The following is a 72,089-nucleotide window of genomic DNA, read 5'->3' as shown; positions in this document are numbered from 1 at the left end:
ACAGACAAATTACAGGCGTCCTGGCAGGGCCCCTATCAGATAGTGGAGAAAAGGGGAGACACCACCTACGTAATAGCTAGCTGCCATGACAGCAATCTTAGAAAGACATTCCATGTGAACATGCTCAAGGAATATCTTGAGCGGCCGGAGAACGTGACGGCCATATGCTGTCCCCCTCAGGAAGACCCCGACAGTCTACCCATTCCAGATCTGTTAGAAAAAAGTCCCCACGCAGATATAGTAGCTCAGGTCAAGATAGGGGACCGACTTAGCCCCACTGAAAGGGAGCAGCTTAACCAACTCCTGCAGTCCAAAAGCCCCACTTTCTCCCAGAAGCCAGGGTACACTACCTTAACCACCCACCAGGTAGATACCCCGGGACAAGCTCCTTTACGCCAGGCTTCTTACCGAATCCCCGAGGCAGTTAGGGCAGAGATGAAGAAGGAGATCGATGAGATGCTCCAACTCAAGGTAATTGAGCCCTCCGATAGTCCCTGGGCTTCTCCAGTGGTCCTGGTGCCCAAGAAAGATGGTACAACCCGGTTTTGCGTAGACTATCGGAGGCTCAATGAAAAGACAGTGACGGACGCTTACCCTATGCCCAGGGTAGACGAGCTACTCGATCGTATAGCCAGGGGAAATTATCTGACCACCATCGACCTCTGCAAGGGTTACTGGCAGATTCCCCTGGCCCAGGAGGCTGTCCCCAAGTCAGCATTCGTCACCCCGTTCGGCTTATATCATTTTAAGGTAATGCCGTTTGGGATGAAGAATGCCCCAGCTACATTCCAGCGCTTGGTTGATAGGCTCCTGGATGGCTTCCAGAGTTTTGCTTGCGCATACCTGGACGACATAGCGATCCACAGTGAGTCCTGGGGGGACCACTTAGCTCACGTAGGAATGGTTCTGGATCAGATCCGGACTGCGGGCCTGACTCTGAAGCCAGAAAAATGCCACTTTGGGATGGCCGAGGTACAGTACCTGGGTCACCGGGTGGGGTGTGGGAAACAGCGACCAGAGCCGGCCAAGATAGAAGCTGTTGACAATTGGCCCACCCCCACCACTAAGACTCAGGTCCTAGCATTCCTGGGCACAGCAGGGTACTACAGACGGTTTGTACCAGACTACAGCACACTTGCCAAACCCATGACTGACCTGACCAAGAAAAACTTACCTCGACAGGTCCTGTGGTCTCCCCACTGTGAAACGGCTTTCCAAGCTCTCAAACTTGCTCTTGTCAACGCTCCCGTCTTGGCGGCCCCAGCCCTTAACAAACGTTTTATCGTCCATACAGACGCTTCCATGTTCGGGCTGGGAGCTGTCCTCAGCCAAGTAGGCGAAGACGGAGGGGAGCACCCAGTTGTCTACATCAGCCGTAAGCTCCTGCCACGCGAAGTCAGCTATGCAGCGGTAGAAAAAGAGTGTTTGGCTTTGGTGTGGGCACTAAAGAAATTGACTCCCTATTTGTATGGACAAGAGTTCACTCTGGTTACTGACCATAACCCTTTGGTGTGGCTAAACCGGGTCTCGGGGGATAACGGCAGACTTTTACGTTGGAGTCTGTCATTACAACCCTTCAACTTCACCATTACCTACAGACCTGGGAAACAGAATGGCAACGCTGACGGGTTGTCCAGACAAACAGACCTCAGCCCAGCATAACCCGCGGTCTGGACAGCCTTAGTCTGCCCCGAAAAGGGGTCAGACAGTGTCTGCCAGAGTGTTCCACAAAAAGGGAGCACTGTTACAAAACTGTTAGTTACACTGTTACAAAACTGTTAATTACACTGTGTGCGGTCGGTCAGGACTTCAGGGACCCGTAACTCCCGAACCCTTGGACCGACGGAGCCGGATTTTGGATATGTTGTTCCCCTACACCAGGACTGTCTGAGGATACCGAATGTAAAGATGTACCCCCTGGTTTTGGGGTACATCCAGAACTTGGGTAACATTGTGTGTGGGTTGATTATGTTAAAGGCTTATCTGAGGGGAGGAGACGTGGGGGCTGTCCCAGACATGTAATTGTGTATTGTGGTAATCATGTAAATGTAGCCCTTCCCAGGGCAGGATTGCATAAAAGAAGGCCCCGGGTCAATAAACATCAGTCTTGCTTAACCTTCAAATCGCAGCCTTGACTCGTTTGTGGAGGGGGGAAGGATTATCCTAGCTGAAAGATCATTACGTTATGGGGGATCTGCGGATGACACTGTTATGGGGGATCTGCGGATGACACTGTTATGGGCGATCTGCGGATTACACTGTTATGGCGGATCTGTGGATTACACTGTTATGGCGGATCTGTGGATGACACTGTTATGGGGAATCTGTGGAAGACACTGTTATGGGGGATCTGTGGATGACAATGTTATGCGGAAGTTTGTGGAGGGGGGAAGGATTATCCTAGCTGAAAGATCATTACCGGGATTGTTCTACATTTACAGGATCCTTCTGGATACCGAGACGAAGCGGCTCCTCTCTCTCTCCCTAAGCAGAGATCCAGACTATCCAAGCGGTCCAGCTCCCAGCTAGCCGGGGAGTAACCGTAACAATACTGTTATAGGGGATCTGTGGATGACACTGTTATGGGGGATCTGTGGATACCACTGTTATGGGGGATCTATGAATGACACACTGTTATGGGGGATCTGTGGATGACACACTGTTATGGGTATCTGTGGATGACACTGTTATGGGGGATCTGTGAATGACACACTGTTATGGGGGATCTGTGGATAACACTGCTATGGGGGATCTGTGGATGACACTGTTATGGGGGATCTGCGGATGACACTGTTATGGGGGATCTGCGGATGACACTGTTATGGGCGATCTGCGGATTACACTGTTATGGCGGATCTGTGGATTACACTGTTATGGCGGATCTGTGGATGACACTGTTATGGGGAATCTGTGGAAGACACTGTTATGGGGGATCTGTGGATGACAATGTTATGCGGAATCTGTGTATGACACACTGTTATGGGGGATCTGTGGATGACACTGTTATGGGGAATCTGTGGATGACACTGTTATGGGGGATCTGTGGAAGACACTGTTATGGGGGATCTGTGGATGACAATGTTATGGGAATCTGTGGATGACACACTGTTATGGGGGATCTGTGGATGACACTGTTATGGGGAATCTGTGGATGACACTGTTATGGGGGATCTGTGAATGACACTGTTATGGGGAATCTGTGAATGATACTGTTATGGGGAATCTGTGGCTGACACACTGTTATGGGGAATCTGTGGCTGACACACTGTTATGGGGGATCTGTGGATGACACTGTTATGGGGGATCTGTGGATTACACTGTTATGGGGGATCTGTGGATACCACTGTTATGGGGGATCTATGAATGACACTGTTATGGGGGATCTGTGGATGACACACTGTTATGGGGGATCAGTGGATGACACTGTTATGGGGAATCTGTGGATGACACTGTTATGGGGAATCTGTGGATGACACTGTTATGGGGAATCTGTGGATGACACTGTTATGGGGAATCTGTGGATGACACTGTTATGTGGGATCTGTGGATGACACTGTTATGGGGATCTGTGGATGACACTGTTATGGGGGATCTGTGGATGACACTGTTATGGGGGATCTGTGGATGACCACTGTTATGGGGGATCTATGAATGACACACTGTTATGGGGGATCTGTGGATGACACACTGTTATGGGGGATCTGTGGATGACCCACTGTTATGGGGGGTCTGTGGATGACACAATGTTATGGGGGATCTGTGGATGACACTATTATGGCGGATCTGTGGATGACACACTGTTATGGGGGATCTGTGGATGACCCACTGTTATGGGGGGTCTGTGGATGACACACTGTTATGGGGGATCTGTGGATGACACTGTTATGGGGGATCTGTGGATGACACATTATTATGGGGGATCTGTGGATGGCACTGTTATAGGGGATCTGTGGATGACACTGTTATGGGGGATCTGTGGATGACACTGTTATGGGGGATCTGTGGATGACACTGTTATGGGGATCTGTGGATGACACACTGTTATGGGGGATCTGTGGATGACACTGTTAGGGTGGATCTGTGGATGACACTGTTATGAGGGATCTGTGGATGACACTGTTATGGGGGATCTGTGGATACCACTGTTATGGGGGATATGTTGGATGCACTGTTATGGGGATCTGTGGATGATGTGGAAGACACACTGTTATGGGGGATCTGTGGATCACACTGTTATGGCGGATCTGTGGATGACACACTGTTATGGCGGATCTGTGGATGACACACTGTTATGGGGATCTGTGGATGACACACTGTTATGGGGGATCTGTGGGTGGCACTGTTATGGGGGATCTGTGGATGACACTTATGGGGGATCTGTGGATGACAGTTATGGGGGATCTGTGGATAACACTGTTATGGGGGATCTGTGGATGGCACTGTTATGGGGATCTGTGGATGACACTGTTATGGGGAATTGTGTGGATGACACACTGTTATGGGGGATCTGTGGATGACACTGTTATGGGGGAATGTGGATGACACTGTTATGGGGGATCTGTGGATGACACTGTTATGGGGATCTGTGGATGGCACTGTTATGGGATTGTGGTGAGTGGATGACCTGTTGGGGATCTGGGTATCACACTGTATGGGATGAACACTGTTACACACTGTTATGGCGGATCTGTGGATGACACACTGTTCTGGGGGATCTGTGGATGACACTGTTAAGGGGGATGGATCTGTGGATGACACTGTTATGGGGATCTGTGGATGACACTGTTAAGGGGGATGGATCTGTGGATGACACTGTTATGGGGGATCTGTGGATGACACTGTTATGGGGGATTTGTGGATGACACTATTATGGGGGATTTGTGGATGACACTATTATTGGGGATTTGTGGATGACACTGTTATGGGGGATTTGTGGATGACACTATTATGGGGGATTTGTGGATGACACTATTATTGGGGATTTGTGGATGACACTGTTATGGGGATCTTTGGATGACACTGTTATGGGGGATCTGTGGATGACACACTGTTATGGGGAAGATTATTAATATATTTTGATTTAAAACACATCTGTGCCCACCTACCCGCGCCAAGGTGGTCTCAGTCGGGCAGGTCCTACTCTAAACCTACCTATGCCATTTGGCATCTACATTCAGGAGAGCAGACCCTGTACATATAGTGTGCTGCTCCTAGTTACCTCTATGTGTATCCAGCAACTGATGAGAGGAGGAGCCGCACAGCTATATGACGGAGCTCTGAAATCAGCGGGTCTGTCACTACGCTCTGCCTCTGTGAGGGCAACATAAGGCAGCTGACAGGTTGCCTTTAATACAATATTAAAAACAAGATGAACCAGACTGGATAATTTGGTCGTTTGACCAATTACTGACGAATGCTGTCCCCCGGAGCACTGGAGTGCTAGAATGAGGAAGAACCAAATGTGCTCAAAGTGAGGTACTCCCACTTGGAGTAATACCTTCTCAGGGTGGTGTTGAATAAGGCTGCGCCAAATTGCGGAGCCATTTGAGGAGGTGAGTTTTAACCGAGTCTGAAGAGGCAACCATGGAACCTTATATCAGGGATGCAGGTATCAATTACTCTAGTAATCAAGTATTCTACCGATTAATTGAGTACTCTAATAAGAAAAAAACTAATTAAAATAATGTTTTCTATAAAAACTCATTGGCCCCCCATGCCATCATCAGACCCCCTGCCATCAGTCTCTCACCTAATCGGTCCTCAGCACCATCAGTTCCCCTCCCCTGTGCTATCACAGTGCCATGAGTTCCCCCCCAGTCCCTTCAGCTACCCCCAGTGCCACCAGCTCTCATAAGCCATCAGTTCCCACACTCCCGCTCCTAGCCATCAGTGCCCAGCCACAGCGCTATTCAAATCAACTACTTACCTTTCCTGCTAGGGGCGCCACTGACACTTCACAGCTCTTCCATCCTCTTCTTCATGCGATGCACTGGGACCTGACGTTACACAGCATTCGGTCATAGTGCTCGCTTACGTGCACTACATCCTCACTATGTTTGTACATCAAGAGGAAAGTGCAGCGCGGTGCCGGCTGGCGGGAGACCATGGAGCAGTGAGTAATAGCAAGAACTTCATTCACGTGGTCACATGCTACAAACGAATCCTTGATTAATTCGAGTAATCATTTCAGCCCTACATTACATTTTTTGAAACTCCAGAAAAGACGCTTAGCCGGAAAAATGGAACCATCTGAAGAAGAGAGAATGAGTCTCTCATTGGTGGAGGACAGCGTTAGACCCAAGGCGATCCCCGAAATGTTCTGCTTCACTTTCAGTCTACAAGGGAATAATCACAGTATAGACCTTCTCAGAGAGAGACCTGGTAGTATGTCGGAGTTGCATAGGTTTTGCAGGCTTCTCCCTGGGTGGTAATTTATGGGGTGTTTGAGACTGTGGTGCCCAGCGATCCTGATCCTCCTCTTCAGATCTCTTTCTGAAACACAAATCCACCCTAGTTCCAAGAGAGACCAGTTCGGCAGAGGGTGTGGGATGGTCATGGTCCCTTACCACTAGCTCATAATTTTATTTATTTTTTACTTTTTTATTAACAGAAGAACAATTCAACGGTATCGTACATTGACATATACAATCTTGATATACGTCATATTACAAGAAGTTATAACAAGTCAAGTAAACTTCAGACACAAATGTGTCTATTACCCACCGCACTGCTGCCGCCTCTTATTTTTCTGAACGACATTTCCTGTCTATTTGAATCCGGAATTCCCATTAAACCTGTTGTGCCATGGAGCCCTGAGCCACTGAAATGGCTCGTCTTAGGTTCGGGGGTGAGTACTGTGTGCGAGGGGATTCACACCATAAACCCCAAACCTTATCAAACTTTTGGGGTTTATCGCGGTGTTTATACACCAATACAATATATGGAAGGATTTGGTCTGTTTGTTGTTTCCACACGGCCAAGGTCGGTGTAATGGGATTATACCATCGCAAAGCAATGCATTTACGTGTCATAAACAGGGACTTGTTTAAAAATGTTGTCATGTAGTGATCCCAATTGTCCTCTCCCGTAATTCCCAATAGGCAAACCTCAGGGCTGCATGCCTCTTGTGTTGGCAGTAGATTTGACAGAAAGGACGTCACCTCTGCCCAGAACGCCGCGATCGGGCTGCACCTCCAGATCATGTGCCAGAAGTCTGCCTCTGTTTCCCCACACCTTGGACATGCCATGGAAGATGCTCGGCCCATTTTATACATTCTAGTTGGTGTGAGATATGTCTGATGAATTATCTTGTTGTTGACTGCTGGTGACACTTGTAAATGTGATTCTAATAAATCTGATATTGATTCTTCTGTAAGTGTGGGGATTAGTCTTTTCCATTTGTCTAATACCTTGCCTGTACCAAATGTGAATGGATTGCTGATACCAGTCCTCTGGGGTCCTGAGTTTTAACTATTCCTATGAGAGTTTGGGAATGCCATCCGTATGGCCGATCTAAATTGTAAGTAAGAAAAGAAATGTGTTCAGGGATCTGGTATTTCTGAGCTAGTGCTTCGAATGTCATTAATACCCCTTGATCATACACCGAGGGTTAGAACTCCTGCCGTCTGCCATTTATCCGCCCCCATAACTACCTGCATCTGTGATTGGTTAGACCACAGCGGTATGTCAGATAGGACCCCTATAAATTGGGTCAGATTTGGCCTCCTTCCAGGTTAGTTGTGCTAGCTTATGAAGTGGTAGTAGCGGTCTCTGGATTTTGGGAGGTAGCTCCAGAAATGACCATAAAGTGTGACAGTTTAGATATTGTTTCAAGAAATATTCTGAGGTGGGCAGCTCCTCAGAAGAATACCAGGACCTAATGATCCTCAGCTGGCCTGCCAGATAGTATATATGATAATCCAGTAGTGCCATACCCCCCTCTGTTTCAGGACGTTTTAATGTATCTAAGCTTAGTTTAGCTCTTTGATCTGCCCCCAAATAAACACCCTAGTTAGAGAGTCTATTCCTCTGAATATTGATTAGGTACATATATTTCAGAGTGTTAAAAGACATATAGGGCTATAATCATTTTAATTAGGTTGAGGCGTCCTGCCACCGAAATAGGCAGAGACCTCCAGTTTTGAAGTTTGTTCTGTATCTGTCTAATTAAAGGAGAAATGTTAAGCGCCAAGGCCTGGGAGTGTTTTATATATGTTCTATATATGCAGCTATTTCCTCCTCTGATGCTGTTATACTGGATCTACACAGTGGCCGAAAAAAATTGCAGGAAGGTCTGGAGTATTGTTTCTTGTGTACTAAGTTCTTGACCTACTGTATTTCGGACTGATAGGATTGTTGTGGAGGAATGATTGTGGTGGACCAATTGAGCCAGTAATTTGGTTGACTGATTCCCTAGTTCGAATGCTGTCTGCTTCTGAAAGAATAGTTTCCTGTCTGCCTTGTCTTTTAGTATCAAAAAACAAGAGGGCTGCACACTATTATATATACAAATAGAGCTAAGAAATGGGGGTCATTCTAGATAAAAGTGGTACAATACCGACTATAAAGGAGTAATGGAAGCTCTTAGCACACATACGTGTCTGGCCCATCTACCAGGCGTCAAGGTGGCTTCCGCAGATGGGTCCCTAACACTAAATATACCGCCTCACTTTGGACTTACTTAAGCCTACAATATTCAGGGCAGTGTAGGAACCAGCTACAAACAAACTCTGCACAGAAGTCCCAGGTAGATGGGCGTGTCCAGTCTAAAAGAGGTGCGCCCTCAATATATTGCAAGAAAATTTAGACTAGAACCTTCAGAATCACATGTGCATATCCATGAAGCAAACATAATTACAAAAAAACAAGATGGCTGCACACTATTATATATACAAACAATAGAGCTAAGAAATGGGGGTCATTCTAGATAAAAGTGGTACAATACCGACTATAAATGAGTAATGGAAGCTCTTAGCGCACATACGTGTGCGGAAGCCACCTTGACGCCTGGTAGATGGGCCCGACACGTATATGCGCCAAGAGCTTCCATTACTCATTTATAGTCGGTATTGTACCACTTTTATCTAGAATGACCCCATTTCTTAGCTCTATTGTTTGTATATATAATAGTGTGCAGCCATCTTGTTTTTTGTAATTATGTTTGCTTCATGGATATGCACCTGTGATTCTGAAGGTTCTATTCTAAATTTTCTTGTCTTTTAGTATCGTTAGGTACTTCCTGCCTGCTTGAAGCCAAGCATTTCTATTAAAGTCTGTCGGGTGTTGGACGTATTGTTGTTCTAGTGTTGCACTGGGTTACTAGCTCCAGTTCTATGCATTTAGTATCTTTTTTAATGTAAGCTATACTCGAATGTAACGACCGCCGCAGAAACGCTTTAAGGGTGTCCCATGCCAGCGCAATGTTGAGATAATTTGCATATGCACCAAAAATTCTCTCAACTGGGATGGTGACCAGTCTGCCGAGCCCAGCAGGTTCAGCCAGAACGGGTGTATACTCATCCTGTATGTGACAGGTGCAGCACTATGAAGTGGCTTTTGCGCTGTGGCATTAGAAGAATTTTGATATCTCTGACTTTTAGTCTAACCAGACTGTCTATTACTCTGTAATTCCTCTAGCGCTGTTCTATGACAACAGTAGGTTTAAAGAGCACACCAAATGCTTGAAATAACTTCTTTATTAACTTCAACTTTTCTCCATATATAACACTGCCGCCTCTGCAGCAGATAGTCCATGTACATAACACGTGTTGAAAAGATATCACAAAATGGCGGTATGCATAAGATGGTGGTTCATCTGTTCAATCTTGTCATTCAACATAAAATGGTGGATATAGTTCTCGAGTATCTGTACTCTCACTTTAAGTTATTTAAGCACTTTATTATTTCTCTGAGAGAGATATCTGAGGTCTAAGTAATAGTTCTGCTTGCTCAACTTGGTTTGAAGTTTGCAGTATGCAATTGCTTATGTTTTGGTATGAGCAGTTCGCAGTTTGTATGCAATTTGTATAGAATCTGGTTTGTATGCTTGCAATTTGGTGGAACTATTTTGGCCTCTCTGCTTCCATAAAAACACAGCTCAGTGGAGTGAATGTCTCTTCAGCTCCTGTCTCTGGTGAATAATGATTCTAGAAGCTCCTGCTAGGGGGAATTCCCAGACAGGCTGTGTGTGATGCTGGCTGTGATTGGTGAAAATTATTGCTGTGTGAGAAGCTGGATGTGATTGGTCTAGACTTCTGCCCAGCAACAACAGATTAACACTATGCATTCTGTTGTTTCTGCTGTGTCACTGAGCTTACCTTACATTACAAAATGAATCTTAAAGGCATATTATCTTTTTCTGCTACTGTGAACACAATATATAACAGTTATATGACATCCAAAACATGATGTCACAGTAAATAACTCTGCTTTTGTCTTTAACACATAAACATATGAACTGTATTAAGGCTATTGGCAGGTCTAGCTATATACATATATAAGCTATACTAGCAACCTAGGACAGGTGTTAGCTGGCCAGCTACATTCCCACCAAAATTAGCTATAATTCTATGTTCTTAGTGGTAAGACTTGAACATGAATTTGAGGAATTTTCCATCCATCAGGTTCTCAACTTCCAAGTGTCTTTTATCACTCTTAAGTAGAACAACTAACTTCTGTATAGTATGTTCCAACTTGAGTGGAGTAGTGAGACGTTTTCCTTTTTTGTCAAGTTTTGAGTCTCCTATTTGTAACAACACTCTTCTTACTAGTCTGTCTCCATCCTTTTAAACTTTTAGAACTTTGGCCAATTTCCATTGACTTCTAGGTTAATCTTCTTCTTTTACTAACACTATGTCACCAACTTGGACATTTCTTCTGGGTGTTTGCCATTTACTTCTTAGCATCAAATTGGCTAAGTACTCTTTCCTCCATCTATTCCAAAACTGTTCTGATAGATATTTAACTCTTTGCCATCTCCTTCTGGCATATAAATCCTCTTTGGTGAACTTGCCAGGTGGCGGCTATATGTAATCAGACAGGTGAAGTAGAAGGTTGGGAGTTAAAGGGTCCAAACTTGTTGGGTCGTTGATGTTATCCACTGTAAGTGGACGACTGTCAACAATAGACATTACTTCATAGAATAGGGTCCTAAGTGAAGCATCATCTATTCTTCCGGCGTTCTTTTTCAACACTGAACTTAAAGGGATTCTGTCATCAGAAATGAGCCCTATAAGCTAAACATATGGCGATGTCCCTTGTAAAACACAGAATCCTAAAGTGAGTTTATCTAATGCCTCTGTGACTCTATATTCATAAAAACGCGATTTATATCACCTGTCAATCACTTCAAAATGTGTCCAAGGGGACGTCTCATGGTGAAAGGTGCCCGGCTGCATCCATCTCGTTTAGGTGCCGAACGCCGCCTTCTGAGCCCTCCCTTTCATGCGATCCGCCTACCTAACGTCATCACTGCTTCTCTAACCACCGCTCGCTTCATCAAGATCCAGCGCGTGCGCACTAGGTATATCCTGATGCGGCCGTGCGGACTACTGGCAGCGGCCTCGTATAGCAAAGTGCGCATGCGCCGGCCCACTTCGCTCGAACCTCCACTGACTGCCCTATTACAGCCCATCCCAGCCATCCAACCTAGTGCGCACGCGCGGGATCTTGATGAAGCTAGCGGTGGCTAGAGAAGCAGTGATGACGTTAGGTAGGAGGATCGCATGAAAGGGAGGGCTCAGAAGGCAGCGTTGGGCACCTAAACGAGATGGATGCAGCCGGGCACCTTTCACCATGAGACGTCCCCTTGGACACATTTTGAAGTGATTGACAGGTGATATAAATCGCTTTTTATGAATATAGAGCCACAGGGGCATTAGATAAACTCACTTTAGGATTCTGTGTTTTACAAGGGACATTGCCATATGTTTAGCTCATAGGGCTCATTTCTGATGACAGAATCCCTTTAACACATTTCTTACAGTTCTGATTTGTCTTTCCCAATCTCCTCCTGTATGGCTTGCATGTGGAGTATTTATATGAAAATCACACTGTTTCTCTAACAAATACTCAGTTACTTTTTCTTTATCAATCTCTTTTAGAGCTTTCTTCAATTCATTCTTTGCTCCGACAAAATTAGATCCTTGGTCAGATATAAGCTCTCTGACAGTACCTCTAATGGCTATGAAACATCTCAAGGCATTGATGAATGCGTCAGTTGACATATCTTCTAACATTTCCAGGTGAATTGCTCTGGAGCTTAGACATGTAAATATTAGTCCTTATCTCTTGTACTCCTTGCGGTTCTGTTTGGTGATGAATGGGCCAAAACAATCCATTCCGCAATAAAGAAATGGTGGTGATGGGTTTACACGATCTGCCGGTAAATCTGTCATTCTTTGTTCTTCTGTAGTTCTACGTACCTTTCTGCAAACTACACATTTACTTATATACTTTGCTATAACTTTGCTTCCTTTCACAATTCAGTAACCACCTTCTCTCAAACAGCTTTGGGTAAAGCTTCTTCTATGATGCAAGGATTTGTTGTGGTAGTGATCAATAATCAATCTTGTGAAGGTAGAGTTTTTGGGTAGAATTGCTGGATGCTTCACTCTGCTAGGTAACGATACATTTTCCATTCTCCCTTCCACCTTCAGTATACCATCCTGCAGGACAAGATTAAGCTTGTACAATGGGTGCTTGTTCGGAAGCCTTTTAGGTTCTTAACTAAGTCTCTTCAACTCTCTTTACTGTAGAATCTCTGTTGAATGAGTCTTATGACTTACTTCAGCTTTCAGTCTTTCCTCTACATTCAACAATTCTTTTTTTCTGATTCCCTTTGCCAAAGGTTGAATTCGAGCTACTATATTTATGACTGTATTCTATTTTGAACATCTGGCTAGTCTTTCAAGTATGTCATCTTCACACTTGGCACCAGTGCTCAATGTTTGTACAACTTTTACTTTACTGGATCACCCATAGACAATTCGGCGTAACCTTTACTGGGCGTGATTTCCTTTTCCCAAAGGAACTCTGGGCCGGTTAACCAATTAGAATTTTTCAATTCTGTTACATTCAGGCTTCTTAAAGCATGATCTGCTGGGTTAGTCTTTGTGTCAATGTGATGCCAATGTTCCGTTTGTTATTTCTCGAATTTTCTCAACTCTGTTGGCGACAAAGATATGGAATCTTCGAGCTTCATTGTTTATGTATCCTAGGACAACTTGTGAGTCTGTCCAAAAATATTCTTCATCTGTTTTTAATTCCAATTCTTCTCTCAGAAACTTGCTTACTGGTGCTGTAACTACGGCTGATGTCAGTTCAAATCTTGGTATTTTCTGAATACTGGTAGGTGCAACTCTGGCCTTCCCCATAACCAGGGCACAGTGTATCTTTTCTTCTATTACTCTGATGTAGTAGCACTGACCATAACCATAACCACTGGCATCTGAAAAATGTTGAGGTTCTATTTTCTTGTACTTTCCGAAATCATGAGGTACAAAACATTTGGGTATTCGAACTTCTCTCAAGTTTTGCAAGTCTCTTATCCAACTCTCCCACCATGGCCTCAAATTTTCAGGTATGGGCTCATCCCATCCTAATTTTTGTCTGCATAATTCTTGCAGTATTTCTTTTGCTCTGAGGATTACTGGGGCCAAGAATACCAATAGATCAAATATAGTAGCCACTGCGAAAAGAATGGATTGTCTAGTTGCAACTTTCTCTTCAATAGATACTTCAAAGAAGAACTTGTCATTCTCTACATTCCATTCCAATTCAAGTACGCTGTAAACTGGAAGATGATCATAATTGATATATACATTCTTCATTGTTGCTGCACGTTCACAGTCACTGATGGATTCCATGAATTTATGAAGGCGCAGATTTCCTCTTCCGCATAACTCTTGGCTTTCTTTCACTAGTTTGATTGCAGATTCTGTAGACTCTAGACTTATGAGACAATCATCTACATAAAAGTTTTTCATTTGAAAATTTGCTGCTGATGGGCAATCCTTTTTATTCTGATTAGCCAAGTACTTCATACCATAATTGGCGCAACCTGGAGATGATGCTGCACTAAACAAGTGTACTTTCATTCTGTATTCTGCTGGCTCTGTATCTGTATCTCCATCGTCTCACCATAGAAACCTCAGGAAGTCTCTATCTTCATTCTTCACATGAAACTGGTGGAACATTTTTTCAACATCACACATGACCGCTACGGGATACTTTCTGAATCTACAGAGTACTCCAGGCAGAGTGTTTGTAAGATCTGGTCCTTTTAGTACAAACCGGATTCCCAAAAAGTTGGGACACTATACAAATCGTGAATAAATACTGAATGCAATGATGTGAAGGTGCCAACTTCTAATATTTTATTCAGAATAGAACATAAATCACGGAACAAAAGTTTAAACTGAGAAAATGTACCATTTTAAGGGAAAAATATGTTGAATCAGAATTTCATGGTGTTAACAAATCGCCAAAAAGTTGGGACAAGGCCATTTTCACCACTGTGTGGCATCTCCCCTTCTTCTTACAACACTCAACAGACGTCTGGAGACCGAGGAGACCAGTTTCTCAAGTTTAGAAATAGGAATGCTCTCCCATTCTTGTCTAATACAGGCCTCTAACTGTTCAATCGTCTTGGGCCTTCTTTGTTGCACCTTCCTCTTTATGATGCGCCAAATGTTCTCTATAGGTGAAAGATCTGGACTGCAGACTGGCCATTTCAGTACCCGGATCCTTCTCCTACGCAGCCATGATGTTGTGATTGATGCAGAATGTGGTCTGGCATTATCTTGTTGAAAAATGCAGGGTCTTCCCTGAAAGAGATGACGTCTGGATGGGAGCATATGTTGTTCTAGAACCTGAATATATTTTTCTGCATTGATGGTGCCTTTCCAGACATGCAAGCTGCCCATGCCACACGCACTCATGCAACCCCATACCATCAGAGATGCAGGCTTCTGAACTGAGCGTTGATAACAACTTGGGTTGTCCTTGTCCTCTTTGGTCCGGATGACATGGCGTCCCAGATTTCCAAAAATAACTTCGAATCGTGACTCGTCTGACCACAGAACAGTCTTCCATTTTGCCACACTCCATTTTAAATGATCCCTGGCCCAGTGAAAACGCCTGAGCTTGTGGATCTTGCTTAGAAATGGCTTCTTCTTTGCACTGTAGAGTTTCAGCTGGCAGCGGCGGATGGCACGGTGGATTGTGTTCACTGACAATGGTTTCTGGAAGTATTCCTGAGCCCATTCTGTGATTTCCTTTACAGTAGCATTCCTGTTTGTGGTGCAGTGTCGTTTAAGGGCCCGGAGATCACGGGCATCCAGTATGGTTTTACGGCCTTGACCCTTACGCACAGAGATTGTTCCAGATTCTCTGAATCTTCGGATGATGTTATGCACAGTTGATGATGATAGATGCAAAGTCTTTGCAATTTTTCGCTGGGTAACACCTTTCTGATATTGCTCCACTATCTTTCTGCGCAACATTGTGGGAATTGGTGATCCTCTACCCATCTTGGCTTCTGAGAGACACTGCCACTCTGAGAAGCTCTTTTTATACCCAATCATGTTGCCAATTGACCTAATTAGTGTTCATTGGTCTTCCAGCTCTTCGTTATGCTCAAATTTACTTTTTACAGCCTCTTATTGCTACTTGTCCCAACTTTTTGGGGATTTGTTGACACCGTGAAAATTTGAATCAACGTATTTTTCCTTTAAAATGATACATTTACTCGGATTAAACGTTTGATCTGTCATCAACGTTCTATTACAAATAAAATATTGACATTTGCCATCTCCACATCATTGCATTCAGTTTTTATTCATGATTTGTATAGTGTCCCAACTTTTTTGGAATCCGGTTTGTAGATGATCGTTCAATGCAACACCATTGTACTTTGCTGAGTAATCAAATAATACTCTAATCTTATCTGGTTTCTTTGAGTGGTAAACACATTGATGTGGGATGTACCACACTTCTCCATCTTTAGGTTGGTTATTAACTTTCACTGCATGTCCTTCTTCAAGGATGCCTTCCATGAATTTCAAATAATCTTGCTTGAATTTGGGATCTCTTCCCATCTTTTTCTTCAAACATTTAAATCTTGCTAGGGCAAGATTTCTGTTATTTGGCAGACGAGGTCGTTCTCTAAAAGGTAAGGGCATTTCAACATGACCTTGTGGATTCTGCTAAAAATACTTTATTCTAGATTGTGTACGAACTTTTTCTTCTTGTGATACACTGTTTTCTTTAGAACTTATGTCTGAAAAGTCGGATTCAAGGATCTTGATTACTTTTGCTGGACTTACAGTTGGTAACTCTTGGACAGATATTCGATGACACAAACCTGTCAACCGTCTTGAGTTTGCAATCTGCTGTTTTCCTCAAACAACACCCCATCCTACATCAGTTTGAACAGCATAGAGTTCACCCTTTCCTCCTGTGATTACCTTTCATTGTACCAAGGCTTCAGGAAAATCGTAGCCTATCAACAGTCCAACATCAAACTCCTTCAGCTGGGACATTTCATGAGATATGACAGATAGGTGCTCCCATTCATTGGCTGTTTCACAGGTAGGTATGCGATCTTGATCTAGAGGTATGTCGTCTTTTGTATAAGCTGGAAGTAGATCTATTGTGCAGTTTGAATGAAGTCCTCTTACTCTCAGTCCTTTGTTCACTAATGTGTCTCTCCCCGTCATTGTGGTGAGTTTGAGCGCCACTGGTTTTGTAGCTAATTGTAATTTCTTGCAGATTTCTTGATCAAATAAGGTGACGTCACTTTGGGCATCCAGAAGCGCATAGGCGTATACCTTCTTGTTCCTTCTTTTAGGATTTGAAATGCACACAGGTACAACCATTGATATGCCATTGCTTTCTCCTTCCTTCACTCTGCAAGAGAATACCAAATACCAATACTAAAGGGACACTGACAGGGCCAATAAGCATATTGAGGTATATATATGGCAGTACAGGTCTTATAATGGGTATTACAATCATATAAGTATCCCCCCTGTCCACATTATACATACAGTAAACTTAAGTTTTATAACCTGCTCCAACGGTCTTCAATCTGCCCAAGGGGCGGCGTTTCACCTCTCTTGCGCCCAGCCAGCCTCCCCCAACTGCCGCTTTGAAGCGCCGCCCAGCTCATGAATATTCAGTTTGCTGGGCGGCTTCTGCGGTCCCCGCTCTGAATCGCTGCGCTTAACAGTGCCCGGCGCATGCGCCGGATCTTGTGAAGTCCGGTACAGTAAGCGCCGCCCAGCTCATCAATATTCACTTCGCTGGGCGGCGCTTACTGTCCCCGACTTCAGCGCATGCGCAGGGCACTGTTCAGCGCAGCGCTTCAGAGCGGGGACCGCAGAAGCCGCCCAGCAAACTGAATATTCATGAGCTGGGCGGCGCTTCAAAGCGGCAGTTGGGGGAGGCTGGCTGGGCGCAAGAGAGGTGAAACGCCGCCCCTTGGGCAGATTGAAGACCGTTGGAGCAGGTTATAAAACTTAAGTTTACTGTATGTATAATGTGGACAGGGGGGATACTTATATGATTGTAATACCCATTATAAGACCTGTACTGCCATATATATACCTCAATATGCTTATTGGCCCTGTCAGTGTCCCTTAAGGAAGAAAATAAAGTATCTTTAGGTATTGAGGATTTATCCTTCTTTGGACTGTGGTAATGTAAACAGTGCTGGAAGGTGTGTTGTCCCATTTCAGGTACCTCAGATGGGTGAGACAAATAAAATACAGAGAGTGGTAGTAGTCTCAGCAAAGCATAGTTTGCTGAGACATTTCTGTATACATTTTCTGAGCTGGATTTTACTTGGACTGGTGGCTAGGCTTGGTGGAGGGAGTTCCCAGTCCACACCCTTCCAGTATGGGTTTTCCTTTCTACCTGAGGTGATCGCAGGTGAGGTCTGCTGTAATCAGGCTGGCATAAAGTGCCTCAGAGTAGGTCAGTCTGAGGAGGGAGAGCGAGACTGTTTTGTGAAGCAGAGGCTCTGTGTGTGGTCTCAGTCAGGAGGACTGAGGGGCCACAAGGCTTTGAATAGCCTGAGGTTTGGAAGACCTAGCGACACCTAGAGAACGAGGGTTGCACACCCAGCGTCGGGAGGACTACTGGGACACACTCCCCCAAAAGGTACTGGAGTTGCCACAGCCTGGAGGCTGCAGTATTGATGTTGGCTGAGGAAAGTCGCATATAATGTCCATGTGTGAACTGTGCTCTATGAGTGAGGTAGGGACGTATTGTGTTTAGGTAGCGCCTAGATGGCCAGGAGTTTATTTGTGTTTTAAGTGTTGGCGGTGTGGGAACCTCACCCCACCCAGTGATGTATAACTGGACTATCCTTTATAAGAAGATAGTAAATAAATGCACAGTTTGGACATGAAAATCCGTTGTCTGGTGAGATATCTGTGAGTGTGACCCCCCTGAAAAGAGACGATCCCTTACAGAACGTTCTTCATGTATTGGTATAGGATGGCGTCCTTTGCAAATGCTGCATGTGGCCTTTTTATTACAGTCCTTAGTAACATGGCCCTTTTTTAGACAACCGAAACACAGTTGGTTCTCAAGTACAATTTTTTTCTTTTCTTCTGGGGACTAAACTTTCAATTGTTGGCACTTATGTATGGAGTGGTTCTCTCCACAGAACATACACTTGAAGGTAGTCTGAAGATTTGTCGGTTCTCTCTACTGATCCCAGTAGTGACTTTGAACTTGCTCACATAGGTATCTGGACCTTTAGCTGCTGTGTTGGTTGCAAAGCTAGTTGCTCTTGCACGTCTTATCTTTCTTGCAGGCCTTTCCTCTAAGGATTTTAAGTTGTCAGATGATGTTACTCAATTACATGCTACCCGTGCTTCCTTATTGATGAACTCAGAGAACTCTTTAAAACTTGGGAAGTTCTTGCCTAGATCTAACTGTTCAGTCACATAGAGATTCCATCTAGAAGCCACTTCTTCAGGGAGCTTGTGGTTTTCTAGATAGTCATTTAGTACTTCTAGACCTGAACATGTGGGATGGCATTGCTGTATGCTTGCAGGAAGTCACCATACTCTTGGAGTCTGAAGTGTTCTTTAGGACCTACTTTAGGCCAGTTATTCAATTTCTCTCTAAAAGCTCTTTGTATTAAGAAAGGATAACTTTGCATTTGCATTTCATTTTTCCCAAGCTTGCTTGTAGGCTTCTTCATCTTTTCTATAGAAGTTATCTTCAAGAACTTTCTTTGCTTCCTCACCAACATATCTCTGAAGGTAGAATAACTTATCGATTGGACTGAAGCAATAATGCTCAATGATCATTTCAAAACTTGCCTTCCACTCTATGAACTTCAGTACGTCTCCTGAAAATACAGTGGGTTCCGGCATGTTAGGACAATAGTTGTACCACCCTCCTGAGCATTGCCATGACATCTAGGAATAGAATCATCCAGTTCTATTTTTTTACCTAGTTCTGAATTAGGTGAGTACTTTTCTTTATCTTTTCTGGTAGAGATAGAGGGTAAATTCACACACCTTTTTCCTAACACTGGACTAGGCCTCTCTTTGTTTTTCTGAGCAGGGATGGAAGGATAATAACTTATTTACTCACTAAATGCTGTAGATTCCCTTCTATTCTCATGGGCGTAAGTAGGAAAGTAGAAGTCTGCTTCTTCACTTAGAACAGATTTGAACATATAACTACTCTGATTCATATCCTCTTCGTGTACTCTGAGTCTGGCTTTTATGATCTTAACTTCTTTTTGCTTTTCCAGACTTTTCATCTGTTGGCGCTGTGCCTCCATTTCAGCTTCCATTTGATGGCGCTGTGCCTACATTTCAGCTTCCATCTGATGGCATTGTGCATCCATTTCAGCTTCCATCTGATGGCATTGTGCATCCTTTTTAGCCATCAATTGACACCACGCCTCGATGGCAGCTTCCATCTTAATTTCTGCTTTCTTGACAGCAAGTTGTTCAGCTAATTCCTTTCTTTGGGCTGAAGTATTTGAGGACTCTGATATGTGGGTGGCACTTCTGCTAGCGAAGGAAGTCACACTTGAGAATGTGGTTCCCCCTAAGGACCTAGCATAGTCTCTCATAAAAAGCTCGTTCATTCTACTTCTTGCTTTAACTTCATCATAATTAGCTGCAGATTAAAGTTCTCTCATGAGCTTTACTAAATATTTAGTGATTGCAGTACATGTGTCCACGTTCCTTACAATGTCCTGGGAAGGTGTCGTAAGCATCCTCAGGTTGACATATGCTGCCATATGCTCCGATTCAGATTTTTCTACCGTCTCTACCATATCACTCAAGTTCCCTTTTATACTTTTTTGCTTTATCTTTCTACGAATGTCTTTAATGTATGATTTCCACCTATCATACATCCGGGCAAACCTTTTCTCCTTTTATGCTGCCTCTTGCTCCAAATTTTCCAACATCTTTAAGGTCGGTTTTCTGGCACGTGATAAATATCTTAGTTCATCTGATTGGGCTATATTTGTTTGAGGCAAGACTAATGCTGAATCAGACTCTTCTACCACAGACAGGTTCCCTTCCTATTCAACTTCTACTCTATCTATCTTTGTATCATCTAACAGTGGCATGGTAATACTAGGCTCAGACATTTTACTTTAAATGCAATACTGACAATCAATACGAATATTAAGTCCTTTCACTTTAAATGCAATATTGACAAATGCAGAAATAAATGACTTTCACTTTAAATGTAACAGCGATAAATGCAGGCAATAAATGACTTTCACTTTAAATGCAATAGAGTCTGTGTAATACAAACTGTCCTTTGTTTCACTTTAAAGTCTTTATCTGAACACTAAAATGTCTCTTTATTCCAAAGCCTATATGCAATGTCAAGCAATAAAAGGAAAGCTTTCACCTTATTCTGAAGAGCAGGATACTGTGCTCTGAAGGTTGCTGGAATGTCTGCCTTATAGTAGACTTATCTTTTCTTGATGTGATGCTCTGCGCTGACTTGCGATGCTTTGTGATAACTTGCGATGCACTGGCTTGGAAACAATGCTGCAGGCTTTGGGCCTAGTGGCAAGAAACTAGCTGACTGCAGTACGTGGTCTCTCCGTGGATAGCGGTGCAGGCACTCTAGCTCTGCTGGACTTTGGCCTCCAACCATGTGTCTCTTTCTCTCTCTAGGGATCGCAGGAGGGTTGGCGCTCTTTCTCTGACTATCTTGCCTTTGCTGTTCTGCCACTTTAAGAGTCGGCTGCAGTTTGACTAATGCACACGTTCTATGGTCTTTATAGAACCTCCGCTGAGGTGTCTTCGCTTGCTCACTCAGGGAACAGTTGCTGAGCAGCAGTATATGCTGGCGCTCCGCTGCTCTAATGCGCTCTTTACTGTGCAAGTTGAGGAGCACTATCACTTCACCCACTGAGGGTAATAGTTCCACTGTGGCAGGTGCAGCACTATGAAGTGCCTTTTGCGCTGTGGCATTAGAAGAATTTTGATATCTCTGACTTTTAGTCTAACCAGACTGTCTATTACTCTGTAATTCCTTCTTCGCCGAATTGTCTATGGGTGATCCAGAAGTAAAAGTTGTACAAACATTGAGCGAAACGGCAGTCGCCTTACTCAGCTGGAGCACTCGTGTATGTTGTTCGCGCTCTACCAGGAATAAAGGAATTGTTTCAGCAAGCATTGGTGAGTGCTGTCCTTTTGTCTCTTACATGTGCAATATCATTGAAGCAGTAACTGCCTGGTTACACGTTGGACAGAGCTCCACCGGCAGCGCTTATGCCGCGTATATATACCTGCCAAGTACCCCGGTGACGAGTGTATGATATAAGGGATCCTTTCTTGGTTAAGTGCAGTGCCACTCTTACCTTCACTACAATCGCAACATCATATTTAAATCTCCCATGCATATTATTCTAGAATGTGGATAGGTGGCAGCTAAGTGTAGTATATGCATAGAGACGGGAGGAGGGTTATAAATACCTAATAATGTGTACTGTACATTGTCAATTAGAGAGTGGACAAAGACATATCTGCCTTCCAAATCAACAGCCAGTTCCATTACCTCCCAGCGCAATTGTTTGTAAATTAATAAGGAGACACCCCGTGAAGAAGAGGAGTGATAGAAGTGTGCGGCCCATTGGACCCAAGGTTTCTGCAAAACCCTAGATACAGTAGAGATAAAATCTGTCTCTTGAAGACATACAATTTGCGGATTCGAATTTCTAATAAATAGATCTCTTTTGAGGTGTGACCAATCCCCTAACATTCCATAATAAGATTTTCAACTCAGCCATGGACTCCAAGGCAGATATGTGTCAATCAGGGCAGGGTGCAGTACAGTGATATCAGAGGTGGGTAACATTTCTACATGAATAATTTAATTTAACCAGTTGAACATTATCATGCAACTCCTGGAGAAAGTCCAGAACCTTAAAGGGATTCTGTCATCAAGATTTTCGATATGGAGCTGTTCATTTTGGATAGAAATCGGTTTTATTAATATGCTAATTACCTTACTAGCGTGCCCAAGGGGCTGTTCCTCCAGCCGTTTGTGCCCAGCCGCGCCCCTTATCACGTAGCCCAGCGCCGCCCCACTGCTAATTATGCACTTCTCTCATCGGCGATGGTGCGCCGTATTCTCGCACATGCGCCCTTAATCCACTGGTCAGCGCCCGCGCGGTGTCCTGGCAGCAGCCTCAGCGAACAAAGCGCGCATGCACCAGCTGTCTGCGCACTCCGCCCGCGGGCGCTGACCAGTGGATTTAGGGTGCTTGCGCAAGATTACGGTGGACTATCGGCGATGAGAGAAGTGCATAATTAGCAGTGGGGCGGCGCTGGGCTACGAGATAAGGGGCGCGGCTGGGCACAAACGGCCGGAGGGACAGCCCCTTGGGCATATTAGTAAGGTAATTAGCATATTAATAAAAAAAACTATTTTTATCCAAAATGAAAGGACAGGTGGGGGTAAAACTAGTATATTTTTTATTAGATAATGGAGACTGAGAGGATGATATGAACAGCTCGATATCAAAAATCTTGATGACAGAATCCCTTTAACAATTGTTTTCTTAACATATAATAAGACCGTGGGGTAGAGTCTTACCCCAAAACTATAGGCCAGTGAGTTCGGGATGCCTCCGCCTGTGGTTTTTATCGGCAGAAGCATGTGGGCTGCAGCCACAGCCATATTATAACCATTTTAACAAGAACTAAGAATGCAAGTTAGAGCCCTAAGATGTAAGCTATACTAGTATTAATTCTGAGCGTTCCGCACTATTGGACTATCTGTAACTAAGCTTGTAAACCAAGTGAAACCAGTCATCAGTTTGCAGCGTGATTATGGTCTCTAGCTGGAGTCCGGATCTTAGCGCCTCAGGGATTTTCTATGTAGGGTCAACAACTCCAAGGCTTCCTCAGGGGAGGAAAAGAAGACTGCTTTTGCTGTCCACTACTCTAAGTTTTGCAGGATAGCCCATAGAGTATGGGGTGCTGGCTTCTCTCAGACGTTTTACATCCATAAATGTAGCGAGTTGTTTTTGAAACTCCATAGAGGTCTGGGAAAATAGAGACTCTGGCACCTTCAAATTTAATTTCTTTGCCGCCTTCTTGCCAGGGCTAATATCTTGTCTCTGTCCTTGCAATTGAGTAACCTGGCAAGCATGGGACAAGGTGAAGCCCCTGGTGGTGGGGGTCTTCCCAGTACTCTGTGAGCCCTTTCCACGGCATATGCTGAAAAGAACTCTGCATCTGGGAAAAGTTATTTTATGCATTTTTCTGGTGTATAACCTTCAGCTCTTTCAAGCAGGCCAATGATTCTAATATTGTTTCTACGGAGCCTGTTGTTTAGCTCTGATATGGATCGTGGCATGGTGGCGGTAGCATCTTCTATGCGGGATATACGTTCTTCAGAGTGCTGAACCCTCTTTTTTGAGTTATGCAGCTCTTGACGCATTAACCCCAGATCAACTTTGACCTCATCTAGTTTCCCCGTGAGGGATGACTTACAAGCAGTTATGGCGTCCAGAACTTGTGCGGTAACTTGTTTCAGCATGGGTTCTTCCTGATCCGCCCCACTGGGTGTTGCAGGCGCCAGAGATTCTGATGCTGTACTCTCCCTGGTATGGACATTCTGTTGCGGTAATGGTGACCGTGAACTATCATCTGGTTGTCTGGCAAATTCACACAGTTTTTCCGCTGCGCTCTGCGTTTTTTGCGGCCCCATTGATGCACCAGATTATTATTATTTTTTATCTGCAGCTTATTAATACTACAAGATCAGGGCTTCTTTTGAAGCTCTCTTCTGCCGGACTTTTGAAGAATTGTGTGCCTTTGGGAATATCCTGCTTCACTATTCGCAGGTTAACGATTGGTGTAAAATATTTGGTGCAGCAGTGTTGAAGTAGCAGACTGTGTCAATTCCATGAGGCTAGGATGGCCACTGTAACGGATCTCCTAGCACCCCGACCGGGTACCTCCGTTGATGGATGCTCCCAATGCTTCCCGAGAACTCCAAGCACTCCGCTCTACACCAAAACCACCACAGGAGCCAGGAACAGCTCTTAAAAGAGCTAGTAGTTATAGCCAGGGGAGTATAGCAAATCTTCAGCGTATAGCAATCCCCACACACAAGACGAGTCTCTATGTTGAATGTAAAACAGGAACTCTTTAATGGGTTATTTTTCAGCCTTTTATGCAGGTCTCCTAGCAAGGGACACTCCCTCTGGGGCCCTTGTAGAAGACTGTGACAGTTTATAATTTAGCCAATCACATGCATTTACAGTATTGAAACCTTCCCAGCAATTGTACACAAAACCCCCTTCCCTCTGTCTGTAACGCAATCAACAAAATACAATGAGCATTGTCTTTGACGCAATTAACTAACACACTGGCATTGTCTGAGACACAATATTAACTAACACACTGGCATTGTCTGAGACGCAATATTAACTAACACACTGGCATTGTCTGAGACACAATATTAACTAACACACTGGCATTGTCTGAGACGCAATATTAACTAACACACTGGCATTGTCTGAGATGCAATATTAACTAACACACTGGCATTGTCTGAGACGCAATATTAACTAACACACTGGCATTGTCTGAGATGCAATATTAACTAACACACTGGCATTGTCTGAGACGCAATCAACAAAATACAATTACCAAACGTAATGGGCTAACTTAATCACTCACAGACAGAAAACACACATTTTTCCCAACACACAGAAAACACCTCAATACCCCACATATCCCCATAATATATACATCCATGGATAGCTCTGATCTGGGTGAACAACATACCCAAAAATCACCCAGATCCGAGCAGGGGTTCCCGAATTCCATGGAAGTCACATTTGGCCGGCCGCAAACATGGCTTTCCTGCCCAAAACAGTTCCACAGATTTAAGCTGTGCGGCCGGTCTGTCTTCTCCTTCAAAGTTAGTATGGGCCATAATCCTGGGGCAAGAGGCTGGCAACCAGGCCCCTCCAAAACCCAGTGGCGAGGTTGGTTTTGCCACAGCCACCTTGCTCTGTTGCAGCACGGGAACCTGCCGTTATATGCGTCTGTGCGGCTCCCACCTTAATAGACTATGAGGGCGCTTTAAGATGGCGGATTGGCGGGAATAATCCCTGCGAGGGCCTGATATTGCGGTCGGGTAACACCGAGTTGCTTATGCTGTGTTTTAACACTGCTCCAGCCGCCTCCCGCTCCTGTCTTCCCTGCTGCTCACCGAGGCTGCTGTCTCCGGGCACACCGCTGGTCCTCAGGTTTCCCACGTGGCGCGCTCCTCTGGCTCCCATCACGGCACTGCTGGCTCCCGCTCTTGCTCCCCTGCACTCTTCCTCCAGTATGTCTGCGCAGCTCCATTGTTGCAATCCTCAGGGCTCTGTCAGAGGTCTCTGTGTTTGCAAATGGCTATGGTTTTAGCCAGGATTTGTCCCGGGTTGTAGCTCCAGCCGCAGAGCTCTCCTTAGATGCGACCGTCCATGTCGGCTGCTGGCCACGCCCCCCACTAGTTAATATTTAATACCGCTTGACTGTCCAGCCTAGGAAGCTGCCAGCAGGGCTTCATTGTTCCAGGCAAGTTCTGATGCAAGGGTTAAGAACTCAATGGCATATTGTCCCATGGAGTTGGACCCTTGTCTTCAAAGGGTTTCTCAAGGCTTTTAGAAAATCCTAGAGTCTGTTCACCTCTGCATAAAAGATTATTACCTCATTACTTACCTGTCCATTGCTCCGCTGATGCTGCCCTCTCTGCTGCACTCAGACTGGCTGCGGACTCTTCTGCTCAAGTTATGATTGGATGTGTTCCTGACAGTCAATGTATACAAGAAGAAATATGGAGACAGCACATCCTTTTGTTGGAATTTATTCCAGACGCTTCGGCTGAGGAGCCTTTGTCAAGCATGTGTTCCCGAGTCTTTTTATTCAATTGCATATTGTACTTACCTGTCTGCACTCCCACAGCAAGTCTGGCTGAACTATGGCTGTGCCGCCGGTGTTGCTCTGTTGGTAGGTCAACCAACCCCGCCAACAGTCCACCTATCAGGAAGCTAGGACGCTGTACAATCAGGCCTGGTACCAATGACTGCTGACTTTGTCTCTGACGTTATGTCCTGGTTTCACTTTGTAGTGTATTGGTATCCAATTTTGGATTCTGATCTGGTCCTGGTTTTGTCTCTTTCTGCATGACTACTTTTTACCCAATTTTGGCCTAGGTCTCTGCACTTATCTAAGAAGGGATTGTATCTTCTAGTTGCAGGCTGTCACTTAGAATGGATCGTGCAAGTAGATAAGGACAGTGGGGCTGATGGAGTGCAGGGCTGCACTGTTCATTACACATATACTGAATTTGTAGCTGAACAGGAAGACTCGGGAACACATCCAGTCATGACCTGAGCGGAAGAACAAGTAGCCAATCTGAGTGCACTGGCGAAGGCAGCATTGGCGGTGCAACGGACAAGTTCTGAGGAAACAATCTTTCATGCACAGGTGAGAAGACTGGGATTTTCCAAAAAAAAGCCTAGTAAAACACTTAGTAAACGAGGACATCAGCAGCAGAATAAACGTAACCAGGGTCTTCAACTAGGTTGTGGAACAACGAATACATCATAAGTTAGCCTTTGCTCCCACAATAGTGCTGTCCAGGCCAATACTTCTCCAGCGAGGAGAGAAAATAGGTACTTCACTCTTGCTCAATCAGAGTAGAACTTCCGAGGACACAGTTCAAAGTGTACCGTGAAATGATTGATAACGTTTGGCAAGTCTTAGGTCTTCTGTCAAACCAGGCAGGTGTTGGCAGACAGGGGAGAGGATTTCTCAGTGTCAGATTCTTGGAGCAGCAATGACTGCTGATTATTAAATGTATTATGGTTATAGCAGGTCTATGGCATATTCCTTGCCAAGTGATCACGCACAGCCTAGACCACCTCTCGTTGACTTGAGGCAAGTTGAGACACCAATTCTGCCAACTTGTCGAGGTAAAGTAAAAAACAGTATATATATGCTGTGGCACCATTACAAGCCATGACTTGATAATTCTATTATGTTCTCACCTGGTGAGGTGGACCTGCTAAGCTGCTTGTGCAGGAGAGGTTCTTGTGCAGCATGGATAGGTAGCACTGGTGCACCAGGGCAGGAGGAAAGATGCAGCAGATAGGAGAGAAAGTTTAGCTGATTTGTAGCAGTGTTGTAGCAGAGTAATCAAGATGTGGCAAAGCTGATGATGTAGCCAAAGGAAAGCTTTTGCAGAGCTGATGATGCATCAAAACTGAATATGTAGCAGTGCTGATGATGAGCAGAATGAAGATGTTGCAGAGCTGAAAGATGATCAGTGAACAGGGGGTGTAGCAGAGCTGAAGATACAAACTGTAACTGAGAAGCGGCAGAAAAACTGGGACACCGGATACAGCCTGAATAGACAGGTTTTCGTGACTCTGTCCGATGATGTCATCACTGTGTCGGGTTGCTATGACCACTGAACATACAGAAGATGAGACTTAGCTGGCCCGAGGAGCGAACAGGTGAGTAGTAGATATCTGGAAAAAAAATTCTAGCAAATGTGGTTGGAAAAGCATCAGTAAGTAACGGCAAACCCACCTGAGATAAACATGCCGTAATCGTTCAGAAAGTCTTCAGACCCTTCCATTCAAAAAAATGCTTTTCCTCCATTAATCTGCTCTCAATATTCCATAAGGGTACGTCTGCACGGTGATATTGGTCACAATGTAACGGGACTACCACATGAATGAATAGGGACACACATCGTGACTCAACAACAAACTAATCTAAAAAAATCCAACACTGCTGGCTTTTTGTGATTCGGGTGTTGTGGTTGCAGCAAACATGAGGGTCACACTGCAACCCACTCCTTCCTATGGCTGCCCGACTACTTTGCAATCTTTGATCATGCGACAGCCATCATTGCCAAAATTGGCATGTAGACGTACCCTAATGAGATAGTGAAAACAGAATTTTAGAAACTTTTGAAAATGTATTAAACAATTTAGCTCTGGGAGCCCTGGATCATCTCTGAGATGTGGTAAATTCAGTTGATTGGACATGATATGGAGAGACACAGCCCTGTCTATATAAGATCTCCCAGCTGACAATGCATCAGAGCAAAAACCAAGCCATGAGGACAAAAGAGCTGCTTGTAGAGCTCAGAGACAGGATTGTGTGGAAGACAAATGGGGGAGAAGGGCCTTGGTAACAGAGGTGACCAAGAACCCAATGGTCACTCTCGCCAAAGATCTTGTGTGCAGATGAGCGAAAGTTCTAGAAGGTCAATCATCACTGCAGCCTCCACCAATCTGGGCTTTATGGCACAGCGGCCAGAAAGAAGCCTCTCCTCAGTAAAAGACACAAGAAATCTGCCTGGAGTTTACAGAAAAGCATCGAAAGGATCTCAGACTGTGAGAAACAAGATTCTCTGCTCTGATTAAACCAAGATTGAACTTTATGGCCTCAATTCTAAGTCATGTCTGGAGGAAACCAGGCACCGCTCATGACCTGCCCAATACCATCCCTACAGTGAAGCATGATGGTGGCAGAATCATGTCTGTTTGGAACCAGGCCCTACCAATCACCTGTCTGATAACATCCCTACAGTGAAGCATGGTGGAGGCAGTAGCATGCTGGGGGGACAGGGCGACTGGTCAGGGTGGAGGGAAAGCTGAATGGAGCAAAGTACAAAGATATTCTTAATGAAAACCTGATTCAGAGCTCTGGAACTCAGACTGGGCCGAAGGTTCTCCTTCCAACAAGACAATGACCCAAAGCACACGGCAAGGACAAAACAGGAGCGGCTGAGGGACAACTCTATGAATGTCCTTGAGTGGCCTAGCAAGAGCCCTGCACCCATCTCTGGAGAGACTTGAAAATGGCTGTCCACCGACGGCCCCCGTCCAACCTGACAGAGCTTTAGAAGATCTGCGGAGAAGAACGGCTGAAAATCCCCAAATCGAGGTGTACAAACCTTGTGATATCATCCCCAATAAGACAGGAGGGTGGAATCACTGCCAAAGGGTCTGAAGACTTATGTCCCGAGTAAAGGGGCCGAAGACTTATGTCCCGAGTAAAGGGGCTGAAGACTTCTAACCTTCTGGTTTCACTTTGTCATTATGAGGCATGGGAGGCAGAACCATGGGGAAAAAACAGATTTTTTTAGCACAAAGAGCAACATAACAAAATGGGAAAAAAATTGAAAGGATGTGAAGACTTTTTGAATGCATTGTACATCTATAGAGAGAAGGAATAATACCAGACAGCCTAGATAGTTTGTGCACTCTCCTTCTGACATCATTTTCTAGGTTTCTATGTCTCCATTACCTTCTCATCATTATAGGCCTTTAGAACTGTCTCCATTACTTTCTCATCATTATAGGCCTTTAGAACTGTCTCCATTACTTTCTTCATCACTATAGGCTTCCAGAACGGTCTCTATTTTCCTTCTCATCAATATAGGCCTCCAGAACTGTCTCCATTACCTTCTCATCAATATAGGCCTCCAGAACTGTCTCCATTACCTTCTCATCAATATAGGCCTCCAGAACTGTCTCCATTACCTTCTCATCAATATAGGCCTCCGGAACTGTCTCCATTACCTTCTCATCAATATAGGCCTTTAGAACTGTCTCCACTACCTTCTCATCACTATAGGCCTCCAGAACTGTCTCCATTACCTTCTCATCACTATAGGCCTCCAGAACTGTCTCCATTACCTTCTCATCAATATAGGCCTTTAGAACTGTCTCCATTACCTTCTCATCACTATAGGCCTCCAGAACTGTCTCCATTACCTTCTCATCACTATAGGCCTCCAGAACTGTCTCCATTACCTTCTCATCACTATAGGCCTCCAGAACTGTCTCCATTACCTTCTCATCACTATAGGCCTCCAGAACAGTCTCCATCAGGGCACTATTACACCAGTGCTGTCTCTATTAACCCCATCATCACCACATGGACCACCAGTGCTGTCTCTATTAACCCCATCATCACCATGGACCACCAGTGCTCTCTATTAACCCCATCATTACCATGGACCACCAGTGCTGTCTCTATTAACCCCATCATCACCATGGACCACCAGTGCTGTCTCTATTAACCCCATCATCACCATGGGCCACCAGTGCTGTCTCTATTAACCCCATCATCACCATGGGCCACCAGTGCTGTCTCTATTAACCCCATCATCACCATGGGCCACCAGTGCTGTCTCTATTAACCCCATCATCACCATGGGCCACCAGTGCTGTCTCTATTAACCCCATCATCACCATGGACCACCAGTGCTGTCTCTATTAACCCCATCATCACCATGGGCCACCAGTGCTGTCTCTATTAACCCCATCATCACCATGGGCCACCAGTGCTGTCTCTATTAACCCCATCATCACCATGGACCACCAGTGCTGTCTCTATTAACCCCATCATCACCATGGGCCACCAGTGCTGTCTCTATTAACCCCATCATCACCAAGGACCACCAGTGCTGTCTCTATTAACCCCATCATCACCATGGGCCACCAGTGCTGTCTCTATTAACCCCATCATCACCATGGGCCACCAGTGCTGTCTCTATTAACCCCATCATCACCGGGACCACCAGTGCTGTCTTTATTAACCCCATCATCCCCATAGAGTGTAATCTGTGTTCTGGCCCCTATTACACAAGGGGCGTTATCCCCGGAGCAGGGTCCCCTCAGGACAGAGACCCCTGTAATCCCCTCCCACCGGGGGCACATTCCGCCATCTCCTGCCCCTATGTGGGGGTCCCCTCCATTACCCCTCACATACAGGGTAAATATTGGGGCCAAGGACCTCCATACAGCTCTATGCACCAGGATTCTGGCCGAGAGAGCGGGGAGTCTGTGGCGGGCGTCTCAGCCAATCACAGCGCAGCTATCATCTTGTAACCTGCTCTTCACACATGTAAGCCGCGCTCTGATTGGCTGCCCTGCTCGGCCGCTGCACTTTGCATTCGTCCCCTCCGTTTGAGCCGATCAGCAGTCCAGCGAGAAGATGGTGGAAGAGTCCATTACACTGCCTGGGGGGAGGACAGGGACGTCACACAGAATATTCCGCAGGCGGCCGCATACCTGCGAACCAGAAAAGCATCTTCCTCAGCGATCAGCCAGCCAAATCTATTTCTGGGCGTGTCTATGTAATGACCCTGGGCGTGGTCTTCTTACTTCTTATTGCCGCCCATTGGCTTTCCCTTCTTATCTCTGCGCTTTGAGCCCTCCCCTCCAGGGATTAATAAACTGTTTCTCTCCGCCCCCGACCTGACTCCGCCCACATCTCGCAGTCCTCACTGGTACCCTGCGTATTTCCATAGCGTTTAGAGCTCCTCCCCCTTTGTAGATGGGCAGCCCCCCCGCTGGCCCCTCCCCCTCTGAGAACACGTGTCCCGGTATCAGGCCTGCCTGGCTGAGTCGTCTTTCACATGGCGGTGCAGGCAGAGCTGCTCCTGGAGGATGGAACCCGCTTCACCGGGCGCATGTTCGGGGCCGAGGTCCCGGTGTCCGGGGAAGTGGGTGAGTGTCAGGGGGGCATGATGTGTGTGAGGAGGAGAGGGGGGCATGATGTGTGTGAGGAGGAGAAGAGGGGGGGACATGATGTGTGTGAGGAGGAGAAGAGGGGGGGACATGATGTGTGTGAGGAGGAGGAGAGGGGGGGACATGATGTGTGTGAGGAGGAGAAGAGGGGGGGACATGATGTGTGTGAGGAGGAGAGAGGGGGGGACATGATGTGTGTGAGGAGGAGGAGAGAGGGGGGGGACATGATGTGTGTGAGGAGGAGAAGAGGGGGGGCATGATGTGTGTGAGGAGGAGAAGAGGGGGGGACATGATGTGTGTGAGGAGGAGAGAGGGGGGGACATGATGTGTGTGAGGAGGAGGAGAGAGGGGGGGACATGATGTGTGTGAGGAGGAGAAGAGGGGGGGCATGATGTGTGTGAGGAGGAGAGAGGGGGGGACATGATGTGTGTGAGGAGGAGAGAGGGGGGGACATGATGTGTGTGAGGAGGAGGAGAGAGGGGGGGGACATGATGTGTGTGAGGAGGAGAAGAGGGGGGGCATGATGTGTGTGAGGAGGAGGAGAGGGGGGACATGATGTGTGTGAGGAGGAGGAGAGGGGGGGACATGATGTGTGTGAGGAGGAGGAGGAGAGGGGGGACATGATGTGTGTGAGGAGGAGGAGGAGAGGGGGGACATGATGTGTGTGAGGAGGAGAGGGGGGACATGATGTGTGTGAGGAGGAGAGAGGGGGGGACATGATGTGTGTGAGGAGGAGGAGAAGAGGGGGGACATGATGTGTGTGAGGAGGAGAGGGGGGCATGATGTGTGTGAGGAGGAGAGGGGGGGGGGACATGATGTGTGTGTGAGGAGGAGAGGGGGGGGACATGATGTGTGTGTGAGGAGGAGAGGGGGGGGACATGATGTGTGTTGAGGAGAAGAGGGGGGGACATGATGTGTGTGAGGAGAAGAGGGGGGGACATGATGTGTTGTGAGGAGGAAGAGGGGGGGACATGATGTGTGTGTGAGGAGAAGGGGAGGGGACATGATGTGTGTGGGGAGAAGAGGGGGGGGACATGATGGGTTGTGTGAGGAGAAGAGGGGGGGGACATGATGGTGTGTGAGGAGAAGAGGGGGGGACATGATGTTGTGGTGAGGAGAAGAGGGGGGGGACATGATGTGTGTGTGAGGAGAAGAGGGGGGGGACATGATGTGTGTGTGAGGAGAAGAGGGGGGGGACATGATGTGGTGGTGAGGAGAAGAGGGGGGGGGACATGATGTGTGTGTGAGGAAGAGGGGGGGACATGATGTGTGGTGAGGAGAAGAGGGGGGGACATGATGTGTGTGAGGAGAAGAGGGGGGGGACATGATGTGTGTGTGAGGAGAAGAGGGGGGGGGGGACATGATGTGTGTGTGAGGAGAAGGGGGGGGGACATGATGTGTGTGTGAGGAGAAGAGGGGGGGACATGATGTGTGTGTGAGGAGAAGAGGGGGGGGACATGATGTGTGTGTGAGGAGAAGAGGGGGGGGACATGATGTGTGTGTGAGGAGAAGAGGGGGGGGACATGATGTGTGTGTGAGGAGAAGAGGGGGGGGGACATGATGTGTGTGTGATGAGAAGAGGGGGGGGGACATGATGTGTGTGTGAGGAGAAGGGGGGGACATGATGTGTGTGTGAGGAGAAGAGGGGGGGACATGATGTGTGTGTGAGGAGAAGAGGGGGGGGACATGATTGTGTGTGAGGAGAAGAGGGGGGGACATGATGTGTGTGTGTGAGGAGAAGAGGGGGGGGACATGATGTGTGTGTGTGAGGAGAAGAGGGGGGGGACATGAGTGTGTGTGTGAGGAGAAGAGGGGGGGGGACATGATGTGTGTGTGTGAGGAGAAGAGGGGGGGGACATGATGTGTGTGTGTGAGGAGAGGGGGGGGACACGATGGAGGAGGAGAGGGGGGGGGACACGATGGAGGAGGAGAGGGGGGGGGACACGATGGAGGAGGAGAGGGGGGGGGGACACGATGGAGGAGGAGAGGGGGGGGGGACACGATGGAGGAGGAGAGGGGGGGGGACACGATGGAGGAGGAGAGGGGGGGGGACACGATGGAGGAGGAGAGGGGGGGGGACACGATGGAGGAGGAGAGGGGGGGGGACACGATGGAGGAGGAGAGGGGGGGGGGACACGATGGAGGAGGAGGGGGGGGGACACGATGGAGGAGGAGAGGGGGGGGGACACGATGGAGGAGGAGAGGGGGGGGGGGACACGATGGAGGAGGAGAGGGGGGGGGACACGATGGAGGAGGAGAGGGGGGGGGGACACGATGGAGGAGGAGAGGGGGGGGGACACGATGGAGGAGGAGAGGGGGGGGGGGGACACGATGGAGGAGGGGGGGGGGACACGATGGAGGAGGAGAGGGGGGGGACACGATGGAGGAGGAGAGGGGGGGGGGACACGATGGAGGAGGAGAGGGGGGGGGGGACACGATGGAGGAGGAGAGGGGGGGGGGACACGATGGAGGAGGAGAGGGGGGGGGACACGATGGAGGAGGAGAGGGGGGGGGACACGATGGAGGAGGAGAGGGGGGGGACACGATGGAGGAGGAGAGGGGGGGGGACACGATGGAGGAGGAGAGGGGGGGGGGGACACGATGGAGGAGGAGAGGGGGGGGACACGATGGAGGAGGAGAGGGGGGGGACACGATGGAGGAGGAGAGGGGACCTGAAGTAGCCGTTCCCACCCTCGGGTCATGGGACATCCTTGCTGGGGGTTGAGGAGATGTGTGTGACCTGACGTCTGCCCCTCTCTTCGCAGTGTTCCAGACTGGCATGGTGGGATACCCTGAGGCCCTGACTGACCCCTCCTACAAGTCTCAGATCCTCGTCCTCACCTACCCGCTGGTTGGTAACTACGGCGTCCCGCAGGATGAGCTGGATGAGTTTGGACTTAGTAAGGTAAGATGTGGGAGTGATGTGGCCGCCTGAGCCGGGAAGTCCTGAGCCCACCGCGGCCATGGTGCTGTGGGGCGTTGGTGGTGTGACCCCCTACTGCTTGGCATTATCCAGAGGGATGTACGGGTCTCATCTCCTCTCTATCGGGGTCGTGTCGGTTATTCCTCGGCTCCACCCCCTGTCGGAGGTCCTGTCGGTGGGACCTTGGCTCCACCCGCTGTCGGAGGTCCTGTCGGTGGGACCTTGGCTCCACCCCCTGTCGGAGGTCCTGTCGGTGGGACCTTGGCTCCACCCCCTGTCGGAGGTCCTGTCGGTGGGACCTTGGCTCCACCCCCTGTCGGTGGGACCTTGGCTCCACCCCCTGTCGGAGGTCCTGTCGGTGGGACCTTGGCTCCACCCCCTGTCGGAGGTCCTGTCGGTGGGACCTTGGCTCCTCCCCCTGTCGGTTTGGTGCAGTTTCCCTGGTGTTATCTGGAATTCTTCTTTTTGGCCTTGAGACGTGGAGTTCCGCTTGCTCGCCGCCGTCCTTGTGCTGATCATGTGATCGAGGGGGTGAAGTGTCTGCAGCTCGGTGCACTGCGGAGGCTCCGGCCTCTGGTCGTGTTGTCTGACCGCTCGGTTGTTGTCGCCCAGCACAGGAGCTGCTGCCGCCCTTTTGCCTCCTTCTCGTGTAGGTTCCGTGTCACATGTGATATGTAATAACTTTCCTCCGCCCACAGTGGTTCGAGTCCGGCCGGATCCACGCCGCCGGCTTGATCGTGGGGGAATGTTCGGAGAACCCGAGTCACTGGAGCTGCGCCAAATCACTTAACCAATGGCTTCAAGAGCAGGGGATCCCGGGACTGCAAGGTACAAGGGTCCAGAAGACGAATGACACAAGGCTGGGACGTTGTGCCCCTCTCCAATGTAACGACCCTCTCTCTACAGGCGTGGACACCCGGGCCCTCACCAAGAAGATCCGGGAGAAGGGCACCATGCTGGGCAAACTAGTACCGCAGGGCACGGATGAGAAGCAGGTGCCATATGACGACCCCGGGAAGAGGAACCTGGTGCAGGAGGTGTCCCTGAAGGTGAGTGATGAGGTCAGTGCTGCGCCTCCTGTGGCTGCATGATCGCGTGTCCTCACTGCCGTGTCACTGCAGGAGCCTCGCGTGTTCAACCCCGGAGGTGACGTGAAGATCGCGGCTCTGGACTGTGGCCTGAAGTACAACCAGATCCGCTGCCTGTGCCAGAGGGGGGCGGAGGTGACCGTGCTGCCCTGGGACTCGCCAATCGACAGCGCAGGTAACAACCGGTTTACGTGCGTGCCAGAAGTGCATACACCGGGCGTGTAAACATATGCACACACATAGCAGTGTGATAGACAGCAGCTGGGATCATGCTGGGTGTGTATACATATACGCATACATATACACGGACCGGATCACGCAGGCATGTGTACACGTACTGTCTGTGGCTGGGATCCAGCCGGGCGTGTATACATATGCACACACTGGCATGTACCACTCACACACTGCAGCTTGGGTCAGGCTGGGAGTGTATACATATGCACACTAGTATGTGTCGCTCACACACTGCTGCTTGGGTCAGGCTGGGCGTGTATACATATGCACACACTGGCATGTACCACTGACACACTGCAGCTGGGATCAGGCTGGGCGTGTATACATATGCACACACTGGCATGTACCACTCGCACACTGCAGCTGGGATCAGGCTGGGCGTGTATACATATGCACACTAGTATGTGTCTCTCACACACTGCAGCTGGGATCAGGCTGGGCGTGTATACATATGCACACACTGGCATGTACCGCTCACACACTGCAGCTGGGATCAGGCTGGGCGTGTATACATATGCACACACTGGCATGTACCGCTCACACACTGCAGCTGGGATCAGGCTGGGCGTGTATACATATGCACACTAGTATGTGTCTCTCACACACTGCTGCTTGGGTCAGGCTGGGCGTGTATACATATGCACACTGGCATGTACCACTGACACACTGCTGCTTGGGTCAGGCTGGGCGTGTATACATATGCACACACTGGCATGTACCACTCGCACACTGCAGCTGGGGTCAGGCTGGGCGTGTATACATATGCACACACTGGCATGTACCACTCACACACTGCAGCTTGGGTCAGGCTGGGCGTGTATACATATGCACACTAGTATGTGTCGCTCACACACTGCAGCTGGGATCAGGCTGGGCGTGTATACATATGCACACTAGTATGTATCTCTCACACTGCAGCTGGGGTCAGGCTGGGCGTGTATACATATGCACACACTGGCATGTACCACTGACACACTGCTGCTTGGGTCAGGCTGGGCGTGTATAGATATGCACACACTGGCATGTACCATTCACACACTGCTGCTGGGGTCAGGCTGGGCGTGTATACATATGCACACTAGTATGTGTCACTCACACACTGCAGCTGGGGTCAGGCTGGGCGTGTATACATATGCACACTAGTATGTGTCTCTCACACACTGCTGCTTGGGTCAGGCTGGGCGTGTATACATATGCACACTAGTATGTGTCTCTCACACACTGCAGCTGGGGTCAGGCTGGGCGTGTATACATATGCACACTAGTATGTGTCTCTCACACACTGCAGCTGGGGTCAGGCTGGGCGTGTATACATATGCACACTAGTATGTGTCTCTCACACACTGCTGCTTGGGTCAGGCTGGGCGTGTATACATATGCACACTAGTATGTGTCTCTCACACACTGCTGCTTGGGTCAGGCTGGGCGTGTATACATATGCACACTAGTATGTGTCTCTCACACTGCTGCTTGGGTCAGGCTGGGCGTGTATACATATGCACACTAGTATGTGTCTCTCACACACTGCTGCTTGGGTCAGGCTGGGCGTGTATACATATGCACACTAGTATGTGTCTCTCACACACTGCAGCTGGGGTCAGGCTGGGCGTGTATACATATGCACACTAGTATGTGTCTCTCACACACTGCAGCTGGGGTCAGGCTGGGCGTGTATACATATGCACACTAGTATGTGTCTCTCACACACTGCTGCTTGGGTCAGGCTGGGCGTGTATACATATGCACACTGGCATGTACCACTGACACTGCTGCTTGGGTCAGGCTGGGCGTGTATACATATGCACACTAGTATGTGTCTCTCACACACTGCAGCTGGGGTCAGGCTGGGCGTGTATACATATGCACACTAGTATGTGTCTCTCACACACTGCTGCTTGGGTCAGGCTGGGCGTGTATACATATGAACACTAGTATGTGTCTCTCACACACTGCAGCTGGGATCAGGCTGGGCGTGTATACATATGCACACACTGGCATGTACCACTCACACACTGCAGCTGGGGTCAGGCTGGGCGTGTATACATATGCACACACTGGCATGTACCACTCACACACTGCAGCTGGGGTCAGGCTGGGCGTGTATACATATGCACACTAGTATGTGTCTCTCACACACTGCTGCTTGGCTCAGGCTGGGCGTGTATACATATGCACACTAGTATGTGTCGCTCACACACTGCAGCTGGGATCAGGCTGGGCGTGTATACATATGCACACACTGGCATGTACCACTCACACACTGCAGCTGTGGTCAGGCTGGGCGTGTATACATATGCACACACTGGCATGTACCACTCACACACTGCAGCTGGGGTCAGGCTGGGTGTGTATACATATGCACACTAGTATGTGTCTCTCACACACTGCTGCTTGGGTCAGGCTGGGCGTGTATACATATGCACACTAGTATGTGTCTCTCACACTGCTGCTGGGGTCAGGCTGGGCGTGTATACATATGCACACTAGTATGTGTCTCTCACACACTGCAGCTGGGGTCAGGCTGGGCGTGTATACATATGCACACTAGTATGTGTCGCTCACACACTGCTGCTTGGGTCAGGCTGGGCGTGTATACATATGCACACACTGGCATGTACCACTCACACACTGCAGCTGGGATCAGGCTGGGCGTGTATACATATGCACACACTGGCATGTACCACTCACACACTGCAGCTGTGGTCAGGCTGGGCGTGTATACATATGCACACTAGTATGTGTCGCTCACACACTGCTGCTTGGGTCAGGCTGGGCGTGTATACATATGCACACTAGTATGTGTCACTCACACACTGCAGCTGGGGTCAGGCTGGGCGTGTATACATATGCACACACTGGCATGTACCACTCACACACTGCAGCTGGGGTCAGGCTGGGCGTGTATACATATGCACACTAGTATGTGTCGCCCACACACTGCTGCTTGGGTCAGGCTGGGCGTGTATACATATGCACACTGATATGTGTCACTCACACACTGCTGCTTGGGTCAGGCTGGGCGTGTATACATATGCACACACTGGCATGTACCACTCACACACTGCAGCTGGGGTCAGGCTGGGCGTGTATACATATGCACACTAGTATGTGTCTCTCACACACTGCTGCTTGGGTCAGGCTGGGCGTGTATACATATGCACACTAGTATGTGTCTCTCACACTGCTGCTGGGGTCAGGCTGGGCGTGTATACATATGCACACTAGTATGTGTCTCTCACACACTGCAGCTGGGGTCAGGCTGGGCGTGTATACATATGCACACTAGTATGTGTCTCTCACACACTGCTGCTTGGGTCAGGCTGGGCGTGTATACATATGCACACACTGGCATGTACCACTCACACACTGCAGCTGGGATCAGGCTGGGCGTGTATACATATGCACACTAGTATGTGTCTCTCACACACTGCAGCTGGGGTCAGGCTGGGCGTGTATACATATGCACACTAGTATGTGTCGCTCACACACTGCAGCTGGGGTCAGGCTGGGCGTGTATACATATGCACACACTGGCATGTACCACTCATACACTGCAGCTGGGATCAGGCTGGGCGTGTATACATATGCACACTAGTATGTGTCGCTCACACACTGCTGCTTGGATCAGGCTAGGCGTGTATACATATGCACACTAGTATGTGTCTCTCACACACTGCAGCTGGGGTCAGGCTGGGCGTGTATACATATGCACACTAGTATGTGTCGCTCATACACTGCTGCTTGGGTCAGGCTGGGCGTGTATACATATGCACACTAGTATGTGTCTCTCACACACTGCTGCTTGGGTCAGGCTGGGCGTGTATACATATGCACACACTGGCATGTACCACTCACACACTGCAGCTGGGGTCAGGCTGGGCGTGTATACATATGCACACACTGGCATGTACCACTCACACACTGCTGCTTGGGTCAGGCTGGGCGTGTATACATATGCACACACTGGCATGTACCACTGACACTGCTGCTTGGGTCAGGCTGGGCGTGTATACATATGCACACTAGTATGTGTCTCTCACACACTGCTGCTTGGGTCAGGCTGGGCGTGTATACATATGAACACTAGTATGTGTCTCTCACACACTGCAGCTGGGATCAGGCTGGGCGTGTATACATATGCACACACTGGCATGTACCACTCACACACTGCAGCTGGGGTCAGGCTGGGCGTGTATACATATGCACACTAGTATGTATCTCTCACACTGCAGCTGGGGTCAGGCTGGGCGTGTATACATATGCACACACTGGCATGTACCACTGACACACTGCTGCTTGGGTCAGGCTGGGCGTGTATAGATATGCACACACTGGCATGTACCATTCACACACTGCTGCTGGGGTCAGGCTGGGCGTGTATACATATGCACACTAGTATGTGTCACTCACACACTGCAGCTGGGGTCAGGCTGGGCGTGTATACATATGCACACTAGTATGTGTCTCTCACACACTGCTGCTTGGGTCAGGCTGGGCGTGTATACATATGCACACTAGTATGTGTCTCTCACACACTGCAGCTGGGGTCAGGCTGGGCGTGTATACATATGCACACTAGTATGTGTCTCTCACACACTGCAGCTGGGGTCAGGCTGGGCGTGTATACATATGCACACTAGTATGTGTCTCTCACACACTGCTGCTTGGGTCAGGCTGGGCGTGTATACATATGCACACTAGTATGTGTCTCTCACACACTGCTGCTTGGGTCAGGCTGGGCGTGTATACATATGCACACTAGTATGTGTCTCTCACACTGCTGCTTGGGTCAGGCTGGGCGTGTATACATATGCACACTAGTATGTGTCTCTCACACACTGCTGCTTGGGTCAGGCTGGGCGTGTATACATATGCACACTAGTATGTGTCTCTCACACACTGCAGCTGGGGTCAGGCTGGGCGTGTATACATATGCACACTAGTATGTGTCTCTCACACACTGCTGCTTGGGTCAGGCTGGGCGTGTATACATATGCACACTGGCATGTACCACTGACACTGCTGCTTGGGTCAGGCTGGGCGTGTATACATATGCACACTAGTATGTGTCTCTCACACACTGCAGCTGGGGTCAGGCTGGGCGTGTATACATATGCACACTAGTATGTGTCTCTCACACACTGCTGCTTGGGTCAGGCTGGGCGTGTATACATATGAACACTAGTATGTGTCTCTCACACACTGCAGCTGGGATCAGGCTGGGCGTGTATACATATGCACACACTGGCATGTACCACTCACACACTGCAGCTGGGGTCAGGCTGGGCGTGTATACATATGCACACACTGGCATGTACCACTCACACACTGCAGCTGGGGTCAGGCTGGGCGTGTATACATATGCACACTAGTATGTGTCTCTCACACACTGCTGCTTGGGTCAGGCTGGGCGTGTATACATATGCACACTAGTATGTGTCGCTCACACACTGCAGCTGGGATCAGGCTGGGCGTGTATACATATGCACACACTGGCATGTACCACTCACACACTGCAGCTGTGGTCAGGCTGGGCGTGTATACATATGCACACACTGGCATGTACCACTCACACACTGCAGCTGGGGTCAGGCTGGGCGTGTATACATATGCACACTAGTATGTGTCTCTCACACTGCTGCTGGGGTCAGGCTGGGCGTGTATACATATGCACACTAGTATGTGTCTCTCACACACTGCAGCTGGGGTCAGGCTGGGCGTGTATACATATGCACACTAGTATGTGTCGCTCACACACTGCTGCTTGGGTCAGGCTGGGCGTGTATACATATGCACACACTGGCATGTACCACTCACACACTGCAGCTGGGATCAGGCTGGGCGTGTATACATATGCACACACTGGCATGTACCACTCACACACTGCAGCTGGGGTCAGGCTGGGCGTGTATACATATGCACACTAGTATGTGTCGCTCACACACTGCTGCTTGGGTCAGGCTGGGCGTGTATACATATGCACACTAGTATGTGTCACTCACACACTGCAGCTGGGGTCAGGCTGGGCGTGTATACATATGCACACACTGGCATGTACCACTCACACACTGCAGCTGGGGTCAGGCTGGGCGTGTATACATATGCACACTAGTATGTGTCGCTCACACACTGCTGCTTGGGTCAGGCTGGGCGTGTATACATATGCACACTGATATGTGTCACTCACACACTGCTGCTTGGGTCAGGCTGGGCGTGTATACATATGCACACACTGGCATGTACCACTCACACACTGCAGCTGGTGTCAGGCTGGGCGTGTATACATATGCACACTAGTATGTGTCTCTCACACACTGCTGCTTGGGTCAGGCTGGGCGTGTATACATATGCACACTAGTATGTGTCTCTCACACTGCTGCTGGGGTCAGGCTGGGCGTGTATACATATGCACACTAGTATGTGTCTCTCACACACTGCAGCTGGGGTCAGGCTGGGCGTGTATACATATGCACACTAGTATGTGTCGCTCACACACTGCTGCTTGGGACAGGCTGGGCGTGTATACATATGCACACACTGGCATGTACCACTCACACACTGCAGCTGGGATCAGGCTGGGCGTGTATACATATGCACACTAGTATGTGTCTCTCACACACTGCAGCTGGGGTCAGGCTGGGCGTGTATACATATGCACACTAGTATGTGTCGCTCACACACTGCAGCTGGGGTCAGGCTGGGCGTGTATACATATGCACACACTGGCATGTACCACTCATACACTGCAGCTGGGATCAGGCTGGGCGTGTATACATATGCACACTAGTATGTGTCGCTCACACACTGCAGCTGGGATCAGGCTGGGCGTGTATACATATGCACACTAGTATGTGTCGCTCACACACTGCTGCTTGGATCAGGCTAGGCGTGTATACATATGCACACTAGTATGTGTCTCTCACACACTGCAGCTGGGGTCAGGCTGGGCGTGTATACATATGCACACTAGTATGTGTCGCTCATACACTGCTGCTTGGGTCAGGCTGGGCGTGTATACATATGCACACTAGTATGTGTCGCTCACACACTGCAGCTGGGATCAGGCTGGGCGTGTATACATATGCACACACTGGCATGTACCACTGACACTGCTGCTTGGGTCAGGCTGGGCGTGTATACATATGCACACTAGTATGTGTCTCTCACACACTGCAGCTGGGGTCAGGCTGGGCGTGTATACATATGCACACTAGTATGTGTCTCTCACACACTGCTGCTTGGGTCAGGCTGGGCGTGTATACATATGAACACTAGTATGTGTCTCTCACACACTGCAGCTGGGATCAGGCTGGGCGTGTATACATATGCACACACTGGCATGTACCACTCACACACTGCAGCTGGGGTCAGGCTGGGCGTGTATACATATGCACACACTGGCATGTACCACTCACACACTGCAGCTGGGGTCAGGCTGGGCGTGTATACATATGCACACTAGTATGTGTCTCTCACACACTGCAGCTGGGGTCAGGCTGGGCGTGTATACATATGCACACTAGTATGTGTCGCTCACACACTGCAGCTGGGATCAGGCTGGGCGTGTATACATATGCACACTAGTATGTGTCTCTCACACACTGCTGCTTGGGTCAGGCTGGGCGTGTATACATATGCACACTAGTATGTGTCTCTCACACTGCTGCTGGGGTCAGGCTGGGCGTGTATACATATGCACACTAGTATGTGTCGCTCACACACTGCTGCTTGGATCAGGCTAGGCGTGTATACATATGCACACACTGGCATGTACCACTCACACACTGCAGCTGGGGTCAGGCTGGGCGTGTATACATATGCACACTAGTATGTGTCTCTCACACACTGCTGCTTGGGTCAGGCTGGGCGTGTATACATATGCACACTAGTATGTGTCTCTCACACTGCTGCTGGGGTCAGGCTGGGCGTGTATACATATGCACACTAGTATGTGTCGCTCACACACTGCTGCTTGGATCAGGCTAGGCGTGTATACATATGCACACACTGGCATGTACCACTCACACACTGCAGCTGGGATCAGGCTGGGCGTGTATACATATGCACACTAGTATGTGTCTCTCACACACTGCAGCTGGGGTCAGGCTGGGCGTGTATACATATGCACACTAGTATGTGTCGCTCATACACTGCTGCTTGGGTCAGGCTGGGCGTGTATACATATGCACACTAGTATGTGTCTCTCACACACTGCTGCTTGGGTCAGGCTGGGCGTGTATACATATGCACACTAGTATGTGTCGCTCACACACTGCAGCTGGGGTCAGGCTGGGCGTGTATACATATGCACACTAGTATGTGTCTCTCACACACTGCTGCTTGGGTCAGGCTGGGCGTGTATACATATGCACACTAGTATGTGTCTCTCACACACTGCAGCTGGGGTCAGGCTGGGCGTGTATACATATGCACACTAGTATGTGTCTCTCACACACTGCAGCTGGGGTCAGGCTGGGCGTGTATACATATGCACACACTGGCATGTACCACTCACACACTGCTGCTTGGGTCAGGCTGGGCGTGTATACATATGCACACACTGGCATGTACCACTGACACTGCTGCTTGGGTCAGGCTGGGCGTGTATACATATGCACACTAGTATGTGTCTCTCACACACTGCAGCTGGGGTCAGGCTGGGCGTGTATACATATGCACACTAGTATGTGTCTCTCACACACTGCTGCTTGGGTCAGGCTGGGCGTGTATACATATGCACACTAGTATGTGTCTCTCACACACTGCTGCTTGGGTCAGGCTGGGCGTGTATACATATGCACACTAGTATGTGTCGCTCACACACTGCTGCTTGGATCAGGCTAGGCGTGTATACATATGCACACACTGGCATGTACCACTCACACACTGCAGCTGGGGTCAGGCTGGGCGTGTATACATATGCACACTAGTATGTGTCTCTCACACACTGCTGCTTGGGTCAGGCTGGGCGTGTATATCAATGCACACTAGTATGTGGTCTCTCACACACTGCTGCTGGGGTCAGGCTGGGCTTGTATACATATGCACACTAGTATGTGTCTCTCACACTGCTGCTGGGGTCAGGCTGGGCGTGTATACATATGCACACTAGTATGTGTCTCTCACACACTGCTGCTTGGGTCAGGCTGGGCGTGTATACATATGCACACTAGTATGTGTCTCTCACACACTGCTGCTTGGTCAGGCTGGGCGTGTATACATATGCACACACTAGCTAGTGTACGCCTCACACACTGCTGCTTTGGATCAGGCTAGGGCGTGTATACATATGCACACACTGGCATGTACCACTCACACACTGCAGCTGGGATCAGGCTGGGCGGTGTATACAATATGCACACACTAGGCATGTTACCATCTCACACACTGCAGCTGGGAATCAGGCTGGTGCGTTGTATTACATATGTCCTCACTGTATGTGTCTCTCACACACTGCAGCTGGGGTCAGGCTGGGCGTGTATACATATGCACACTAGTATGTGTCGCTCATACACTGCTGCTTGGGTCAGGCTGGGCGTGTATACCATATGCACACTAGTATGTGTCTCTCACACACTGCAGCTGGGGTCAGGCTGGGCGTGTATACATATGCACACTAGTATGTGTCGCTCACACACTGCAGCTGGGGTCAGGCTGGGCGTGTATACATATGCACACTAGTATGTGTCCTCTCACACACTGCTAGCTGTGGGTCAGGCTGGGCGTGTATACATATGCACACTAGTATGTGTCTCTCACACACTGCAGCTGGGGTCAGGCTGGGCGTGTATACATATGCCACACTAGGCAGTGTCCATCACACACTGCAGCTGGGGTCAGGCTGGGCGGGTATACATATGCACACACTGGCATGTACACACTCACACACTGCTGCTTGGGTCAGGCTGGGCGTGTATACATATGCACACACTGGCAATGTACCACTGACACTGCTGCTTGGGGTCAGGCTGGGCGTGTATACATATGCACACTAGTATGTGTCGCTCACACACTGCAGCTGGGGTCAGGCTGGGCGTGTATACATATGCACACTAGTATGTGTCTCTCACACACTGCTGCTTGGGTCAGGCTGGGCGTGTATACATATGCACACTAGTATGTGTCTCTCACACACTGCTGCTTGGGTCAGGCTGGGCGTGTATACATATGCACACTAGTATGTGTCTCTCACACACTGCAGCTGGGGTCAGGCTGGGCGTGTATACATATGCACACACTGGCATGTACCACTCACACACTGCTGCTTGGGTCAGGCTGGGCGTGTATACATATGCACACACTGGCATGTACCACTGACACTGCTGCTTGGGTCAGGCTGGGCGTGTATACATATGCACACTAGTATGTGTCTCTCACACACTGCAGCTGGGGTCAGGCTGGGCGTGTATACATATGAACACTAGTATGTGTCTCTCACACACTGCAGCTGGGATCAGGCTGGGCGTGTATACATATGCACACTAGTATGTGTCTCTCACACACTGCTGCTTGGGTCAGGCTGGGCGTGTATACATATGCACACTAGTATGTGTCTCTCACACACTGCTGCTTGGGTCAGGCTGGGCGTGTATACATATGAACACTAGTATGTGTCTCTCACACACTGCAGCAGGGATCAGGCTGGGCGTGTATACATATGCACACACTGGCATGTACCACTCACACACTGCAGCTGGGGTCAGGCTGGGCGTGTATACATATGCACACTAGTATGTGTCTCTCACACACTGCTGCTTGGGTCAGGCTGGGCGTGTATACATATGCACACACTGGCATGTACCACTCACACACTGCAGCTGGGATCAGGCTGGGCGTGTATACATATGCACACACTGGCATGTACCACTCACACACTGCAGCTGGGGTCAGGCTGGGCGTGTATACATATGCACACTAGTATGTGTCGCTCACACACTGCTGCTTGGGTCAGGCTGGGCGTGTATACATATGCACACTAGTATGTGTCACTCACACACTGCAGCTGGGGTCAGGCTGGGCGTGTATACATATGCACACACTGGCATGTACCACTCACACACTGCAGCTGGGGTCAGGCTGGGCGTGTATACATATGCACACTGATATGTGTCACTCACACACTGCTGCTTGGGTCAGGCTGGGCGTGTATACATATGCACACTGATATGTGTCACTCACACACTGCTGCTTGGGTCAGGCTGGGCGTGTATACATATGCACACACTGGCATGTACCACTCACACACTGCAGCTGGGATCAGGCTGGGCGTGTATACATATGCACACACTGGCATGTACCACTCACACACTGCAGCTGGGATCAGGCTGGGCGTGTATACATATGCACACACTGGCATGTACCACTGACGCACTGCTGCTTGGGTCGGGCTGGGCGTGTATACATATGCACACTAGTATGTGTCGCTCACACACTGCAGCTGGGGTCAGGCTGGGCGTGTATACATATGCACACTAGTATGTGTCACTCACACACTGCAGCTGGGATCAGGCTGGGCGTGTATACATATGCACACACTGGCATGTACCACTGACGCACTGCTGCTTGGGTCGGGCTGGGCGTGTATACATATGCACACTAGTATGTGTCGCTCACACACTGCAGCTGGGGTCAGGCTGGGCGTGTATACATATGCACACACCAGCCAGGTCCCTGCTGATCCGGTGCCCTCCATGTCAGGTGGTTCCTGTGCCAAGGTCGCAGTATTAGAGCCGGGATCGGTGCCAGGTTCTCCCTCTTCCTGGCATTACCTCTGCCCTGAATTGCAGCCTTCCTGCCAGGGTGAGGGGGAGGAGCACATCCTAATGTTTTTATATCGTGACCTTCCACTCAGATATTGTGCCGCCTGGACCGCTCCTCCGCTGGTGGTGACGAGGCAGCGGGGCATCGCCTTCATGTGGATGGCAGTATAGTGGAGCCTCTGCTTCTCCCACAGTTCAGCATTGAGCCAGCAGGGGGCACCTGTGAGCTGTTCTCACCCTCTGTAGTAGTAGCCACATGTGCCTTGAGGGCACCGTGCCCGTGCCGGCCCTTCACACCCAGTGCTGTTCTTCATTCTCCTCTAGAGTATGACGGCCTCTTCCTCAGTAATGGCCCCGGGGACCCCGTGTACTGCCAGCAGTCCGTGCTCCACATCCACCGCTACATGGAGGGCGAGAACCCAAAACCCCTGTTTGGAATTTGCCTGGGGCACCAGATCCTCTCCCTGGTGATCGGCGCCAAGACCTACAAGATGAAGTAAGTCAAGCCATGCCCTGTGTGCCAGTTCTCATTGTGATCTCGGGCCCGGCCATCACTGCGCTGGCAGCTTCGGCGCCCCTGATCTCGGTCCCGGCCATCACTGGGCTGGAAGGTGTGGCGCCCCTGATCTTGGGCCCGGCCATCACTGGGCTGGAAGGTGTGGCGCCCCTGATCTCGGGCCCGGCCATCACTGCGCTGGCAGCTGTGGCGCCCCTGATCTCGGGCCTGGCCATCACTGCGCTGGCAGCTGTGGCGCCCCTGATCTCGGGCCTGGCCATCACTGCGCTGGCAGCTGTGGCGCCCCTGATCTCGGGCCTGGCCATCACTGCGCTGGCAGCTGTGGCGCCCCTGATCTCGGGCCTGGCCATCACTGCGCTGGCAGCTGTGGCGCCCCTGATCTCGGGCCCGGCCATCACTGGGCTGGCAGCTGTGGTGCCCCTGATCTCGAGCCCGGCCATCACTGTGCTTCTGTCTCTGTCCTTGGGGAGGTCCTCTTCCTCTTATTCTTCTGCTGTCTCTCTAGATACGGAAATCGCGGTCACAACCAGCCGTGTATCCACGCGGCGTCCCAGCGCTGCTTCATCACTTCCCAGAACCATGGCTACGCTGTGGACCCCCACACTCTCCCAGACGGGTGGTCTCCGCTCTTCACCAACGCCAATGACCACACCAATGAGGGAATCATTCATAACTCCAAGCCGTTTTTCAGGTGAGCGGGACTTATCATGGGGAGGTCAAGCGACCAGGAGGGGTCCTGTCATGGGGGAGGTCACCCGATGGTGGGGTTGTATGGCTTATCATGGGGGGGGTCACACAAGGGGGGGTGGCCCTTGTTATGTGGAGGTCACATGGGGGGGGTTGTCATGGAGAGGTCACGCCGTCCTCAGATTTGCACTCTTTCCTGACATTCGTTCCTCCTCCAGCGTGCAGTTCCACCCGGAGCACCGCGCCGGCCCCATGGACCTCGTCTGTCTCTTCGATGTCTTCCTGGACACCGTACGTGACATGAAAGCTGGGAAGACGGAGCTGCGCACAGGTAGGTGGCGGTTCTTGGAGGAGAGCTCATGTGACCTGTGCCGGTTGCGCTCTGTGCCACATCCATCTGGTCTCTCCTCAGTGAAGGAACGTCTCGATCACGTCCTGACCTACAAGGACTCCCCGAACGTGAGTGACCTGCAGAGCGGCCGCCCCCGGAAGGTGCTCATCCTGGGCTCCGGGGGGCTGTCCATCGGCCAGGCCGGAGAGTTTGACTACTCGGGCTCTCAGGTAGGTCCACTCCGTGGCTGCGGGGAGGGTGGCCTGCTGCTCGGGACATTTCCCACAATCCTTTTCTTCATTTAGGCCATTAAAGCTTTGAAGGAGGAGAAAATTCAGACCGTGCTCATTAACCCCAACATTGCCACAGTGCAGACCTCCAAGGGGCTGGCCGACAAGGTCTACTTCCTGCCCATCACAGCGGACTACGTGACTCAGGTAGGTCTGGCGGGCGGCGGTGCCGGTACCGTCCTCTATGTTCTCAGTCTCACGATCTCCTCTGCAGGTGATTAAGAATGAGCGGCCAGACGGCGTCCTGCTAACGTTTGGTGGTCAGACGGCTCTGAACTGCGGCGTGGAGCTGACCAAGCGCGGCGTACTGGAGAAGTACAACGTCCGGGTGCTCGGGACCCCTGTCAGCTCCATAGAAATGACCGAGGACCGGAAGGTGTTTGTGGAGAAGATGGAGGAGATTGGCGAGCACGTCGCTCCAAGTGAAGCCGCCTTCTCTCTAGAACAGGTAAGTGGCCCTTGTGTCACTGCTGTCTCCACACCGGTCATCTGAGGTCCTGAACTATGAGACTACATCTCCCACCGTGCTCTGTGCAGACACTGAACCAGCATGAGATAACACTGCACTACTGTAGACTACTGCCCTGTACTACATCTCCCACCGTGCTCTGTGCAGACACTGAACCAGCATGAGATAACACTGCACTACTGTAGACTACTGCCCTGTACTACATCTCCCACCGTGCTCTGTGCAGACACTGAACCAGCGTCAGATAACACTGCACTACTGCAGACTACTGCCCTGTACTACATCTCCCACCGTGCTCTGTGCAGACACTGAACCAGCATGAGATAACACTGCACTACTGTAGACTCCTGCCCTGTACTACATCTCCCACCGTGCTCTGTGCAGACACTGAACCCGCATGAGAGTACACTGCACTACTGTAGACTACTGCCCTGTACTACATCTCCCACCGTGCTCTGTGCCGACACTGAACCAGCGTGAGATAACACTGCACTACTGTAGACTCCTGCCCTGTACTACATCTCCCACCGTGCTCTGTGCAGACACTGAACCAGCGTCAGATAACACTGCACTACTGCAGACTACTGCCCTGTACTACATCTCCCACCGTGCCCTGTGCAGACACTGAACCAGCGTGAGATAACCCTGCACTACTGTAGACTACTGCCCTGTACTACATCTCCCACCGTGCCCTGTGCAGACACTGAACCAGCGTCAGATAACACTGCACTACTGCAGACTACTGCCCTGTACTACATCTCCCACCGTGCTCTGTGCAGACACTGAACCAGCATGACATAACACTGCACTACTGTAGACTACTGCCCTGTACTACATCTCCCACCGTGCCCTGTGCAGACACTGAACCAGCGTCAGATAACACTGCACTACTGCAGACTACTGCCCTGTACTACATCTCCCACCGTGCTCTGTGCAGACACTGAACCAGCATGAGATAACACTGCACTACTGTAGACTACTGCCCTGTACTACATCTCCCACCGTGCTCTGTGCAGACACTGAACCAGCATGACATAACACTGCACTACTGTAGACTACTGCCCTGTACTACATCTCCCACCGTGCCCTGTGCAGACACTGAACCAGCGTCAGATAACACTGCACTACTGTAGACTACTGCCCTGTACTACATCTCCCACCGTGCTCTGTGCAGACACTGAACCAGCATGAGATAACACTGCACTACTGTAGACTACTGCCCTGTACTACATCTCCCACCGTGCTCTGTGCCGACACTGAACCAGCATGAGATAACACTGCACTACTGTAGACTCCTGCCCTGTACTACATCTCCCACCGTGCTCTGTGCAGACACTGAACCAGCAGAGCTTGCGCTTTCTATTGAGTCTGTCCTCTCCGCGCTCTCTCACAGGCACAGGCAGCCGCTGAACGGCTCGGGTATCCAGTTCTGGTGCGCTCGGCCTACGCATTGGGCGGGTTGGGATCCGGATTTGCCAACTCGAAGGAGGAGATGACGTCGTTGGTGTGCCAGGCGTTTGCCCACACCACCCAGGTGCTGGTGGATAAATCCCTGAAGGGCTGGAAGGAGATAGAGTACGAGGTGGTGCGGGACGCCTACAACAACTGCGTGACGGTGAGGACTGCGCTGGCGACCACATAGCAGGGCCCTGGTGCCTGTGTAGGAGTATGTGCCCACTAGCGGGCAGTGCCCTCGTTAGATCGGTTATCAGCGCGCGCCCCATTTCATATGTATCACTGCATGATATGGAAAGCATCAGCGCGCAGGCCACTATCATGTCCAGTGCCCTCTCTAGTGAGGGGGCAGTCTGCGTTGTGACGTTGCTGCCCCCTCATGGCGTCTGTGAATGACACCCCCTGCAGGTGTGTAACATGGAGAACGTGGACCCACTGGGCATTCACACCGGCGAGTCCATCGTGGTGGCCCCCAGCCAGACCCTGAACGACCGCGAGTACAACCTGCTGCGGAACACCGCCATAAAGGTGATCCAGCACCTGGGGATTGTGGGGGAGTGTAACATCCAGTATGCGCTAAACCCCGAATCTGAGCAGGTGAGTGTCATGTGATCGGGGTGCCATCGGGGAGGGGTCTCCGCGGGGGTCTCACCTCTGCTCTCTCTGCAGTATTACATCATCGAGGTGAATGCTCGCCTCTCCCGCAGCTCTGCCCTGGCGAGTAAGGCGACTGGTTACCCCCTGGCATACGTGGCAGCAAAGCTGGCTCTGGGCATCCCACTGCCTGTCCTCAGGTACGGGGGATCCGGCGGGGGGGGGGCCACGCTCATGTGGTCGTGTTGATATTTATCGGTTGTCGTCTTCTTCTCTTCCTCAGGAACTCTGTCACCAATTCCACGACCGCCAACTTCGAGCCCAGCCTGGACTACTGCGTGGTGAAGGCGCCGCGCTGGGACCTCAGCAAGTTCCTGCGGGTCAGCACCAAGATCGGCAGCTCCATGAAGAGCGTGGGTGAGTTTCTGCTTGCTGTCAGTGAATGTCGTCACCATCGAGTTATTACGTGGGGCTGTGAGTTGATGATCTGTCCTCTCAGGTGAAGTGATGTCGGTGGGGCGGAGCTTTGAGGAGGCGTTCCAGAAGGCGTTGCGCATGGTGGACGAGAACTGCGTGGGGTTCGATCACACAGTGAAGTCTGCATCTGATGAGGTGAGTTGGAGGGGAGGCCTCTGTGATGGGGGGAGTCATAACTGAGGCGAGGTCACTAAACTCCTCCCCCCCTCCAGGAACTGGCCACTCCCACCGATAAGCGGATCTTTGTGCTGGCGGCCGCCCTGCGCGCTGGTTACACCATTGAGCGGCTGTACGAGCTGACCAAGATCGATCGCTGGTTCCTGCACAAGATGAAGAACATCACCGACCACGTGAACGCGCTGGAGGCATGCCGGGACGAGAATGCCATGCCGCGTAGTCTCCTGCACCGCGCAAAACAGCTGGGCTTCTCCGACAAGCAGATCGCACAGGCCGTGCAGAGGTGACTGCCCCCGTCGGTTCGCCCACCCCCACCCCTCAGGCGCGTCAGGTCCTGTAACCCTCCCTTGTTTTTCTGCAGCACGGAGCTGGCCGTCCGGAAGGTGAGGCAGGAATGGCAGATTCTGCCGCAGGTGAAGCAGATCGACACGGTGGCTGCAGAGTGGCCAGCGCAGACCAATTACCTGTACCTGACCTACAACGGCATCGAGCATGACCTGGACTTCCAGGAGCCCCACGTCATGGTGCTAGGATCCGGCGTCTACCGCATCGGCAGCAGCGTGGAGTTTGACTGGTGTGCGGTGGGTTGCATCCAGGAACTGCGCAAGGTGAGGCGCTGCTACCAGAGTAGTAGCTGCGGTGGAAAGTCTGGGGGGGCGGGGTCTGAGTGTCCTGGAGAGGTTGGAGGGGGGGGGGCACGTTCTTCTGTGACATCACATCCTCCTTATTCTTGGGATTTCCTCACGGCAGATGGGCTTTAAGACTATCATGGTGAACTACAACCCGGAGACTGTGAGCACCGACTACGACATGTGCGACCGCCTGTATTTCGATGAGATTTCCTTTGAGGTAAGTGTGGGTGATATAAGACTTATGGAGGGAGATGGACGCTCGCCGGGCTGTGTGGCAGGGTCGATCGGGGACGCTCGCCGGGCTGTGGGGCAGGGTCGATCGGGGACGCTCGCCGGGCTGTGGGGCAGGGTCGATCGGGGACGCTCGCCGGGCTGTGGGGCAGGGTCGATCCGGGACGCTCGCCGGGCTGTGGGGCAGGGTCGATCCGGGACGCTCGCCGGGCTGTGGGGCAGGGTCGATCGGGGACGCTCGCCGGGCTGTGGGGCAGGGTCGATCGGGGGACGCTCGCCGGGCTGTGGGGCAGGGTCGATCGGGGGACGCTCGCCGGGCTGTGGGGCAGGGTCGATCGGGGGACGCTCGCCGGGCTGTGGGGCAGGGTCGATCGGGGGACGCTCGCCGGGCTGTGGGGCAGGGTCGATCGGGGACGCTCGCCGGGCTGTGGGGCAGGGTCGATCGGGGACGCTCGCCGGGCTGTGGGGCAGGGTCGATCGGGGACAATCTTGCCTGTTTGGAGTATAATCCGGACCTCGTCTTATTGCAGGTGGTGATGGACATCTATGAGCTGGAGAACCCGGAGGGGATTATCCTGTCCATGGGGGGGCAGCTCCCTAATAACATCGCCATGTCCCTGCACCGTCAGCAGTGCCGTGTCCTGGGCACTTCCCCCGAGGCCATCGACTCTGCTGAGAACCGCTTCAAGTTCTCTCGCCTGCTGGACACGATCGGGATCAGTCAGCCGCAGTGGAAGGAGCTCTCAGACACACAGGTGATCTCGCATTCTGGGGGGCTGGACTTTGATAATTTCCCCCCCTCCCTCGTTATTTCTAACCGTCCATCTGCTTGTCTTCAGTGTGCGCTTCAGTTCTGTAACGCGGTTGGTTACCCCTGCGTTGTGCGGCCATCGTACGTTTTGAGCGGCGCTGCCATGAATGTGGCCTATTCTGATGATGATCTGGAGAAGTTCCTCACCAGTGCTGTGGCCGTGTCTAAGGAGTATCCGGTGGTCATCTCCAAGTTCATCCAGGAAGCCAAGGTGCGTGTGGTGGAAGCTGAGAGATGGGGAGAGGGTCAGCAGTCAGGGGGAGGAGGGGTGGGTTCGGAATATGAGATGCACCAGGGACTTCCCTCGCTGATCATATCCTTTGTCTCCAGGAGATCGACGTTGACGCGGTGGCATGTGACGGGGTGGTGGTCGCTGTGGCCATTTCTGAGCACGTGGAGAATGCGGGGGTGCACTCTGGAGATGCCACGCTGGTCACCCCTCCTCAGGATATCACCCCCAAAACTCTGGAGAGGATTAAGGCCATCGTCCATGCGGTGGGGCTGGAGCTCCAGGTGACAGGGCCCTTTAACCTCCAGCTGATCGCAAAGGTGACGTCACGTGTGCTGCTGAATAGCGTCATGGAAGATGTGGTGCTTTGTTGTATAGACTCCGAAGAGGCGTCTTATCCCTGTTAACCCTTCATTGTCTCTGCAGGACGATCAGCTGAGGGTGATTGAGTGTAATGTCCGAGTCTCCCGCTCCTTTCCCTTTGTCTCTAAGACGCTTGGGGAGGATCTGGTGGCCCTGGCCACGCAAGTCATTATGGGGGAAGAGGTGGAGCCACTCGGGCTTATGGCAGGCACAGGAATTGTTGGATTAAAGGTAAGTGACTGTGTCCTTTCTTCCCGAGTGCCGACCTCCTTCCACCACTTACCTCTTGACTGCTTACCTCCTCCATCACTAACCTCTTTACCCCCCTTCCCTTATTACTCACCTCCAGTGTTGCCTTGCTTCTTCTAAGGTGCCGCAGTTCTCCTTCTCTCGTCTGGCTGGAGCAGACGTGGTTCTCGGGGTGGAGATGACCAGCACCGGGGAGGTGGCTTGCTTTGGGGAGAACCGCTATGAGGCGTATCTGAAGGCCATGCTGAGCACCGGCTTCAAGATCCCTCAGAACAACATCCTACTGACCATCGGGAGCTACAAGGTGAGAACTTGGTGGGGACAGGTTGAACAGAGATGTTCCCCTGCTCCGACTGCAGTGTGCCTCTGCAGCCTTTTGAATGCAGCTCTGGATAAGACTGGAGCCACTTATTGATGGGTGGTCTGTCTGTCTTACAGAATAAGAGTGAGCTTCTGCCCACGGTGCGGACATTGGAGAGCCTGGGATACAGTCTGTATGCCAGCGTGGGTACAGCGGACTTCTACACAGAGCATGGCATCAAGGTACGACCAGGTGACCAGTAGCCCTGCTCCGTGGCACAGGTCACTTGCAGGTGACATCTAACGGCCGGCTCATCTGCAGGTGAAAGCCATGGATTGGCCATTTGAGGAAACGGACAACGATGGGGCCCTGAAGGAGAAGCAGCGGAGCATCATGGACCATCTGTCTGAGAACCACTTTGACCTTGTCATCAACCTCTCCATGAGGAACTCTGGGGGGCGCAGACTGTCCTCCTTTGTGACACGTGGTTACCGTACCCGCCGATTGGCCGTGGACTACTCGGTGCCCCTTATCATTGATATCAAGTGCACCAAACTGTTTGTGGAGGTGAGGTGGGGGGGTGGAGGTGCGGGGGTCATCACAGTGATGGATGTAGTGTCAGGACCGGGTTTCAGATCTTCTTCTCCTTCAGGCTCTCAGGCAGATCAGAGTGGCGCCTCCAGTGAAGACCCATGTGGACTGTATGACCTCCCAGAAACTCATCCGCCTACCAGGTGAGGAGCAGAGACCTTCCGAGTATCAGCTGTATGTCAGTTCTGTGGTCCGTTACCTTATTTTGGGGTCCTCTTTGCACAGGTCTGATTGACGTCCACGTGCATCTGCGGGAGCCAGGCGCCACACACAAGGAAGACTTCTCGTCTGGAACGGCGGCAGCGCTGGCTGGTGGTGTGACCATGGTGTGCGCCATGCCCAATACCAACCCTGCCATCACAGACGCAGCCACATTCTCATTGGCGCAGAAGGTCAGTTACTGGTGCAGGTCCCGATGTACCCAGGTGGTGGGACTGAGCTCTGGTGACCCCTCATGTTTTGCCTCTTCAGTTGGCGGAGGCTGGCGCCCGCTGTGACTTTGCCCTGTTCCTTGGAGCGTGTTCAGAGAACGCAGGTTCCCTCACCCCCATCGCCAGCTCAGCGGCTGGACTGAAGATGTACCTGAACGACACCTACTCCCAGCTGAAGATGGACAACGTGTCCCTGTGGATGGAGGTGAGCATGACACCGGCTCTGCTACATGGTTGGGCCTCTGTTTTTTTGTGCTGGGTGGGGTCGTTATCCCTGTCTGTCCTGGTTCCGAGGTATCTTGGCTCCTGTTGGTTGGTAGAGAGTTTTGTGCCACCTTTACTGTTTTAGGAAGAGCGAGAGTATATTGGGGGTATCTTGACTGCTGATGGTCGCAGGAGCAGGTTCTCAGACGGCCTCTGTTTCTGTGGGAGGGAATATTTTGACAGCTTTTTTGTGCTGTGGGGATATCTTTGCTCAGGTTTGGTGGGCCGGTGGTTTCTCAGTGAGGTGCTACCTCCGTCACTGATTCCTCTTTTGTTTCTAGCACTTTGAGAAGTGGCCCGCTCACTTGCCCATCGTGGCTCATGCTGAGAACCAGACGGTTGCCGCCATCTTGATGGTGGCGCAGTTGTACAAGCGATCGGTGCACATCTGCCATGTGGCCAAGAAGGAGGAGGTGGGTTCCTATCCTTTCTGATGTGAAGACCCTTGTAGACCTCTACAGACCCTCTCTCATCAGCTGATTCCTCCTTAGATTCTCATCATCAAGGCGGCCAAGCAGCGGGGGATACAGGTGACTTGCGAGGTGGCCCCCCATCATCTCTTCCTGTGTCTGGATGACCTGGAGCGGCTGGGTCAGAAGCGAGGCCAGGTGCGCCCCATGCTGGGCACCAGAGAAGACCTGCAGGCACTGTGGGACAACCTGGACATTATTGACTGCTTCGCCACAGATCACGGTGAGAAGAGACCCAAAGTGTAAAAGTCTCCCCCACCACACACATACCCAGATACGTATCTGTGTGCTCACATATGCAAATAAACATACCTACATGCCTAGATATATACATCGCACACCTGTGCTGGTGTAACCTGTGGTCTCTGTTCTCTCAGCCCCTCATTCTGTGGAGGAAAAGGAAGGTCCTAATCCTCCTCCTGGATACCCGGGCCTGGAGACCATGCTGCCCCTTCTGCTTACTGCAGTCAGTGATGGGCGACTGACTATCGATGACATCATCAAACGGCTGTACGAGAACCCCCGAAAAATCTTCTCCCTCCCAGTCCAAGAGAACACATACATAGAGGTGAGTGCTCACTGCTCCACTTCTCCTTCCTCCAGCTTGCTTGCCTTCTCCTTCTTCCCCTGTTTGTATCTTCCTCCCTCGTTTCCCCTCCACCTCTATCGTCTTCTCCTCATCCCTCGCTTCTCCTCTGCCTCTGATGGTCGCCTCCTCCTCCCTCCCTTCCCCGCCACCTCTGACTGTTGTCTCTTCCTCTGTCTTCTATTCCTCCCGCGCTTCCACTCCACCTATAGTCTCTTCCACCCTCGCTTCTCCTCCACCTCTGACTGTCGTCTATTCCTCCCGCGCTTCCCTTCCACCTGACTGTTCTTTTTCTGACTGTCTTCTCTTCATCCCTCGCTTCTCCTCCTCCACCACCACTGGCTGTCTTCTCTTCATCCCTCGCTTCTCCTCCCCTACCTCTGGCTGTCTTCTCTTCATCCCTCGCTTCTCCTCCTCCACCTCTGGCTGTCTTCTCTTCATCCCTCGCTTCTCCTCCTCCACCTCTGGCTGTCTTCTCTTCATCCCTCGCTTCTCCTCCTCCACCTCTGACCCTCTCCTCCCCCCATAGGTGGATCTGGAGCAGGAGTGGACCGTCCCGCAGTCCATGCAGTTCACCAAGTCGAAGTGGACTCCGTTTGAAGGGATGGAGCTGAAGGGTGCGATACGCAGGGTGGTTCTCCGAGGGGAAGTCGCCTACATAGACGGCCAGGTACTAGAGCACACAACCCCCATCATCTCCTCTGTATTCTACCTGCACTGTGCTCACTGTCTGTTCCTCAGGTTCTAGTGCCGGCCGGTTATGGTCAGGATGTCAGGAAATGGACTCCACCGCTGGTCGCAGCCTCGCAGCCGGCGCCCCCTAAAGAGATGGTGAAGGTGAGTAAGGAGGGGTAAAGAACCCTCTCAGCCAATCAGTGGTGCCCAGAGGGGGGTCACACAATAATTGAGCGTTCTCGCCCGTCAGTAATGTCTGTTCACTTTCTCTCAGACTCCAGAGCGTCACCGTCATGTCACCATGCAGAGCGAGACCATCCGCAGCCGCGCTCCCAGCCCCCGCAGAGCCGGCCCCGCCGGAGACGCCCGCTTCCATATGCCCCCCAGAATCCATCGCTCCTCTGATCCCGGGTTACAAGGTGAGAAACTTTGTGAGTAGGACAAGGTCAGGACAATCTATTCACTGACAGCATGCAGAGATCTGATGCACTTTTTACTGTACTGTACTGGACCTGAAGGCGGGGGAGGGGGGGGGCAGCAGTCATGTGACATGTGCCATCAGCTAACCCTTTATCACTATATCCAGTGCTCAGGAGGACATCCTCATCTCTGCATCGGGGCGGCAGCGCCAGGAGCGGTAACTGTACCGGAGGGGTCCATAATCACTGGGGGAGGGGTGTGAAATTCTCAATCACCAGACGCCACCTCCGATATCAGCCGCTGATTATCGCCAATCATCCGCTAATCAGCCAATCACTGCTGGGAATAGTGGGAGGGGCTTATATAGAGAGCCCGCCCCCTTCCCTCAGCAGTGAGGTAATTTACACAGTGGTGTCCGTGATTGGTCAGAACTGTAACTCCAGTCACATCCAAAGCTGCTGCAGCACCCTGTCCTATACTCCAGTCACACCCAGAGCTGCTGTTACATCATTGACACTCTAGTCTTCTCCAGAGCTGCTGCTGCTGTTCTCTTGGTACACCATTTCTAATGCACCAGTCATATCCAGAGCTATGATGTGAGTGCAGCTCTGGAGGTGACCTGTGCTGTGGTTTGCGGCCCCCTCTGTGGGGGTCAGTATATGTGACGGGGTAACGGTTCTTGCCTGCACGCTGTGGCGGTGTGTGTACGTACGTGTGTCCTACCCTCGCTGAGCGTCTACATGCCTTGTCTTTGTGTCAGCAGCTGACGAGCAGAGGGAGCGAGTGGCCAAGAAGCCTCCAGAAGCAGGTAGGTATCTGCCCCCGGCCGGGGCCCCTCCCCCTGTCATGGCCGCTGTCTTTCTGGTGGGTTATTAGGGTGGAGCCTGTTGTCATTACTGGGGGGTGGTCGAGCAGCAGCTACTTATGTCGTCATCTTGTGGTTGCAGATCTCTCCACCATCCAGGACGGTTACCCCCACCCGCCCCCGATCCCTCGCCTCATGTCCCCCCAGAACATGCCCATACAGACTGTCCCCCACGTGCAGACCTCCCCGCTGCTGCACCCCTTCATAGGACAGCACATCCTGTCCGTCAAGCAGTTCAGCAAGGATCAGGTGAGCCCCGTGTCCGGGAGTAAGGATTCTACTCCAGTCACATTCAGAGCTGCACTTCCCAGCAGAGGTTTTGTGTGCAGCTCTGGGTGTGACTGTAGACTGCTCTTGTCTTGCAGATGTCGCACCTCTTTAATGTGGCGCACACGCTGCGGATGCTGGTGCAGAAGGAGCGCAGTTTGGACATTCTCAAGGTTCCTGGCGTCTTACAGTTTCCTCCTCGGCCGTGCCGCTGTCCAGCTCCGTTCCTCATCGCTCTGCTCTTTCCTCTAGGGTAAAGTAATGGCCGCCATGTTTTTCGAGGCGAGCACACGGACCAGCAGCTCCTTTGCGGCAGCCATGCATCGCCTGGGCGGCTCTGTGCTCTCGTTTTCGGAGACTACGTCGTCCTCTCAGAAGGGGGAGTCGCTGGCGGACTCTGTTCAGACCATGAGCTGTTACGCGGATCTGCTGGTGGTGAGACATCCAGAGCCAGGCGCTGTGGAGGTAGGTGTGCTTCGCCATTATTCTACCGCCATCCCCACTGCCCGGGTATTAACTCTTCATGTCTTCCTCAGCTTGCCGCTAAGCACTGCCGTAAACCAGTGATCAATGCGGGAGACGGGGTGGGAGAGCATCCAACACAAGCCCTGCTGGATATCTTCACCATCCGGGAGGAGCTGGGCACCGTCAACGGGATGACGGTAAGTGCTGCCATGCTGGGAGGAGGAGGGGGCACATACTTATATACCCGTCTTCGATGGTGGGAGTCCCATACGTTTCACGCCCTCTTTGTGGTACATGATGTGTCGCTACCAGGTATCGCCTTGTCTCCTCCCCTCTAGATCACCATGGTCGGAGATCTGAAGCATGGCCGCACAGTCCACTCTCTCGCCTGCCTCCTGACCCAATACCGCATCAATCTGAGATACGTGACGCCGCGCAGCCTGCGCATGCCCTCCAAGATCGTCCACTTTGTGGCTTCCAAGGGAATCAAGCAGGTGAGGGTCCGGAGGGTAATGGGTCGGTCTGGTATGCTGGTGACACTCCGGGGGGTGGTGGTGGTGAAGGGTCTGGGGGCGGGGGGGGGTGATGGGTCGGTCTGGTATGCTGGTCACGGGGCGGGGGGGGGTGATGGGTCTGTCTGGTATGCTGTTGACGGTCCCGGCAGGGGTGATGGGTCGCTCTGGTATGCTGGTGACTGTCCCGGCGGGGGGTGATGGGCTGCTCTGGTATGCTGGTGACGGTCCCGGCGGGGGTGATGGGTCGCTCTGGTATGCTGGTGACTGTCCCGGCGGGGGGGTGACGGGTCGGTCTGGTATACTGGTGACGGTCCCGGCGGGGGGTGATGGGTTGCTCTGGTATGCTGGTGACGGGGTGGGGGGGTGAAGAGTCGGTCTGGTATGCTGGTGACGGGGCGGGGGGGGGGTGATGGTTTGCTCTGGTATGCTGGTGACGGGGCGGGGGGGGTGACGGGTCGGTCTGGTATGCTGGTGACAGTCCCGGCGGGGGGTGATGGGTCGCTCTGGTATGCTGGTGACTGTCCCGGCGGGGGGTGATGGGTCTCTCTGGTATGCTGGTGACGGTCCCAGTGGGGGGTGATGGGTTGCTCTGGTATGCTGGTGACGGTCCCGGCGGGGGGTGATGGGTCGCTCTGGTATGCTGGTGACGGTCCCAGTGGGGGGTGATGGGTCGGTCTGGTATACTGGTGACCGGGGGGGGTGATGGGTCGCTCTAGTATGCTGGTGACGGTCCGGGCGGGGGGGTGACGGTCGGTCTGGTATGCTGGTGACGATCCCGGCGGGGGGTGATGGGTCGCTCTGGTATGCTGGTGACGATCCCGGCGGGGGGTGATGGGTCGCTCTGGTATGCTGGTGACTATCCCGGCGGGGGGTGATGGGTGGCTCTGGTATGCTGGTCCCGGCGGGGGGTGATGGGTGGCTCTGGTATGCTGGTGACGATCCCGGCGGGGGGTGATGGGTCGCTCTGGTATGCTGGTGACGATCCCGGCGGGGGGTGATGGGTCGCTCTGGTATGCTGGTGACGGTCCGGGCGGGGGGGTGACGGGTCGCTCTGGTATGCTGGTGACTGTTCCGGCGGGGGGTGATGGGTCGCTCTGGTATGCTGGTGACGATCCCGGCGGGGGGTGATGGGTCGCTCTGGTATGCTGGTGACGATCCCGGCGGGGGGTGATGGGTGGCTCTGGTATGCTGGTGACGATCCCGGCGGGGGGTGATGGGTGGCTCTGGTATGCTGGTCCCGGCGGGGGGGTGACGGGTCGGTCTTGTATGCTGGTGACGGTCCGGGCAGGGGGGTGACGGGTCGCTCTGGTATGCTGGTGACTATCCCGGCGGGGGGTGATGGGTCGCTCTGGTATGCTGGTGACGGTCCACACTCTTGTAGGAGGAGTTCGGCAGCATTGAGGAGGCGCTCCCGGACACAGACGTGCTCTACATGACCCGGATACAGAAGGAGAGGTTCGAGAGCAAGGAGGAGTATGACAATGTGAGTCTGCGGGTGTCACCGCTGTGGGGGTCGGGTGTACAACTCGTGCTCTGGGTGACGCCGGGTCTTTGTCTTTAGTGTTTTGGACAGTTCATCCTCACCCCACACATCATGACCCGTGCCAAGAAGAAGATGGTGGTGATGCACCCGATGCCACGTGTCAATGAGATCAGGTGAGCAGCAGGCGCCCTGGCCACAAATCACTACTACTCTCACCATCCTGTGCCATTGATATTACTGTGGACTTTTCACCCTGGTGTACGGCCCCTACAGTGAGGCGGCACTTTACGAGGTCTGTGAACCCTGGGGTCTTGGTGCAGTGTGGAAGAGGTTGGAAGTTTTGGTATAGAGATGATGTGGGGGCCGAAGTCGAGTGGAACCTTACCATGCGATGGGTTCCTGAGCGGAGTCCTTCCCTCTGCTATGGAGGAGGATAGTCTGACCCCACTCACCTCATACTATGAGGATACGGACCCCCGCCATCCTCCTCGCTGTGTGGTCACCCCCACTATCCTCCATGTGCCTCATCTTCTCTTTGCTTGTTCTCCCCTCAGTCTTGAAGTGGACTCGGACCCTCGGGCAGCGTACTTCCGCCAGGCCGAGAACGGGATGTACGTGCGGATGGCGCTGCTGGCCACAGTCCTGGGAAAGTACTGATACAGAGAGCTGTACACTAGACCATCCCCCGGTGCCCCCCGAGAGACGTTCCTGATTGGATGATACGTGCACTGTCGTCCCGCTCACCAGTCATTCCCATCTCCAGTCATCCCAGTCACACTGGTTACATTACATGACTTCCTCATCTAACGCTTTTTTCTGATTGTCGTGACTCTCCCTGAGGCCACACCCACCCGGTGACATCACTGCCATCTTTTCGGCAGACAGTAAAGCGCTCTGTGCTAGTGGCTGTCCTCTGTGGGTCACGTCTGATCTGTGCTGCTCTGATTAGTCGCTCGTAGATGGCGGGACGCTCGGACTGGTTTTATATGTGAAGATACAGGGAACTTTGCTTTTCCTCCTTTTTCTAAATAAAGAGAATTCTCTAAATTATTCCGATTTTCCTCCGTGTTCTGGGATTACGCGTCGTAGGGTCTCAGGTTTCTGCTCCAGTCACATACAGAGCTGCAGGGAGGATTTGGCTGGCTGCTTGGTTCAGACTGCACAGTCTGCCATAGTGTAACAAGTACATGGATGACTACTACCCTCAGCATGTTCTCCCCCCATCCTCCACCAGCAGGACACATGACCAATCTGATTATTCTGCTTTTATTTATACATTATACGTAACAATATACAGACACAATATAACACAGGCTCTGTCCATGAGTGGCCCCGGTGCCCGATCAGTGGCCCCCGTGACCTCCATGATGCTTCTTGAGCATGGGCTGTAATAGAAAACAGAATCTGATTAGGAGATGGAGGGGCCGCTCTGTGGTACATTACTGGGATTATGAGACGAGGGGCCGCTCTGTGTTACGTTACTGGGATTATGAGATGAGGGGGGCCGCTGTGTGGTACATTACTGGGATTAGGAGATGAGGGGGGGCCGCTCTGTGGTACATTACTGGGATTGGGAGATGAGGGGTGCCGCTCTGTAGTACATTACTGGGATTGGGAGATGAGGGGGGCCGCTCTGTGGTACATTACTGAGATTATAAAACAAGGGGCCGTTCTGTGGTACATTACTGGGATTGGGAGATGGGGGCTTCTTTGTGTACATGATTGGGAGATGAGGGGCCGCTCTGTGGTACATTACTGGGATTGGGAGATGAGGGGCCGCTCTGTGGTACATTACTGGGATTAGGAGATGGAGGCCGCTCTGTGGTACATTACTGGGATTAGGAGATGAGGGGGGCCGCTCTGTGGTAAATTACTGGGATTGGGAGATGAGGGGGGCTGCTCTGTGGTACATTACTGGGTTTGGGAGATGAGGGGGGCCGCACTGTGGTACATTACTGGGATTGGGAGTTGAGGGGGGCCGCACTGTGGTACATTACTGGGATTGGGAGATGAGGGGGCCGCTCTGTGGTACATTACTGGGATTAGGGAACGATGGGGGCCGCTCTGTGGTAAATTACTGGGATTGGGAGATGGGGGCCGCTCTGTGGTACATTACTGAGATTGGGAGACGAGGGGCCGCTCTGTGGTACATTACTGGGATTAGGAGATGGGGGTCGCTCTGTGGTACATTACTGAGATTGGGAGACGAGGGGCCGCCCTGTGGTACATTACTGGGATTAGGAGATGGGGGCCGCTCTGTGGTACATTACTGGGATTAGGAGACGAGGGGCGGCTCTGTGGTACATTACTGGGATTAGGAGACGAGGGGCCACCCTGTGGTACATTACTGGGATTGGGAGATGAGGGGCCGCTCTGTGGTACATTACTGGGATTAGGAGATGGAGGCCGCTCTGTGGTATATTACTGGGATTAGGAGACGAGGGGCCGCCCTGTGGTACATTACTGGGATTAGGAGACGAGGGGCCGCCCTGTGGTACATTACTGGGATTAGGAGACGAGGGGCCCCCCTGTGGTACATTACTGGGATTAAGAGATGAGGGGCCGCCCTGTGGTATATTATTGGGAGATTAGGGGTCGCTCTGTGGTACATTACTGGGATTGGGAGATGGGGGCCGCTCTGTGGTACATTACTGGGATTAGGAGACGAGGGGCCGCCCTGTGGTACATTACTGGGATTAAGAGATGAGGGGCCGCCCTGTGGTATATTATTGGGAGATTAGGGGTCGCTCTGTGGTACATTACTGGGATTGGGAGATGGGGGGCTGCTCTGTGGTACATTACTGGGATTGGGAGATGGGGGCTTCTTTGTGTACATTACTGGGATTAGAAAACGAGGGGCCGCTCTGTGGTACATTACTGGGATTAGAAGATGAGGGGCTGCTCTGTAGTACATTTACTGGGATTAGGAGATGAAAGCCGCTCTGTGGTAAATTACTGGGATTAGGAGATGGGGGCCGCTCTGGTACATTATTGGGATTGGGAGATGGGGGGCTGATCTGTGGTACATTACTGGGATTAGGAGATGGACGCTCTGTGGTACATTAATGGGATTCGGAGATGGGGGCCGCTCTGTGGTACATTACTGGGATTAGGAGATGGGGGCCGCTCTGTGGTACATTATTGGGAGATGGAGGGCCGCTCTGTGGTACATTACTGGGATTGGGAGATGAGGGGCTGCTCTGTGGTATATTACTGGGATTGGGAGACGAGGGGCCGCTCTGTGGTACACTACTGGGATTGGGAGACGAGGGGCCGCTCTGTGGTACACTACTGGGATTGGGAGACGAGGGGCCGCTCTGTGGTACATTACTGGGATTGGGAGATGGCGGGCCGCTCTGTGGTACATTATTGGGATTATTGGGGGAGCTCATGTTTGGTTGAGTTTTGGTTGCTAGATCTTGTGGTGAACATTTATGGGGTGACATCAGTTCTTGTCCGGGGGTTAGTGGGGTGCTGCGGAGTGGGGGAGGGTTACACATCAGCCATGGTCTGTATACATGCAGCTGGAGTATATCACCCATGTTAACCCCCCACCCTATATAATATCATTCAGATCTTACCGCCAAGATCATGCACAGGATCAGATATGACAGGATCAGTGATGTCATCACCAGGAGAGCCACGCCCCATCCGGGGACACCTGCAAAAAACAAGAGGTGTCAATACTCGCCCTGCCACTGTCTCTCTCGCCCTGTAGTGGGAGGGGCTTGTCATACACTGCAGCCTTACCTGTGGTTGTGTTTGTCTGTGCCGCTGTGTGTTGCCAACCGAAGAGTGAGCATCAATGATCCAAAGATGTTCAGATTATCGACCGTGAAGGAAAATTGAGAGAAAACAAGATAAATTTGGGAAAATGTCAAAATAAACTGAAAATTGCTCTTCCACAAGAAACCCATCACTGTGGCCATCCCCTAATGGAGCACCAGCCTATGTCACCATCCTTCTTCCTGAATTATAAAGGGTACCGCCATGGGTTAAGAACCACCCCAATATACAGTAAAACTGGTAAAGCGCTGTGTAAACCACCTGTGGACATGTCCTGGCAGGAGAGCTGGTCATGTACCAGTTGATATGACACAATGCCTCTTATATTGACAAAATCACAGCCCTCCCCCCTCCAATGCTCTGATATCACCAGTCATCTGTTGGTCAAGATGAAGATCAAATCCGGTAAAGCGCTCCTCTGTAGTGACCATACAATCCCTTTAGAGATACGTGTAGAGGGTCAGGTGGCGCAGACCCTAGTGCGGGCTGTCTGATGTAAAGTATACCCTGCCCAATAGTGGCACATAATGTGCCCGGCTACTCTCACCTGCCCCCTGCAGGCTGACAACCAGACAGACCAGGAGCAGGCACACTCCACGGCTACACTTGGCGCTCTGGGCTTCCATGTTCTTCAGGTCAGGTCAGGGCTGGGATGATGCTGGATGGAGCTTGATGGAGAGTTGTCCTCTGGGATCTCCTCTCTGGTTTATATACCGCACAGCTCGACCAGTGACACCGGATGTTGTTATGTCAGTCATTGATCCATCAACATTATAATGTAGGAGGAGACGACATTTATGGATCTGTCATCCCTGTGACACGGGGCCACTCAAGTCAATCCGGGACAGGTCATGTAGGAACATGAAAGGGAGGAGAATGACATCACTCCGAAATAAACCATAATAAGAACTGAGTCAGGGACCCGAATCTGTGGCATCTTCAGTCACCCGTCATCAGGATGTCCCCACAGTGAGACAGCAGAGCTGAAGATGATGTGTTCAGTAAAATCCTGTGATACCTGAGCTTTGGCAGCAGCTGCCTGGCACTGGTGTCTACAACTACCTATACAGTGCGATTTGTATCATCCTCTGGATATAACCTCATATAATCTCATCTGCCAGCATGGAGGTTATACTGTGCACTTAATACAGTCCTGATCAAAAGTTTAAGACCACTTGAAAAATGGCAAAAAATCCTATTTAGCATGGCTGGGTCTTACCAAGGTTCCAAGTAGAGCTTCAACATGCAACAAGAAGAAATGGGAGTGAGACAAAACATTTTTTGAGCATTCAATTTAATGAAAACAGCGAATAAACTGAAACAGGCTGTTTTTCAGCCGATCTAAAGTTTAGGACCACACCTCTAAAAAAAATAAAAAATAAACCTCCCCAAAACAGAAATCCAACTTCCAAACATGAACTCAGTAATGAGTAGCTCCGCCGTTATTGTTTATCACTTAAAAAATTTGTTTCGGCATGCTTGATGCAAGCGTTTCCATGAGGTGAGTGGGAACATTTCTCCAAGTGGTGAAGATGGCCGCACGAAGGCCATCTACTGTCTAAAACTGTTGTCCATTTTTGTAAACTTCCCTTGCCATCCATCCCCAAAGGTTCTCCATTGGATTTAGATCAGGGGAACACGCAGGATGGGCCAAAAGAGTGATGTTATTCTCCTGGAAGAAGTCCCTTGTCCTGCGGGCATTGCGTACTGTAGCGTTGTCCTGTTGAAAATCCCAGTCGTTACCACACAGACGAGGGCCCTCAGTCATGAGGAATGCTCTCTGCAACATCTGGACATAGCCAGCGGCCGTTTGACGCCCCTGCACTTCCTGAAACTCCATTGTTCCACTGAAGGAAAAAGCACCCCAGACCATTATGGCGCCCCCTGCACTGTGGCGCGTAGAAAACATCTCAGGTGGGATCTGCTTGTCATGCCAGTAACGTTGGAAACCATCAGGACCATCAAGGTTACATTTTTTTCCTCATCAGAGAAAAAAACTTTCTTCCACCTTTGAATGTCCCATGTTTGGTGCTCTCTTGCAAAGTCCAAGCGAGCAGTTCTGTGGCGTTCAAGGAGACGAGGTCTTTAAAGAAGTTTTTTGTTTTTGAAGCCCTTCAGTCTCAGATGCCGTCTGCTGGTTATGGGGCTGCAGTCAGCACCAGTAAGGGCCTTAATTTGGGTCGAGGATCGTCCAGTGTCTTGACGGACAGCCAATTGGATCCTCCGGTGACTACCTGACAGAAAATGACAATGAATCCACATCTTTGCACAGATTTGGCCTTTTAAAGGCATGTGGTCCTAAAATTTTGATCAGCTGAAAAACAGCCTGTTTCAGTTTAATCGTTATATTTTCAATTAACTGAATGCTCAAAAAAAGTTTGTCTCACTCTCATTTCTTCTTGTTGCATGTTGAAGCTCTACTTGGAACCTTGTTAAGATCCAACAATGTAATATAGGATTTTTTGCCATTTTTCAAGTGGTCTTAAACTTTTGATCAGGACTATATATGTGGCCACCTCCAAGAACTTTGCTCCAATCTAATATTACCCCCTGTGGTCCTCACTAGTAATTGAGATCTTATTGAGATCTCATTACTGCTCCCTGTGGTTCTCACTAGTAAAGGAGATCTCATTACTGCCCCCCTGTGGTCCTTACTAGTAATGGAGATCTTATTACAGCCCTCTGTGGTCCTCACTAATAAAGGAGATCTCATTACAGCCCCCCTGTGGTCCTCGCTAGTAATGGAGATCTCATTACTGCCCCCCTGTGGTCCTCACTAGTAATGGAGATCTCATCTCATTACTGCCCCCTGAGGTCCTCAATAGTAATGGAGATCTCATTACTGCACCCCTGTGGTCCTCGCTAGTAATGGAGATCTCATTACTGCCCCCCTGTGGTCCTCACTAGTAATGGAGATCTCATTACTGCCCCCCTGTGGTCCTCACTTTTAATGGAGATCTCATTACTGCCCCCTGTGTTCCTCACTAGTAATCAAGATCTCATTACAGCCCCCTGTGGTCCTCGCTATTAATGGAGATCTCATTACTGCTCCCTGTGGTCCTCTCTAGTAATGGAGATCTTATTACTGCCCTCTGTGGTCCTCGCTAGTAACGGAGATGTCATAATACAGCCCCTTGTGGTCCTCACTAGTAATGGAGATCTCATTACAGCCCCCCTGTGGTCCTCACTAGTAATGGAGATCTCATTACTGCCCCCCTGTGGTCCTCTCTAGTAATGGAGATCTCATTACTGCCCTATGTGGTCCTCACTAGTAATGGAGATATCATTACTGCCCCCTGTGGTCCTCGCTAGTAATGGAGATCTCATTACTGCCCCCCTGTGGTCCTCACTAGTAATGGAGATCTCAGTACTGCTCCCTGTGGTCCTCTCTAGTAATTGAGATCTCATTACTGCCCTATGTGGTCCTCACTAGTAATGGAGATATCATTACTGCCCCCCTGTGGTCCTCACTAGTAATAGAGATCTCATTACAGCCCCCTGTGGTCCTCACTAGTAATGGAGATCTCATTACTGCCCCCCTGTGGTCCTCACTAGTAATAGAGATCTCAAAACAGCCCCCTGTGGTCCTCACTAGTAATGGAGATCTCATTACTGCCCCCCTGTGGTCCTCACTAGTAATGGAGATCTCATTACTGCCCCCTGTGGTCCTCTCTAGTAATGGAGATCTAATTACTGCCCCCTGTGGTCCTCGCTAGTAACTGAGATCTCATTACTGTCCCCTGTGGTCCTCGCTTGTAAAGGAGATCTCATTACAGCCCCCCCTGTGGTCCTCACTAGTAATGGAGATCTCATTACTGCCCCCTGTGGTCCTCACTAGTAATGGAGATCTCATTATTGCCCTCTGTGGTCCTCGCTGGTAACGGAGATCTCATTACAGCCCCCTGTGGTCCTCACTAGTAACGGAGATCTCATTACAGCCCCCCTGTGGTCCACACTAGTAATGGAGATCTCATTACTGCCCCCCTGTGGTCCTCACTTTTAATGGAGATCTCATTACTGCCCCCTGTGTTCCTCACTAGTAATGAAGATCTCATTACAGCCCCCTGTGGTCCTCGCTATTAATGGAGATCTCATTACTGCTCCCTGTGGTCCTCTCTAGTAATGGAGATCTTATTACTGCCCTCTGTGGTCCTCGCTAGTAACGGAGATGTCATAATACAGCCCCTTGTGGTCCTCACTAGTAATGGAGATCTCATTACAGCCCCCCTGTGGTCCTCACTAGTAATGGAGATCTCATTACTGCCCCCCTGTGGTCCTCTCTAGTAATTGAGATCTCATTACTGCCCTATGTGGTCCTCACTAGTAATGGAGATATCATTACTGCCCCCCTGTGGTCCTCACTAGTAATAGAGATCTCATTACAGCCCCCTGTGGTCCTCACTAGTAATGGAGATCTCATTACTGCCCCCCTGTGGTCCTCACTAGTAATAGAGATCTCATTACAGCCCCCTGTGGTCCTCACTAGTAATGGAGATCTCATTACTGCCCACCTGGGGTCCTCACTAGTAATGGAGATCTCATTACTGCCCCCTGTGGTCCTCTCTAGTAATGGAGATCTAATTACTGCCCCCTGTGGTCCTCGCTAGTAACTGAGATCTCATTACTGTCCCCTGTGGTCCTCGCTAGTAACGGAGATCTCATTACAGCCCCCCCTGTGGTCCTCACTAGTAATGGAGATCTCATTACTGCCCCCTGTGGTCCTCACTAGTAATGGAGATCTCATTATTGCCCTCTGTGGTCCTCGCTGGTAACGGAGATCTCATTAAAGCCCCCTGTGGTCCTCACTAGTAACGGAGATCTCATTACAGCCCCCCTGTGGTCCACACTAGTAATGGAGACCTCATTATTGCTCCCTGTGGTCCTCTCTAGTAATGGAGATCTCATTACTGCCCTCTGTGGTCCTCGCTAGTAACGGAGATCTAATTACAGCCCCGCTGTGGTCCTCACTAGTAATTGAGATCTCATTACTGCTTCCTGTGGTCCTCACTAGTAATTGAGATCTCATTACTGCTCCCTGTGGTCCTCTCTAGTAATGGAGATCTCATTACTGCCCTCTGTGGTCCTCGCTAGTAACGGAGATCTCATTACAGCCCCTTGTGGTCCTCACTAGTAATGGAGATCTCATTACAGCCCCCCTGTGGTCCTCACTAGTAATGGAGATCTCATTACTGCCCCCCTGTGGTCCTCACTAGTAATGGAGATCTCATTACTGCCCCATGTGGTCCTCTCTAGTAATGGAGATCTCATTACTGCCCCCTGTGGTCCTCGCTAGTAATGGAGATCTCATTAAAGCCCCCTGTGGTCCTCGCTAGTAATGGAGATTTCATTACTGCCCCCTGTGGTCCTCACTAGTAATGGAAATCTCATT

General features: G+C 50.7%; 1 protein-coding gene and 1 long non-coding RNA gene across 5 annotated transcripts; one reads left to right on the top strand and one right to left on the bottom strand.

Annotated features, from left to right (window-relative positions):
• Window positions 1-31,906: 31,906 nt before the first annotated feature.
• Window positions 31,907-63,964, top strand: LOC122923352 (CAD protein-like). 4 transcript variants are annotated; one of them, XM_044274134.1, is made up of 45 exons: window positions 31,907-32,044; window positions 34,831-34,970; window positions 35,687-35,816; window positions 35,895-36,037; window positions 36,110-36,251; window positions 48,394-48,565; window positions 49,092-49,277; window positions 49,492-49,604; window positions 49,686-49,834; window positions 49,910-50,041; window positions 50,109-50,342; window positions 51,757-51,978; window positions 52,227-52,415; window positions 52,488-52,612; window positions 52,696-52,829; window positions 52,912-53,024; window positions 53,102-53,349; window positions 53,428-53,674; window positions 53,817-53,915; window positions 54,460-54,684; window positions 54,769-54,951; window positions 55,071-55,289; window positions 55,396-55,563; window positions 55,703-55,885; window positions 56,020-56,124; window positions 56,204-56,449; window positions 56,535-56,616; window positions 56,699-56,865; window positions 56,945-57,109; window positions 57,450-57,581; window positions 57,660-57,861; window positions 58,016-58,206; window positions 58,754-58,894; window positions 58,966-59,061; window positions 59,174-59,318; window positions 59,486-59,536; window positions 60,083-60,127; window positions 60,267-60,433; window positions 60,550-60,624; window positions 60,704-60,916; window positions 60,988-61,113; window positions 61,255-61,410; window positions 62,813-62,914; window positions 62,993-63,087; window positions 63,469-63,964. In XM_044274134.1, the coding sequence occupies exons 1-45, from the start codon at window positions 31,954-31,956 to the stop codon at window positions 63,569-63,571; spliced, it is 6,792 nt and encodes a 2,263-aa protein (XP_044130069.1). In that variant the 5' UTR covers window positions 31,907-31,953; the 3' UTR covers window positions 63,572-63,964. The 4 variants fall into 4 exon arrangements, with proteins under 4 accessions (XP_044130069.1, XP_044130068.1, XP_044130071.1 ...); XM_044274133.1 differs by having other exon boundaries at window positions 60,080-60,127; XM_044274136.1 differs by lacking the exon at window positions 59,486-59,536.
• Window positions 63,965-64,197: 233 nt separating this feature from the next.
• LOC122923353 lies at window positions 64,198-66,770 on the bottom strand. Its single transcript, XR_006387276.1, has 3 exons — window positions 66,665-66,770; window positions 66,496-66,575; window positions 64,198-64,299 (listed from the first exon to the last, which is right to left on the bottom strand). It is a non-coding gene; the product is annotated as an uncharacterized LOC122923353 (long non-coding RNA).
• Window positions 66,771-72,089: the final 5,319 nt, after the last annotated feature.

This window comes from Bufo gargarizans, unplaced genomic scaffold (genome assembly GCF_014858855.1).
Source record: "Bufo gargarizans isolate SCDJY-AF-19 unplaced genomic scaffold, ASM1485885v1 original_scaffold_1495_pilon, whole genome shotgun sequence".
In the NCBI taxonomy this organism is placed as follows: domain Eukaryota; kingdom Metazoa; phylum Chordata; class Amphibia; order Anura; family Bufonidae; genus Bufo; species Bufo gargarizans.
Note: the sequence above shows the minus strand (reverse complement) of the source record. Positions and strands in the feature narration are given on the sequence as shown.

Coding starts and splice junctions, on each gene's coding strand:
- LOC122923352 (XM_044274133.1), top strand. CDS start 31,954: ATGGCGGTGCAGGCAGAGCTGCTCCTGGAGGATGGAACCCGCTTCACC. Junction 36,252..48,393: donor CTCGCCAATCGACAGCGCAG/GTAACAACCGGT, acceptor ATTCTCCTCTAG/AGTATGACGGCCTCTTCCTC. Junction 57,582..57,659: donor ATGTGGCCAAGAAGGAGGAG/GTGGGTTCCTAT, acceptor ATTCCTCCTTAG/ATTCTCATCATCAAGGCGGC.